General features: G+C 43.4%; 2 protein-coding genes, 1 long non-coding RNA gene and 3 gene segments (V, D, J or C); 3 read left to right on the top strand and 3 right to left on the bottom strand.

The window, feature by feature from the left end:
* Positions 1–19,237: 19,237 nt before the first annotated feature.
* LOC120745240 lies at positions 19,238–22,024 on the bottom strand. The gene is made up of 6 exons (XR_005698595.1): positions 21,581–22,024; positions 20,510–20,749; positions 20,301–20,412; positions 19,903–19,991; positions 19,618–19,790; positions 19,238–19,454 (listed from the first exon to the last, which is right to left on the bottom strand). It is a non-coding gene; the product is annotated as an uncharacterized LOC120745240 (long non-coding RNA).
* A 9,703-nt stretch (positions 22,025–31,727) lies between these two features.
* LOC120745239 (zinc finger protein 239-like) lies at positions 31,728–40,408 on the bottom strand. Of its 2 annotated transcripts, XM_040049957.1 has the most exons (3): positions 40,130–40,404; positions 39,219–39,497; positions 31,728–32,913 (listed from the first exon to the last, which is right to left on the bottom strand). In XM_040049957.1, exons 1-3 carry the CDS (start codon positions 40,299–40,301, stop codon positions 31,835–31,837), a joined length of 1,530 nt encoding a protein of 509 aa, XP_039905891.1. In that variant the 5' UTR covers positions 40,302–40,404; the 3' UTR covers positions 31,728–31,834. The 2 variants fall into 2 exon arrangements, with proteins under 2 accessions (XP_039905891.1, XP_039905892.1); XM_040049958.1 differs by lacking the exon at positions 39,219–39,497 and having other exon boundaries at positions 40,130–40,408.
* Positions 40,409–41,036: 628 nt separating this feature from the next.
* LOC120745242 lies at positions 41,037–46,880 on the top strand. Its single transcript, XM_040049960.1, has 2 exons — positions 41,037–41,227; positions 41,461–46,880. Exon 2 carries the CDS (start codon positions 41,697–41,699, stop codon positions 46,878–46,880), a length of 5,184 nt encoding a protein of 1,727 aa, XP_039905894.1. The 5' UTR covers positions 41,037–41,227; positions 41,461–41,696.
* Positions 46,881–49,644: 2,764 nt separating this feature from the next.
* LOC120745227 lies at positions 49,645–54,706 on the bottom strand. The segment is given in 4 exon segments: positions 49,645–50,069; positions 50,770–50,804; positions 54,235–54,547; positions 54,655–54,706. Coding segments are annotated over 4 exon segments (726 nt in total).
* A 7,172-nt stretch (positions 54,707–61,878) lies between these two features.
* On the top strand, positions 61,879–62,398 carry LOC120745229. The segment is given in 2 exon segments: positions 61,879–61,930; positions 62,038–62,398. Coding segments are annotated over 2 exon segments (384 nt in total).
* A 1,878-nt stretch (positions 62,399–64,276) lies between these two features.
* On the top strand, positions 64,277–64,756 carry LOC120745232 (the record flags this gene model as incomplete). The annotated part of the segment is given in 2 exon segments: positions 64,277–64,328; positions 64,437–64,756. Coding segments are annotated over 2 exon segments (372 nt in total), but the record flags the coding sequence as incomplete, so codon positions are not given.
* Positions 64,757–71,810: the final 7,054 nt, after the last annotated feature.

The raw sequence follows: 71,810 nt of genomic DNA, 5'->3' as shown, positions 1-71,810 counted from the left end.
ACAGCAGTGGAGAGTAGAGTTCATCACAGTAGATGTCTTTCTGAAAGTGCTGTAACTCCCTGTAACTCTGAAAGTGCCTCCCTCTTCTCGCTCCACCACAATCACCCACACATGCAGGGCCTTGGGGTGAAGGTGTGTCACCAGGGTGCAGGGGAGGCATCCCCCCCGTCCCCTTCTGGCTGCCTGTGCCTCAATTTTATCCCACAACTTAGATATTCACATTACTCACACTCTCATAACACAAACATATAGGACCTTGGGGGTGGGCACGCTACACGGCATCCAGAAGACCATCAGGGTGTACAACCTCACCTCTGGTGCCTAGGGATGGGTATTGATAAGATTTTCACGATTCCGATTCCATTTTCGATTCTGTTTAATGATTCGATTCTTTATCGATTCTTTTTAAAAAGGAGAACACTAAGGTCGATTAGCTTAGAACTTTGTTTTATATCTTCTCTTTGAACAAGACAGACATTTAGGAGTAACATGGCCTTACAAACCCAACAGTGAGATCTTAAGAGATCCAGCCTACGGCTCTTCAATGGGGTGTCACAGGGTCCCCAGGAAAACAAAATGTAAATGTAAAATAATAAAATAAATATTCTTCTGTAGCAATAACAAAGTATAACATAAATTATTCTGTAGCAATTACACAAGAATATCCAGTAATGTCCCTGCCTACAATTAAACACATTCACTTACTGAAAATCACCTGCTGTGGCAAACGGGTGCAAACCTTTGACCACAAACTGAGTCACTGCTCGGTGACATTCGTCTATCCTGGCCTGAAAGGAGACGCTACCGGTAGACTGCAGCGAGAACTGCCAGTATCTGAGCCAGACTCTGTCTCTCTCATCATGGTCACTAAATGCACAGTAATGGCAGGTTTGTAATAAGGCAGATCGCGCTAACATAATATGCACTGTTAGTTGATTATTTACCTGCCGCATTAACGGGAGAGGACGTGCAAACGTTACCGCTGCTGCTGGGTTGAGATTCACGAGTCCGGAGCGAATTAAAAACACAACATTCATTTAAGGTCATCGCGTGTTTTGTGAGCAAATGCTTTTGCATGTTCGTAGTGTTTCCTCCCTTAAAGGAAATATCTACTATTCAAGTATTGCAAGTTGCCCTGTTGTCATCTGTTCTCGTAAAGTATGACCAAACTTTTGAGCGTTTGAGCCATTTAGGCGCCGTGTTTCCTGCCAGGTAAATGACGCTCCACAACGTGGTGACGTCATTCGGGGCGACTGGAATCGATAAGGGAATCGTTTGCACAAATGGCAAACAATTCCAAGGAACTGAAACAGTGGGAACCGGTTCTCAACAAGAACCGGGTTTCGATACCCATCCCTAGTTAAAACCTTAAAGTGGATTCTGAATTTAATAGGCAGCCAGTGCAGCTGAATCAGCAGGGGTGTAACATGGGAGTACTAGGAGGACTTGGTCAGAAGCTTTGCAGCAGTGTTCTGAACAACTTGCAGACGCTCCAAAGAGGCTTTACATAAACAAGTAAACAAAGAATTACAATAATCCAGACGAGATGAAACAAATGCATGAATGGCAATTTCTAATTCGGAGTGTGATACAATGGGACTCAGTTTAGCAATGTTTCTCAAGTGATAAAAACAGGAGCGGACCAGAGATTTAACATGAGCGTCCAAAGTCAAAGCTGAGTCAATAGTAACACCAAGGTTCCTGATAGAAGGTTTGGCAAATGTAGCAAGTGGACCCAAGTTTTCCATAACACTAGGTACAAATTTTTTAGGAGCACAAACAAGGACTTAAGTCTTCTCCTCATTTAGTTGAAGAAAGTTTCCAGCCATCCAACCCCAATGCAGAATCTGTGGCTTGGAAACATCTCAGGGTTTAAAGGAGATATATAACTGAATATCATCTGTATAGCAGTGATATGAAATGTCCTTAAAAGTGCTCAAGAAGTGCTGAAGAGGAAATAAATACAGCAAGAACAATAAAGGCCCCAAAACTGAACCTTGTGGCACACCATAGGCAAGAAAAGTAGAAGAGGAACTGTACTTAGAGGTAGCCACAGAAAAGGATCGTTCATGCAAATAGGATTCAAACCAGTCCAAAGCAGCCCCTGATATACCCACCCAGTGTCTCAGCCTATCTAGCAGAGTATGATTCTCCTTCATCACATCTCATCAAAATGTCGTTGGAGACTCTAAGAAGTGCAGTTTCAGTAGAGTGAGCTCTACAAAAGCCAGATTGGAATTTATCCAGAATGCTGTATTCATCTAGAACAGCTATAAGCTGCTTAGCAACAACCTTTTCTAAAATCTTAGCAATGAACGGTCATTTTTTATTTTTTTTTACTTTCTTTTTATTGTTTTTCTTTAAACATTATACAAGGGGGTAGGGGGTAACAACAACAACAACAACAAAAAGATAAATACAACAGGTAGGATAACAAAAAAAAAACGAGAAAAAAAAACATGTTGGATCTCCTTGTTTCTACAGTTTGATCATTTCTCATTATCAATGTGTGTGTCTTTATCCTGTTGGGTTTATGTACTCAGTCCATTTCTCCCACTTTTTACGTTATTGATCTTCTTGAGTCCTTATGATTGCTGCCCTTTTACAGGCAGCAAGCATAATTTTCAATATGTATCTGTCTTCTTTCATCACATTTCCCGTAGTGACACCAAAGTATAATAATGTACAAGTCTTAGATACAGCATAACCCAGAATTTTACCTATAACTAAATGAACATCTTCCCAAAATTTTGTAATCTTGGGACAGAACCAGAACACATGGGAATGATTCACATTTACCTCTCCACAGCCCCTCCAACACGGTTGTGGTAATGAAGTGTGTTTGTTCCTAATTCTGGGTGTTATAAAAAATCGAATTACATTTTTCCAGCAGTGCAGTCTCCAGGCACATGATGATGTTGTTGACTGCTGTATTTTCCAGGTTTGTGACCATTCCTCATCAGATATGTTCCCTCCCTCTCTGCCACTTCAGTTTTACATATGTTGTTGTACACCCTCTTGCCTCCATTACATGCTGGTAAATTATAGAGATTATTCTATTTTTTTTTTGCTTTGTAAACTTCAGTTATGGTTTTAATTATCAAATTTTTCTACACTATGTTTTACTTCTTTATTAAAAAAGTCCCTAATCTGCAAATATCTATAGTGATCTTGATTACTAAGGTCATATTTTTGTTTAATCTCCTGGAAACTCATAAAATTCCCATCTTTAATTAGTGTACACATCGCTGTTAATCCAGTAGGAATCCACTGTTTAAATCTTTGGTCCATAGAACCGGTGTGTAAAACCCTTATCATAAGCTATCCATCGGATTAATCCAAGCTCTTTTTCTAGTTTGTATTTTCGTATCAGGTTAAACAATATTTTAAGCGTAAACTGAGTGACTAAATTCAACTGTTTAATTACACTCATTGCGCCTTCTCTGTCTCCTATAAGGCTTTGAATTTCTCTTCCTTGTACTGATTTTTCTAAATTCTTCCATTTGGCTTCATAATCATTGTCAAATCAAATCAAATCAAATCACTTTTATTGTCACATCACATGTGCAGGTACATTGGTACAGCACATGTGAGTGAAATTCTTGTGTGCGAGCTTCACAAGCAACAGAGTTGTGCAAAATACAATAATGTAAACAAGCAAAATACAAGAATGGCTACATCTGAAACTAATAAATATATGTACAATATATAATAGTATATGCATTTCTGGATGTGTATACTAAATATTTTTCTACGTGTGTGTGTGTGTGTGTGTGTGTGTGTGTGTGTGTGTGTACACATATTTTACAATTTAAATAGAGTAAACAATAAATAAAATATATAAAATATACAGAGTTGAGACATGTGCAAAACAGTGGCATTACTGTACAGTATGGAGTGCATAATGTTAAAGTTCCAGTAGTGAAGCTGAGGTGTCTATGACGTGTTCAGCAGTCTGATGGCCTGGTGGAAGAAGCTGTCTCTCAGTCTGCTGGTACGGGACCGGATGCTGCAGAACCTCCTTCCTGATGGAAGCAGTCTGAACAGTTTATGGCTGGGGTGACTGGAGTCCTTGATGATCCTCCCCGCTTTCCTCAGGCACCGCTTCCTGTAGATGTCTTGGAGGGAGGGAAGCTCACCTCCAATTATCCGTTCAGAGCACCGCACTACTCGCTGGAGAGCTTTGCAGTTGTAGGCGGTGCTGTTGCCATACCAGGTGGTGATGCATCCAGTGAGGATGCTCTCAATGGCACAGTGATAGAAGGTCCTGAGGATGCGGGGGCTCATGCGGAATCTTTTCAGTCTCCTGAGAAAGAAGAGGCGCTGTTGCTGGCGCTGGCACTTCAGGTTTCCCTTATTAAAGTCTCCGGCTGTGATAAACGCCGCCTCTGGGTGTGCGGTTTCCTCGCTGCTGATCGCGCTGTACAGTTCCCTGAGTGCACGGTCAGTGTCGGCTTGTGGGGGAATGTAAACAGCCGTAATAATCACTGCTGTAAATTCCCTCGGTAGCCAGAATGGCCGGCACTTAATCATCAGGTACTCCAGGTCCGGTGAGCAGAAGGATTTGACCGGGTGCACGTTCGCATAATCACACCAGCTGTTGTTGATCATGAAACACACCACCGCCTCTGCTTTTCCCAGTAAGATCCTGTGACCTGTCCGCACGATGCACGGAGAACCCCGGCAGTTGTATTGCGGAGTCCGGTACCTTGTCCGATAGCCAGGTTTCTGTGAGGCAGATCACGCAGCAGTCCCGCATCTCTCGCTGGAATGAGATCCGTGCCCGAAGCTCGCACAGCTTGTTCTCCAGAGACTGCACATTAGCCAGTAATAAACTGGGTAACGGTGGTCTGTTAGCGCGCCGTCTCAGTCGAACCAGAACGCCAGATCTTCTCCCTCTGCGTCGGCGTTTGCGGCCTCCAGGGCCAGAGAACAAAGGCGTCTCAGGTGAGATGAATGGGGGGTCTGCAAACGGAGCGTCCGTGTTGCAAAACTTGAACTCCGGAAAGTTATAAGAAAGACCGTCTTTTATGTCCAGTAAGGTTTGTCGGTCGTACACAAGGAGACAAGTGCTGCTCGTGAAAAAATAAAGGAAAAGTAAAATTAAACACAGAAAAAAGCTGTTGCTTGGGGGAGCTCGCGACGAGGCTGCCATACTCGGCGCCATCTTGTATTCATCTTGTTGTCACACCAACAAATGATGTACCTGATTTGTGCAGCATGAAAGTATGCCTCAAGATTTGGGAGTGCCAACCCCCGTTATCCTTTCTTATCTGTAGTGTTTCAAATTTAATTATCGGTCTATGACCATTCCATATAAACTTGGATATAATTTTGTCCCATAATCTAAATTGTTTTTCAGGTATGTCAATGGGTAGTGACTGAAAGAGGTAGAGAAGTCGGGGTAAGACACATACTTTTATCATCTCTATTCGAGCGCCAATATCTGATGGAAGAGTCGCCCACCTATCCAAATCACTCTTAATTTCCTTATCTAAGTCAACATAATTAAGTTTATATAAATCCTCAGCGTTTTGTGATAAGGGAACCCCAAGATATTTCATTTTTGTTGCTCTCCAATTCAAATTATATTTTTGTTTTATGGTTTAGGATGGGAGATAGTAGAATGTTAAAATCTGAGTTTTATTCAAGTTAAGTTTGTATCCTGAATAAAAACCAAATATCTCAAGTTGCTTAATTAATATGGGAATACATGTGTCGGGATCCTCTAAAAAACAGATCACATCATCTGCAAAAAGTCCTATAATATGTTCCTCATCCCCCACCTCTATTCCTTTAAGATTTCTATTTTGCCTAATTACTTGTGCAAGGGACTCTATGAAGATTGCAAACAAAGTAGGAGAGAGGCAGCAGCCCTGTTTAGAAGGGTTAAAGAAATCTGAGCTGGCCGCAATCACTTCAGAGTGTTGGGTTAGAACAGATGTTCGGATGTGAGAGGAACAAACAGGCAGAGTCCAGGAATAAAGTTGTCATTCTTTGTATTTCCAATTGAGAATGTGCCCGCAGCTGGGCGAGAGAGAGAGAGAGAGAGAGAGAGAGAGAGAGAGAGAGAGAGAGAGAGTGAGTGTGTGTGTGTGTGTGTGTGTGTGTGTGTGTGTGTGTGTGTGTGTGTGTGTGTGTGTGTGTGGTTTCTGCAGACAAAGCATAATGATACAAATCAATTAGGAATCAAATTACAAAAAGATACAACTGAGGTGTACTCAAGTACAGTAAATAAGCTGACATTATACTTCAGACTGGTTACATAAACTTAAAGTCAGACATTATGCATTAACACACCGCATACAACTATGCACTGAAGGCAACTTTACACTGGTTTATCATCTGTTACACAGAGCAGAGAATCAACAACATGATAACAACGAATCACTCTGCTAGAAGCTAATTAGCAAACAAATCTGTTATGCTAGCGAACTGCCATTTGTACATAACGTCACTTAAACAAAAGCAGAAACTGCTGGTAAGTCATCAAATACACCCATGGCTGAACACCAACATAACTGAGTGAAGTAAAACATTAACTTACGGTCTTATGAACGCACACACTGTCCGTTGTTCGGCTGCCGTTTGTCTCTGAACTAAAGCTGCGGACATGCACACCCAACTTGATATCTTAATTTCAGCCATAACAAAGGATCCCAAAGATCTGGGTTAGTTTTTCATGTAAAAAATAATGCTGACAATAAGATTCCAGTTAATTTTTCATGCTAAAAACCTTTATTTATTTACATGGATAACACTAGTTGGATGTCACGATCAGTCATTGGTTTGATTTATTCAACTATAAGCACCTTCCAATGCGCTGTTGTTATGGTTTCACTATGATCCTTTGACAATTCTTTTGCTTTCCCCATGACTTAGAATCCAAAAACATCACTGTACCACTGGATGAAAGGTGCAAGGGTCTGCCAGGAGTCCAGAGAGTCATTCACATTTTATACATACCCAGTAATTACAAGCAAACAGATCACAGGTGAAGATGGTTACTTTGAATAGCCATTCTATTAAAGTCAACCCCACTTACCTTTCCCAGCAGGCAAGGGGGGTTGACTGCCCGATCCTATCTGTGACACCTACATACGGTCACAATTGTAATTGGTTTTAAATATTTAGTGATGTAAAAGGCATTGTGGTATTGTACTTTTCAGTTAAAGTTATGAGGATGAAATGCCATGGAATCGCCACAAGGGGGAAGAAGCTGTGAGTGCGATAGGCTGTTGCAAAGCTCCTGTACCTCAGACGAGGACGAGCCTGCAAACCAAGCGCAACTCACTTCTCCTGTCTCTACTTTTCTAGTTGGAATTAGCTAACTGCGATGCACATATAATCCAAGAAACCTTTTTCTGTCTTAGTTAAAGACCACAAATGTTGTGAGAAAGTGTGTTTTCATTTCATTTTGTTGATATATGTAAATAGTCTGATGTATACGGTTTTGTGGGCAATTGGAGGATATGGTTGTTTATTGTTTGCAAATGTAATATATCGTTAAATCTGTTAAGATATAAAGAATTTACAATGGTAATAATAAGCAGGTTAATCGCAGTGTTAACATTACTGCACAGAAATATTGTTGAAGCTGGACAACAGCAAGATGTAACTACAGATTCACTGTAAATAAGGAGACTTATATTCAAAGTTATTTTGTAGATTTATGCTTGAGGAAAAACAAGGTATCAAATGGGTATAACATGTAAACTGGATTGAATGTGATGTGGGTATTTTGTTATGGGAGAAATGTGTGTTGAATTGAACAGAAAAGGATGGTTTGAAATTCTGTGTAAAAAACAGACGAGGAAGAGCCTGCAGACCAAACACAACTCATGTCTCCTGTCTCTACTTTTCTGTATAAAACAGACCCCATAGAAGGCCTGTTACATACACATCAGCTGGAAGCTGACAGAGCATGAGAGGAGGTAGAGCATGGTGGAGGAGTGCCTGGCTATCCGGTGGGCAATCGACTCCCTTCATTATTACTTCCTGGGACACTCATTCACCTTCTGCACACCGCATGAAGGATGCCAACGCCCAGATCACCTGGTGGTATCTGGCTTTGCAGCCCTTTAAGTTCAAGGTAGTCTATAGATCAGGGGCACAGATATAGCTGATTTCATTTCCCCCTTGCGCAGGGCTTAGTAGGTTCAGCCAGATGGCCTCTGGGCCTCAGTTGGACGGTGGGGGTGTGTGGCGGTGTCATACCTGGCTCAGCTGCAGGGGAGGGGTGGTGCAGTGAGCTCAAGGGGCAGTGCCAGGGAGCTTGGAGGGACAGGTGGACATGATCAAGCTAATGAAGTTTCTCCCTTTTTATATTGAGGTTGGAGACCAGAGATGGGAGAGTGGCAGACAGCTGGAAAGCTGGTGGACGTATGTGCCGAACAGTAACACGGGAACAGTGTATCGGGTCACGGTCCTTTCTACAATTACCTTTAATAGCCATTCTAACCCTTTTGTGTCAAGTTCTGTGCATGTTATCAGGCCCACTCACCAGGGTATGTAAACTTTTGATCGGGATCATTTGGGTAATTTGTGTAGTGATTGTGATTTAGAAAGAGTAAACACAATAAATGTCTTCAGCCAACCACTAACCATGAGTGAGAGAAAAGCTTGTCTGAAAAATGGTTAAGAAATCATGAATTCTGCCAGGATATGCACAACTGTACAGTGTGTAAGAGCCAAAGTCAATGCTTGTGTTTTGTTTATTTGTTATGGTGGCACAGGTGTATAGTTTTACCTGCATCTCAGGTGATGGCATGTGGGTGTGGTCACAGTCTATTTGCATGATCTCGGTGTTCGCAGCACGTGTGTTGGGTGAGTGGTTTGTGGGCAAACTTTTCTGTTGACCGTAATTTTTTTTGGCACATCAGTTAATGCATGCGCTATTTGTAATTTGATTCAAAGCGCAAAAGTTTGCGCATTTATTTTAAGAACAAAACAAAACAAAGTACAAGTCATTATGGATTATTGGAGGCTCGTCACAGGATCACAACCAACTCAGCCAGCCGCGGCTTTATTTATGAATGAAAGTCGCAACATTTAGTCAACAGAAAAACTGTCTTTTATCGCATGCATCAGAAAACAATGAAGAGTATTTTTGGATATACGTTTTGGAGTCATGGAGCTTTCAGATGGGCGGACGCAGTTCTCAAATGAGTTATTGGAAACAGCAACGTCACACTGGCACGGTGGAACGCAGCGCAACAGACACTTCAGAAGCGGTAGGACACGCGGATTCACTCTGTGTATTATTGGATGTTTTGAACACAGTTTGTAAGTGTCACCGCTTGTCCATTGGGGACATTGGTTTGAACCGCGTTGTGTGCGTGCGTGTGCTTGATTTGGCAAGCTGGAGGATGCTGCTCTGGTTTTGACAGCCTGTGACGCTGCTGCACATTGGTTTGCACGGACGAAAAGTATTGGCTGTGATCTATCTTTGAAGCTGTGGAATATAATGTTGTTTTGATGCATGTGAAAAAGTGACGATGAGTGAAATAAAAGAACATGAACTGAAAGAAAAGAGATCTGCAAAACTGACAGCTAAAGCACTTGCTTTTAAAATGGAAACTTTGCAGAAAGAGCGAAAGGCTCATGTTAACAAGATTAAAGGGTTAACACGTGATATTAAAGAATTGATGAAAAATTATGACAATGCAAAAGCTGTGCTGCTTAACTTGGAAAAACTGGATGATTTGTATAAAAATGCTAAAGCAGTTCATGATGCATTCATTTTATTGATCCCTAAAGATGAACAAGATGCTCACATTGATTGGTTTGGATGCATAACAAAATGTAATGATGATTTTGTTGAAGATGTGAAACAGTGGCTTCTTGAAGCTGGAAAAAGGCAATGAAGCTGAGAATGTACCTACTGCTGTTACTTTAGATGTGCCTGTTTCTGCTGAGACTGTTTTATCAAAGGAGACTGTTTCTTCCACAAACGATAAACATAACATCTTAATATCTCCAAACCAGCCAGGTGACAGTGTTTCAAACGTAGGAAGCAAAAAGAGTAAAATCAGTTCTTCAAGCTCAAACTCCAGAGCCTCAAGTACAACATCAGCACGAATAATGGCTGAAGCTAAAGCAGCTGCACTGATTGTAAGGCAAAAACTACTTAAGGATAAACACGCGTTGGAGGAACATGAAGCACAGTTAAGGAGACAGCGGGAGCAACTGGAGCTGGAAACAAATATAGCTGCCACAGTTGCAAAAATGAAAGTACTGGGAGGCTCAAAAGGATCCAGTATTAAAAATAAACCATCAAAAATATCAGATGGTATGGAGTCATATTTTGAAAAGGGACAAAAAGTAACTCAAGTGCTGAATACTAGTCCTGATAATCCTGTACATGAAAGGCAACCTGTGCATATCTTTAAGGAGCATAATGTTGCAGACTCACAATCTCTGTTAACCACAGGCAGAGTTCCAATACAACCTCAGACTCTTTCTGAAGATCCCTTGACATATCAGTCACATTAGAAATTCACGTGAAAATAAATATGTGACTTCTCAAATTTCTAGTCATGAAGAAGACTATAACATCTTATCTGTCATGAGTAAGCAAAATGAACTCACTGCTTTATTAATCCAACAACATAGTCTTTCTTCATTACCTAAAAAGGAGATCCCAGTTTTTGATGGAGATCCACTTCAGTACCAGACTTTTATTAAATCGTTTGAACACAACATTGAAAGCAGAAATAAAAACCCTGGAGATTGTCTTTATTATTTGGAACAATACACAAAGGGTCAACCAAGAGAACTTGTAAGGAGTTGCCTACACATGACTTCAGAAGCAGGATTCAGAAAGGCGAAGTGTTTATTACGGCAGCATGTTGGTAGTGAACATAAACTTGCCACGGCTTACATGAGCAAAGCTCTTGCTTGGTCTTCAATAAAAGCAGAGGACACGAAAGCTCTTCAAGCTTACACAATATTCCTTAGAGGCTGTTGCAATGCTATGGAAGATCTCAGTTATATGCAGGAGCTTGACATGCCTGCCAACATGTTAGCTATAACAAACTTCCCTACAGACAGAGAGATACAGTGGGGCAAAAAAGTATTTAGTCAGCCACCGATTGTGCAAGTTCCCCCACCTAAAATGATGACAGAGGTCAGTAATTTGCACCAGAGGTACACTTCAACTGTGAGAGACAGAATGTGAAAAAAAAAATCCATGAATTCACATGGTAGGATTTGTAAAGAATTTATTCGTAAATTAGGGTGGAAAATAAGTATTTGGTCACCTCAAACAAGGAAAATCTCTGGCTCTCACAGACCTGTAACGTCTTCTGTAAGAAGCTTTTCTGTCCCCCACTCGTTACCTGTATGAATGGCACCTGTTTGAACTCATCATCTGTATAAAAGACACCTGTCCACAGCCTCAAACAGTCAGACTCCAAACTCCGCCATGGCCAAGACCAAAGAGCTTTCGAAGGACACCAGGAAAAGTATTGTAGACCTGCACCAGACTGGGAAGAGTGAATCTACAATAGGCAAGCAGCTTGGTGTGAAAAAATCAACTGTGGGAGCAATCATCAGAAAATGGAAGACATACAAGACCACTGATAATCTCCCTCGATCTGGGGCTCCACGCAAGATCTCATCCCGTGGGGTCAAAATGATCATGAGAACGGTGAGCAAAGATCCCAGAACCACACGGGGGGACCTGGTGAATGACCTGCAGAGAGCTGGGACCAAAGTAACAAAGGTCACCATCAGTAACACACTACAACGGCAGGGAATCAAATCCCGCAGTGCCAGACGTGTTCCGCTGCTGAAGCCAGTGCATGTCCAGGCCCGTCTGAAGTTTGCCAGAGAGCACATGGATGATACAGCAGAGGATTGGGAGAATGTCATGTGGTCAGATGAAACCAAAGTAGAACTTTTTGGTATAAACTCAACTCGTCGTGTTTGGAGGAAGAAGAATACTGAGTTGCATCCCAAGAACACCATACCTACTGTGAAGCATGGGGGTGGAAACATCATGCTATGGGGCTGTTTTTCTGCCAAGGGGACAGGACGACTGATCCGTGTTAAGGACAGAATGAATGGGGCCATGTATCGTGAGATTTTGAGCCAAAACCTCCTTCCATCAGTGAGAACTTTGAAGATGAAACGAGGCTGGGTCTTCCAACATGACAATGATCCAAAACACACCGCCCGGGCAACAAAGGAGTGGCTCCGTAAGAAGCATTTGAAAGTCCTGGAGTGGCCTAGCCAGTCTCCAGACCTCAACCCCATAGAAAATCTGTGGCGGGAGTTGAAAGTCCGTGTTGCTCGGCGACAGCCCCAAAACATCACTGCTCTCGAGAAGATCTGCATGGAGGAATGGGCCAAAATACCAGCTACTGTGTGTGCAAACCTGGTAAAGACCTATAGTAAACGTTTGACCTCTGTTATTGCCAACAAAGGTTATGTTACAAAGTATTGAGTTGTATTTTTGTTATTGACCAAATACTTATTTTCCACCCTGATTTACGAATAAATTCTTTACAAATCCTACCATGTGGATTCATGGATTTTTTTTTTTCACATTCTGTCTCTCACAGTTGAAGTGTACCTCTGGTGCAAATTACTGACCTCTGTCATCATTTTAGGTGGGGGAACTTGCACAATTGGTGGCTGACTAAATACTTTTTTGCCCCACTGTAAGTGGAGAACATTCAGTCAGTGATTTCCATGAGAAGTGTAATCGACAAGCTACATTTAAGGATCTTGTGGATTTTTTGGAAAAACAAGTGAAGATCGCATCTGACCCAGTGTTTGGGGACATCAAGGATATCTGCACGACAAACAGAGACACAAGAAAACTTAAGTCTCAAACTCACACAAGATTCAAAGAAAGTTCTTTTGCTACCTCTGTGATGGCATCTGAAAAAGAAAATAACAAAGTTAAGGAAAAGGAAAGAGCCACACAAATGAAGAGTTGCTTGTTTTGCAAAGGTGAACATACCTTAGAAAATTGTCAAGAGCTGGAAAGAAAAACGCAAAAAGACAAAATCACTTTTCTAAAAGAGAATGGAGTCTGTTTCGGATGTCTTTGTAAAGGACACATTAGTAGAGACTACAAAAAGTGCCTCAGTTGCAAGGCGTGTGGTTTAAAGCATCCTGTTACACATCTATCAAAAGACAATGAGTAAAGAACAAGAATCAAAGGAACAAACACAAGATCGTGCCATAGTCTCTATTCAGACCAGTGTTCTTACTGGGGCGGGTAAAGATGAATTCAAACTTTCAATAGTGCCTGTGAAAGTTAAGGCCAAGAAAGGAAATGTAACATTGTACTCCTGTGCATTTCTTGACCCAGGCAGCACTGCATCATTTTGCACAGTGAAGCTGATGAATAAACTGAAAATTCATGGAAGAAGATCCAACATTCTGCTGAGAACTATGGGACAAAATAAAGTTGTTGAAACGGATATTATTGCAGATTTAGAAGTCGCTGGACTAGACGTGAATGAGTTTTGTGATCTTCCCATTCTTTATACTCAGTTCACTATGCCTGTCCATAAAGGAAACATTCCTCACCAGAACTATATAATCCGGTGGCCATATTTGAAGTCTGTACATCTGCCAGAAATTGACTCTGAAATTGATTTGCTAATTGGCTCGAATGTGCCAACCACTGGATGTCATTAGAAGTGTTGGAGATGGACCGTATGCTGTTAAAACTGTCCTTGGCTGGATAGTAAACGGACCTTTGGGTGAGACTCAAACTGAAGTTCACAATCAGCCACAGATAAGTGTCAATAGAGTTTCAGTGGTGAAACTTGATGAGCTGTGGAATCAGCAGTTTAAAACTGATTTTCCAGAGTGTGCCAGAGATGAGAAGGAACCTTCTAAGGAAGACCAACAGTTTTTGGATAAAGTTTCCAATACTGCTAAGCTACATAATGGTCATTTATTATATTGGACTCCCATTGAAAGATTTAAAGGTCTGCATGCCAGATAATAAAAGTGTTGCTGAACAACGCCTTCAGAATCTGAAGAAAAGACTTATGAAGAACTCTACTTTTCTGCAGGACTATAACAGCTTTATGTCAGATATGATCTCTGAAGGTTATGCAGAAAAGGTACCAGAAGACAACTTAGAACGGACGGATGGCAGGAAATGGTATTTGCCGCACCATGGTGTTCTGCATCCACAAAAGAAAAACCTTAGAGTGGTGTTTGACTGTGGAGCCAAGTATCAAGGAGTGTCGCTAAATAGCAAGCTCTTACAAGGTCCAGACTTGACCAGCATGTTAATTGGAGTTCTGACAAGATTTCGTAAAGAACCTGTTGTCATTGCTGCAGACATTAAGACCATGTTTCACCAGGTTAAAATACCAGAGGAGGATCGAGATATGTTGAGATTCCTTTGGTGGCCCAACGGAGATTACTCTCAAGCCATGGTTGAATATAGGATGACAGTACATGTGTTTGGAGCAACATCATCTCCCCGTTGTGCAAATTTTGCACTAAGGAAATGTGCTGAAGATCATAAACAACAGTTTAGCCTTCAAGCCGTGGATACTAGGGGTGCAACGATACACAAAATTCACGGTTCGGTTCGGTTCGATACTTTGGTGTCACGGTTCGATATTTTTTCGATACAAAAAAAATGTTCATGCATTTTTAATTTGTCATTTATTAAAATTATAAATATATATTTTAACTCAAAGGTACAGTTTTTAAATTTAACCCTAACCCTTGTGCATGTTTTTTATTTTGACAGCGAATGCGCACCTGCGGACCACTTATGTGCAGCCCTGGTTATTTAGCTCGTCATATTGCAGCCACAGAAATTATTTTGTCCATGAAACCATAAAGCTGCACTTTCTTTTTGCCTTATAGTCTGATTTGTCATAACTTCTCCGTTTTGTGGTAAGCTTTTCTTTGGCTGTCACTTCTTCACCCTGACCTGTCTTATTTGGCTCAGCAGAACTAAAATATATATCGTGCTGCTTTTACACACGCACTCACATAAGCTCAGCGATTCTCTGCGCGATCAACCTCTCACATGTTTAAGCTTGCTGCGGGAGATTTCACTTGTCATGTTTGCATAGTAAGCTAACGATTAATAAGACGATGTCAGAGGAATTGGTGCACAAATTATCATCACTCACAGATCAGTGCTGTCGCTCTCTATACACAGTTCGCACGATTGCAAAGTGAAAGCAAAAAAACAAGCGCAAATTCAAACGCGACTTCAATATGTCACATATTGACAGTGGCTCACCGATGCCAATGACATAATTACCCAGCTACATTTCTGAAAGAATGCAAAAGCATTGACATATATTTTTCCTTCCTACAATAGCCCGACGGGCAGGGAAGAGATAGATTTTGGTAGCCCGACTGAAAAAAATCGCTAGCTCCAGGACGTCGGGCTAGCGATATTGCAAGCCCTGTATCTGATTGAGGAATCACTCATCTTTGGAAAAGAGAGTTTATTACAGAGAAATGTCTCTTTCCAAAATAAAAGCTATACTATCCGCTTCTTCTGGGCTATATTCTCAGCAGCATAAGGAGAATCATGTGCTAACAGCTGTCTAAATGACTCGGCTAAAGTTAGTAGCATGCTTGTTGTTTTTGTCTTTGCACTAGGATGATGTCGGCGTAAATGTGCAGTCATATTCGTTGTGTTCCCACTAGTGCTTTCAGGTTGATCTCGTTGAAATGACCTTAACGCCACAACACAGCAAATCTCCGTTAACGAGCTACCGCCGATCGCCCCGTGCATGGGGCTAGACGGCCAACACGTTAACGAGCTAACTGCGCTAACACACTAGTTCCCACCCATGTAATTGAGCATTGCATGGCACATCCAACATACTGTTTTACTTTAGTCCATGACTCGCTTACCTTCAGGGTCATACGTCACATGAAAACCAAAATAATTCCAAACGCCAGATCCGAATGTTGCAAGGAGAGCTTAACTTCTGTCTTGCTAGCTTGCCCTGCGCTCTTCCTTCTGACTATGCTGTCTGTGTTGAGCGCTCAGTGGATCTGCGCTCGACAGTGCAGCCTAGGCGGAGTAGTCGAACGCAGATTCACTGAGTGCTCAACACAGACAGCATCGTCAGAAGGAAAGTTGATAAAATAAATTACAAATGTTGTATTGTTCGATACATATGCGTACCGAACCGAAAGCACTGTATCGAACGGTTCAATATCGATACGAATATCGTTGCACCCCTAGTGGATACAATCTTGAACAACTTTTACGTCGACGATTGTCTCGTCTCAGCAGCCACGGAATGGGATGCGATAGATCTCTATCATGAACTCTGTGCCATATGCTTGAAAGGAGGCTTTCCACTGAACAAGTGGATAAGTAACAGTCGTAATGTGTTGGCTGTAATACCTGAAAGCAACAGAGCAAACAAAATAAAGGATCTAAACTTGATCAGTGATGAGCTTCCAGTGGAAAGAGTTTTGGGCATTCAATGGAGTGTTGAGTCTGACGTTTTCAAGTTCAGAATTACTCTGAGACATCGACCTTTGACAAGACGTGGGATCCTTTCTGTAGTCAGCTCTGTTTATGACCCCCTAGGAATGTTGGCACCAGTAATCTTAAATGCTAAGAAGATACTGCAAAATCTGTGTTGAAAAAAGATTGGTTGGGATGATTCATTACCTGATGCAGTTATACAGGAATGGACTATTTGGATGCAAGAGCTCTACAAGCTGGAGGAGTTTAAGGTTGATCGTTGTTTTAAAACCAACAGTTTTGGAACTGTAAAAACTGCTCAGTTACATCATTTCACAGATGCATCTGAGGAAAGCTATGGAACAGTAACTTATTTGTTACTAAAGAACGAACGAGACCAGGCACACTGTGCATTCATTATGGGAAAAGCACGTGTTGCTCTTTTAAAACCAGTTACAATCCCTCGAACAGAGTTAACTGCTGCCACCTTAGCAAGCAGAATGGATGTAATGTGGAAGAAGGAAGATGGAACTGAAGGACTCAGCATTTTGGACTGACAGCACCTCTGTACTAAAATATATCAACAATAAAACAACAAGGTTCCGCACTTTCGTCGCCAACAGAGTTTCTGAGATCAAAGTTTCAAATGCTCAACAATGGATATATGTGGACACAGATAACAATCCAGCAGATTTGGCTTCTCGAGGTTTAATGGTACAATGCTTTTTGAAAAATAAACAAACTTGGCATTCTGGACCTCAAATTCTTCTACTACCACAAGAGGAGTGGCCTCAGAATCCTAAGTGAAACAAATCTCATCAAACGGTGCAGAAATTAAGACAACAGTGAATGCTGTACAGACGTGACAAGAAATGGATCCGGTTTCTAACTTCAATCAATATTTTTCATCCTGGACTCGGCTGAAGCATGCAGTAGCATGGATTCTGAGAGTTAAAAAAACTGCTTCTGCATTACAGTAGAAGAAAACCACAGATTAATCAGATCAATCTGTATCAGATTGTCTTCCTTCTCTCACCCCAACCGGTCGCAGCAGATGGACGCCCCTCCCTGAGCCTGGTTCTGCCGGAGGTTTCTTCCTGTTAAAAGGAGTTTTTCCTTCCCACTGTTGCCAAAGTGCTTGCTCATAGGGGGTCATATGATTGTTGGGTTTTTTTCTCTGTATCTATGAAGCGCCTTGAGGCAACTTATGTTGTGATTTGGCGCTATATAAATAAAATTGAATTGAATTGAATTAAACACGATCCTGAACAAAATCTTGAAGTTCAAACGAAGAGACATTGTCTGGACACCAGCAGTCTCAAAGTTGAGGAGCTGATTAGCACTGAAATGGCTATAATCTCCTTTTGTCAAAGGAAGCGGTTTGCTGATGAAATCTCCCGTTTAACAAAAGGATCGAATGTTAAGAGAACCAGTAACATTTATAAACTTACTCCCATCCTGGAAGAAGGTGTGTTGAGAGTTGGTGGACGACTCAGTAGAACTGCAATGCCAGAAGAGAGAAAACATCCTGTTATTCTGGCCAAAGACTTCCACATTTCTAACCTAATCCTTCAACATGTCCATGAAGCAGTGGGTCATGGAATTCGTAACCACATGTTATCTAAACTGCGTCAAAAATACTGGATTCCAGGTGTCACAGTACCTATAAGAAAAATTGTGGCTAAATGCGTTGTGTGTCGGTGCGTAAATGCCCCACCAGGACAACAGCAAATGGCAGACCTGCCCCTACACAGAGTAACTCCTGATGAACCACCATTCACACGTTGGAGTGGACTATTTTGGACCATTTCTAGTAAAACGTGGAAGGACTACTGTAAAATACTATGGTGTGATGGTCACATGTTTAGCGTCAAGATCCATTCATATTGAAATGACATCATCACTGGACACAGACTCTTTTATCAATGCCATTCGTCGCTTTATTGCCAGACGTGGTCAAGTAAAAGAACTGCGATCTGACAACGGCACCATCTTTGTGGGAGCCCATCGTGAGCTGAAGGAAATGATTGGAATCAACGTCGTATACACAATACCCTTCTTCAAAAGGGCATTAAATGGACTTTCCACCCCCCAACTGGCACACATTATGGAGGTGTATGGGAAAGACTTATAAGATCTGTGAGAAAGATTCTTCATTCCACCTTAAATGCACAAAGTCTTGATGAAGAGAGTCTCAGAACTGTTTTATGTGAAGCTGAAGCTATTTTGAATGCTCGTCCTATTACAACAGCTTCTACAGATCCAAACCCAGATAGCAAGGAAACATTGAAACAATGTTGAGTCAATATCAGGCTGTGTCATTGAATCAACGTTGAAGTGTGACGTTGACCTAACGTCACTCTTGCACCCTTTTTTAACATTGAAACAACGTCAGGTTTTGATGTTGAATCAATGTTGAAACCTGACGTTGATTCAACGTTATATTTTCTAATACTGCTGACATTGAAACAATGTCAGATTCTGATATTGAAACACTGTTGAGCTATGGTGTTGATTTTCCACCTCTTTCGCACAGTTGCTTTTTATTAAAACAACAGTTAAATCATGACTGGAAATCTACCTTTCTTTATAGGTATTTTAACCAATACTAAACTACTGCATGTTTCCATCAATACTTCAACCACCTAAACACATAATTGTACTTATTCCTTAAATTGGACACCCTTTATAAAAAAAACAAATGTCTCACAATGTATCATGTCAATATTAATATCCTAAAATAAGAAAGCATTGCATGTGATGTAACAGAGAAAAAAAATAAACAAAAAAAGGTCAATAGGCATGTTTCGTTTGCTAAATACTTTATTAAAAGACAGTTTCCTATTTACGTTTATATGATTCACAGAAGTTTGTAATTTTTTGCATGATGTGCGTCCTGCACCACCCAAACGATCTGGGGCGTATCGGAGCCATTTCTGCACTGCTTGTGCAAAGACAAACTCGGACATAGAGTTTGCCCCTAACTGCTGCGTCAGGCTCCAATCAAGGCAAAGCGTCTCACCTATAGACACATTTTAAGAGATGGAATTAGCGTGTCTCATGTCTTAAATGTGTAGGCAAGTGCTTGTGTGTTTAATCAACAGGCCGTTGTTATGTATTTAAATCACATCTGACAGCTATTACACTTTATAGTTACAAAGTGTACATAACCTTTATATACTTACCATTGCCTTATTTGCCTCTTGTGATTGAAGAGCTGGCTCTGCATTGTTTAGCTCCTCAATGTTGTGCAAGGGCAAATCCAGAGGCAGTACCCCAGCATCTACCGATTCATTGCAGCCGGTATTGCGGATGGCTCTGACCTCCTCACGGAGTTCGTTAACAGCTCTCGTCAGGTCTGACAGAAAAAGATAATTTTTTTTAAGTATTTAAGAATACAAACAACTTGTCAAAAGTTTCCTTGTGTCACACACAGATATGTACAAAGACACTAGACAGTATTTTATTACCTGGTATTTTCACTCGAGGGGCCTGGGGAAACCATTTTTTTGTGGGCTGCTCATCCTCTGAGTCACTATATGTGTACAGGGGATTTGGTCTAAAGAAAAAAAGTTGAAAACGGTCATAAGTAATTACAAATGTGCTTTTGGAATATTTTTTCCTAAAGTTACAGTTTGATTTATAACAACACACACAGGAAACGGAGATGTGCAAGAAGGTACAGTATACAAGGAATTTTTGAAGTGCACAAGTGTACACGGCTTTGCACATAAAAGTTTACAAGCTTCCACTTTTTGGACTATATTATGTGGTGATATTGCAGTATGCAAGCACCACAGATATGTATAAAAGACAAGATCATAAATTCTTAGCAATCAAAGATATGTTTGTGAAATAAAAGTTTTACTTGTGCTTTCTTTTATGACTGGTCTGAGTTTCAGCTTCGGACTGAAGGTCAGACGTATCACAGTGTTCACTTAGATATTTCTGAAGACTGCGTTCTGCTTCGTGAAATGTGTCTGGAAGTACAAACACAATGTATGGCCAGACATAAATTAGGACACGAAAAACTTGTTATTGTTACATTTATACAACACCAATCCAGATGATACCCACCATGGCTTATTAGAAGTCGGACTGGTGCATAGGTGAGCCATGTTGCACCAGGATGAACTCTCCTCTTTACTGCGTCGTGGATCCTGAATGTGTCTCACGGAGGATATGGAGGCCATGGCAATTCCTCCCCATTTATCCATGATCTAGGGACTATTTTTGTACCACCAGTGCTAAACTGCACAATGCACCAGTCTTTCATTTTTATCTTTTTTTTAAATTTGGAGTCCTTTTTTGCCCTGTCTAGGATAAACAGGAAACAGATAATTACAATATATTTCATAGTCACTACAAAACTTGATCTATTGATTGAACTAAATAATAAATAATAGCTTAAAATGTATATAGGCAACAATTACAAGCAAACCCGTATATGTAAGCATTTAAACACTGAAGATAATAACATTAACAGTATTTTGTCTAAGTCTGCCATTGTAGGAATTCATGGCACCGAGACAAAAACTTGGCGCACAGTGTGGCGTCAAAATAGGCGCACACCTTTGACGCTGCGTTTTCTCTGTCTTCCTCGTCCACACGTAAATGCTAAACGCAGTTTACGTGTGGACAAAAGGTGCAAACGCAAGTTAGGTGAGCGTGCAGCGTAAGTGAGCGTGCAACGTAAAGTTTGAATTGAGTGCGAATCGAAGCGGGTGCTCACCAATCATTAAAAGTAACAAAGTCATTGAACACATTTATACAGTTACCTTTACATTTATCAATCATATATCACAGATTTACAATTTTTTGTAGTACTATGCTAAAAAGCAACTACAGAGCGAAAGTCTGGGTCAAGCGCCGAGGTGACGGCAAGAACAAAGGAACCCTCGAAGCGTTAAAGCTAGCTTTGTAAGGGAATATAACGGAAAAGTATGAAACGAAAATGTTTTCTTTGTTGATAGACTTTGTTTGCAGTGCAATTTATTTGTTGCCGGATTGTAAGATGAAAGTAGACATAATTTCGGGCTCCCACATTTTATCCGAAACTTTACATTAACAAGTTTGTTTTTGTTTTTTTACTGTTATTCAAATGCAACCGTGGAAATAACGAATAGAACAAAAGTCATTCATTCTTACCTTATACTAATCGTGGTCCAGGCCAGGCCAGTGCAGTGCATGAACTGATGCCTTCTCTGGTCAATTCCGCTGAGAGTAAATCTAATGTCCCGCTCTACTGTACAAGACAATGGTTACCTGGAGGGATGTACCAATGTGATAGGGGTGCTGCGGAATAGTCCAAGTGGTAGCAGCTTTAATTTCCCGCTCAACCATAAATCGATGGTTTTTCAACGTGATTGTTGTCACCTTGTCAACTATAAATAGATCAACAATCAACGATGACAGAACAACAGTGAATCAATGTTATTTCAATATCAGTGTAAGGTTTCATCAGTATTTCAATGTTGTTTCAACATTGGTTTTGTGTTGACATTTCAATCCTGACGATTCTGATGGTTCAGATGGAAAATCAACATCTGTTCAATGTCTCCTTGCTATCTGGGAATGCACTTGGATCTGTAGAAGCCACCTGTTGCTTCTTAAGACTGCACCATCTCTACCACCAGGATGTTTTCAGAAAGATGACATATATGCTCGGCGCAGATGGAAACAAGTCCAATATATGTCAGATTTATTCCAGAAAAGGTGGATTAAAGAATATCTTCCACAACTGCAACAAAGACAGAAATGGTGTGATAGGTTTGTAGCATAAACCTATTCGCTGGAACGTTAAGGACAATTCAACTACACAGCAAAAAGCATTAAACACCAAGTAGGCAAAGTTCTTCGTGTTACTCATGCATGAGGGAGAGAACCACGACAAGCGTCGTTCCTTCGCTTGACCCCAGTTGCTCTCGTACGCTCCCCCGTAACACTGCTCTTTTATTGAGGTTACATGAATATGCATAGGTTCATTAACATATGACGTCTACATACAAACAAAGAGTACCTTGCCTGTGCGTTGTGTATGTATGTGTGTGTGTGTGTGTGTGTGTGTGTGTGTGTGTGTGTGTGTGTGTGTGTGTATGTGCGTGTGTGTGTGTGTGTGTGGGGTCAGAGTGTGACCCCATAAATGACTTCCCTAAACCTGCTGGTCTGGAAGTCCAGCAGTTCATCTAAACAAAAGGCACTTAAACGTATCTATATCTGTTTTAGTCTATCCTACCATAAAACAATGAGAGAAGGTACGACCTCTCCCATGCTCCCAGAGTGCTCTGGACTGCACACAAAGTTTGCAAACTATTAAGGATCAAACCTCTACCAATCTAAAACTAATTATAAAACTCTAAGCATATATAAGTAGATATTTCTAAGCATAAATGACAATCAACAATACAAAACCTAACAAATAGCCCAATAATTTGAGAACATTTTAAACTTTGAATGGTTGTTCTAAGTGAAAGTATGAGGAAGTAGTTAAGTTTCAAAAACAAGCAAGTTTTAGCAGGATTGTGGAAGTTTTCCATTCATTTCAATGGGACAAAAAAAAAAAAGCATAAAAAGCTTAATATTTTAAAAAGTATAATAGCAAAAAATACCAAAAGTCATAGCCGGAATTATCAGAAATAGCAGAATAGTTTAAAATTTGAACAGTAAAAATCGGACAAAAATTGTGGAAGTAGTTAAACAGCAAAAACGTACGGAAGCAACTTGAAGAATAAAGTATAAAGAACTAGAAAATTTGCATTTCCTGCGAAAATGCTGTGTGGATGCCTTAATGCTGAAGCTGTCTGCTGAAAAAAGCTGAAAAAGTTGCAAAAAGTTGTATGGCGGTGAAGAAACTGAAAATTCTGCTCAAAACAGGTGAAGAAGCAGAAATTTTTTGCTGAAAAGTGGTGAAAAGCAATAAATTCCACTGAAAGGGGGTAGAGAAGCTGAAATTTGTACTGAAAAGAGGTGAAAAGAAATTTTGCCATGAGCAGGATTTGAACCCGGCCCTCCTGGTCTCAAGGCGGCTAGTCATCTCACTGAGCCAAACTCATTCCCTCAAGAAAAGAGATGGAGAGACTGACAATTCTTCTGAAATGAGCAGAAGCCGCTGAGAATTATGCTGATAAGAGGTGAAATGGTTGAAAACTTGGCAGAAAAGAGGTAAATCAGCAGAATTTCTGCTGAAAATAGGAAAAGAAGCAGAAAATTCTGCTGAAAAGAGGTGAATCAGCAAAATTTCTGCTGAAAAGTGGTAAAGAAGCAGAACGTTGCACTGAAAAGAGGTGAATCAGCAGAATTTCTACTGAAAAGAGGTTTTTGCTGAAAACAGCTGAAAGAACTGGAATTTGTGCTGAAAATGGGTAAAGAAGCTAAAATCTGTGCCGGAAAGAGTTTTAAAAAAAAGTTCAACTGTGAACTGAAAATATTGTTGCCATAAGCGGGATTGAACCCGGGCTTCCCGCTCTGAGAACGGTTGCTCATCTCACTGAGCTAAAACACAGCTCAACTGGGCAAGGAAAACTAGTGACCCCACTGATATCCACCATGCTTCATCTGTGTGGTCTCCCTGCTGTCATCCGTCGTCATTCTCCACTGCTCATCCTCCTTCATGTTCATGTCCTGGTTTGTGTTCACTAGTTTAGTTGTTCTCAGTTTAGATAGCCTTCTGTTCCTTTTGCCGTTTGCCCATTTTTATTTAGTGTTTAATAAACCACCCCCACACCTTTAGAGTGCCTGCATTTGGATCCTCCTTTTCTTTCTTCCACACGGCTCACTCAACTCGCCGTGACAGTACGGACCAGCCTGATATGGATCCAGCGGCATTCACCCCTCCCAAGGAGCTCCAAGAGGTAAATGGCCTGCATTTGTATAGCGCTTTACTCAGTCCCTAAGGACCCCAAAGCGCTTTACACTACATTCAGTCATTCACCCATTCACACACACATTCACACACTGGTGATGGCAGCTACATTGTAGCCACAGCTGCCCTGGGGCGCACTGACAGAGGCGAGGCTGCCGGACACTGGCGCCACCGGGCCCTCTGACCACCACCAGTCCACCGGTCCTGCCTCGGTCATAATGGACGCAGCCTCTAGCTTAGTGAACCTATGGCTGGAGCATGAGGGAGAGGGATTTCTCAGCTCTGTGGAAGCCAAGCTTCAGCAGCTGATTTCCAGTTATTTCTGGCTATTGGACTCACTGCACCCGCTCGTACAAAACTTCATTCTTCACGAACTACACCTTCACCCCCCCCGCCGCTACACTCGCCTGCTTGCTTCCACGGAGGACGTGCCGTCCGAACCGCCGGACGAGGAATTACCCGGCCCGTCGGAGCAGTGTCCAAAAAGAAAGCGATGTTCGCGCCGCTGGCGCAGCACCCCACAGCCGGATGTCGGGACATGTAAGCCACCGGCAGTGATGAGTGAGAGGGACACTGTTTCTGCTTTTTTAGAAACAAGGACAATTTATTCTGTGGCCATTTTCTGTGTTTCCACAGAAGATAATAGTGGTTTTTCTATGGCCACTGCTTCAAAGACTGTTTTTCCTGAGCCCACGCTCTGTCTTAATGACTGTTTCCACTCTGTTGTTTCCATTATGAATTGAGGGATTGAATATGTTAGGGGAGCTTTTTCGTCTGCATTGGTTCCTTCAGGCAAAGCAATAAAGTTCACTGAAACAGTTTTTCCTGACCATAACCCCCCATCCACACCTTCACCACAATTCCATGTGGGGTCTGTAACACAGTTAGCAGTTCAGTCAGCAGCCACGCTGCCCTCAGTTCAGTCAGCAGCCACGCTGCCCTCAGTTCAGTCAGCAGCCACGCTGCCCTCAGTTCAGTCAGCAGCCACGCTGCCCTCAGTTCTGTCAGCAGCCACTCCACCACCTATTACGCCTCCAATACAACTGTCTCTGCTACCTATAGCTCAGTTGCCACGAGCTCAGCAGCCTACCGACTCATTCATTCACTCACAATCCTCACCGTCTCATTACAAGCAGGGAACACACTTCATCATTACATCTGCTGGTTCACTTAAGCTGGCCATCTCAGAGACAGTTGCTCCCTCTAGGGCCTCCCCAGAGGCTGGGTGTCAGTCACCAGCCAACTCTGGACCCCTAGAGGTCAAGACGCCAGCACCAGCAGCTTCACTGGAGAACTTTACTGAGCAGTCTCAGCCGTCATCCCCTGCTGAGAGCTCCAGTGAGTTCGCCCTTCTGCCTCCATCCTCTGCTGGAGGGTAAGAAGGACCCGTTCACCCGCCTATCTCAGCTGGAGGGCCCGAGGAGCCCGTCCAGCCTCAGGCCAAGTTAGCTGGAGGGCCCGAGTCGCCCGTCCAGCCTCAAGTCGCGTCTGCTGGAGGGCCCGAGTCGCCCGTCCAGCTTCAGGCCAAGTCAGCTGGTGGGTCCGAGGAGCCCACCCAGCACCACGCCTCATTTGCTGGGGGTCCTGGAGAACCCAGCCAGCACATCCTCAGTCTGAAGTCTGTTCAGCCGTCACCTGCTGAATCATCCCCTGCGACTTCTACACCGTCACCTGCAGCATTCACATCCATGCCTGCAGCCTCAGCCTCTGCATCCTCGTCCACCCCTGCAGCCTCAGCCTCTGCGTCCTCGTCCACCCCTTCAGCCTCAGCCTCGTCAGACTCGTCCTCGTCCACCCCTGCAGCCTCAGCCTCGTCAGACTCGTCCACACCCACTCCTGCCTCGTCAGACTCGTCCAAGCCCGCTCCTGCCTCGTCAGACTCGTCCAAGCCCGCTCCTGCCTCGCCAGACTCGTCCAAGCCCGCTCCTGCCTCGCCCGGTCCTGCCTCGCCCGGTCCTGCCTCGCCCGGTCCTGCCTCGTCTGGTCCTGCGGTTGCCACACCGTCATTGGACCCAGCTCGTCCTGTTCCACCTCGCCTCTGCCGGCCGCTTTCCAGGCCTCTAGTTGGGCGTTATGGCTGTCAAGGCCGGCCTCCGGAAAGAGTTCGTCGCCGCCGCTGGCATCGCGGCCGACCTCCGGACCTGCTCAGTGGCTGCCACTGCCTTCCAAGTGGCCGGCCTCCTGATTGGTTTTGTCTGCACCGCAGCCGTTGCCATGTGAATGGTCGGCCCCCAGAACTGTTTGCCCGTCACCGCAGTTGTTGTCTGCACGGCCGGCCTCCAGAACTGTCTTGGTCCTTGTGTTGTCGACCCCCGGATCGACCCCCAGACCTTACTGTGGACTCATAAGTGCTCTTTTGTGTTGGACTGTTTTCTTGTGTTTGTACACTGATCTAGACTCTTGTGCTCCTTGTTTTGTTTTTGTTTCTGAAAAATTTTAACTTACATAAAACATTTTAACCCTCAGCTGTTCGAATGACATCATTACACAATCACAAAAAAGGTCTTCGATCTTATTTAGCCCAGACCTAGTCCAAGTTCGAAAGTCCTGCATCGATCATACCAGGTTTAAAACGAGATACGGGTTTCCTTACTCCCAAAACATCATGTACTTTGTGCCATACATTGATCATGCTCAAAATAATAGGATTGCTAAGCTTCTTTTAAGAACGATTCCATGTAAACCCATACCAGAGGTGGATCAGATGAGAAATAGTACATCATCATGCACAATTATGCAGCCCAATAGTACCACTGAAAGTTAGGAGCATTAAGCCCACCCCTGTCAAATGGCAGATATAGTAGAGTTAACCGAAGCCGATGGCGAGGATTTTTCCAAATAAAATTGGTAATATTCTTTAATTTAAGAAGGAGACCTACAGGTACTGGTAGAGGGATATTCTGAAATGAGTAGAGGAGCTTAGGGAGCACGCTCATCTTCACAATATCAATCCGCCCAATAGTCAATATGGATTTGCCCACCTATCAATTGATTCAGTAATAGACTGAACAGTAGGGTTAACCTTGGCAATCTTGTTAACATCTTGTACTATACGAATTCCCAAGTAAGTCAGACATTCTGATGGTTTGAATGTCTGAGGCGAGCTGAGACGATTAACTCGCTCCGTTTCATTCAGCAACATTAAAGAGGATTTAGAATTATTTATTTTTTATCCAGAGAAGCGCCAAAGGAGCTAGTTATGTTTAATAAAGTTGGAATTGATCCATCTAGTGGTTTCAAAAAGAGCACAACATTGTCCGCATAAAGTGCTATCAGGTTGTCTTGGTTGCCCAATTTAATACCAGTAATCTCTACGTGCCTCCTAACAGCCATGGCCAATGGTTCTATGGCCATCGTGAAGAGAAGTGGTGATAGAGGGCACCCTTGACGGGTTCCACGAGAGATATTAAAGGCCAGAGAGACAATATTATTAGTGAGAATTTCAGCAGTGGGCTGGGAGTAAAGAAGTTTTACTTATTTACAAAACTTATTACCACATTCAAATCGAGCCAGTACATCAAATAAGTAAGGCCATTCAACTCTGTCAAAGGCCTTTTCAGCATCTAGCGACAGAACTGCAGTATCACACGCATCTTGGTTTTTGTAGAGGACATTTATTAATCTCCTCACATTGTGAGACCCTTGTTTTCCTTTAACAAAAGCATTCTGGTCTGTATTAATCACTAATGGGAGACATTTCTCCAATTGCAGGGCCAATATCTTGCTAAGAAATTTCATGTTCATGTCATTTTCAAAGGATTCAGAATACATATCTAGCAATGGTTTTAAGATTTTGAATATTGAAATTTTTTAATAAAAACCAAAGGCAGCCCATCAGGCCCAGCAGCTTTCCCCGATTTCAAAATGTCAACTGCCTCCTGAATTTCTTTAATTGTTAAGTTAGTGTCAAGAGTAAGCCGAAGATCATCTGGAATAGAAAGAAACTTAAGATCATGTAGAAAGGTAGCCTATAAAGTATCTACAGTCGGGCATTCAGAGCTGTATTAATTTCCTGTGGTTATACTAATAATTCACCTTAAATACTCCAAATTGAAATAATTGCCCTTTCTGTTTGCAGTTGTTTAAGACGCCAAGCTAGTAGCTTCCCAGGTTTCTCACCTTGATTGTGAAAGGCCTGTTTAACTTTCTTCAAGCTTTCTGATGCTTTCTCTGCAGTATTTTTTTTTGTACTGACAGAGGTCTGAGATTAAAATACTTTCATAAAAACAATCTTTAACTTTATGGAAAAGAGATGCTGAAATGAGAAAAGTCAATTCTAGAAAAGCACTTATGTGTAGCTGAATAGCAGGAGTACAGTCTTATTTGCATTTAGCTTTCTCCAGACTCCGAGAAGATTTAGCCCAGCCATGAAGTGATTAATGCTCTTCCTCGCATGAGGATGTGTAGGGCCAGTAGAATCGGAGGACCTGTCCTTAACAGGGTCCAACGCTACATTAAAATCCCCTCCAATAACATTTTCTCCCTCCAATAATAGAATCAGCTGTGTGAAGGACCAAAAAGCTCTCCAGAGAGTGATCCATACAGCAGAACGCTGCTGCAGGATTGCTCTCCCCCCGCTTCAGGACACCTACACCAGGAGATGCCGGACTAGAGCAGCGCAGATACTGAAGGACCCGTCCCATCCTGGCAACAAACTGTTTCAACTTCTGCAATCTGGTAGAAGGTTCCGCATCTTCCGGGCAAGGACAGAGAGACTCAAGAGGAGCTTCTATCCCCAAGCCATCCGTGCCCTAAACACACACACCCGCCCTCTCACATCATCTATAATTGACTGAGTCAGGACTCTTCCAGACACTAAACCAAGGCACAATGTACATTTCAATTCCTTTAATTTTAAATATGTTTATATTGTCTATCCTGTAAAATAGTCAGATGTCTATTCATATTAATGTACAGAATTCACCTGCTTGTTGCTACTACTGCACATTCACCCAGTGTATATACTATATATATATATATATATATATATATATATATATAATGTTCTTCCTCTACACCCCCCCCCCCCCAATTTTTGCACATGTCGAGGAGTGTGTCAGGCTACATTTCACTGTGTGTTATACTTGTATAACTATGCATGTGACAAATAAAGAACCTTGAACCTTGAACAGGTCCTCAAAGAATTTGGGGTTGTCCTCATTAGGACCGTACACGCAGACTAAATTGAAGTTAGACTTTAAGAAAGTGCCTTGTACTATTAAATATCTGCCTGCTACATATTTGATAACATAAGTCATCTCAAAAGGGATGTCGAAAGGAGATGCGTCTCCTGAAGAAAAATTATATTTGCCTGCATCCTCAGTCTAGTCAATACCTGTTTCACCTTACTCACGTTATTTAAACCCCTACCGTTCCAGGATGTTATCTTAATATTCATAGATTGGGACATAATTATAGATAGTAAGTCGACTGCAGTAGATTAAAGCTAAAAATATGAAAATAGCCATTCTTGGGAGGGTGAATTATTAATAATAGTAATTTTTTTAAAAAAGGAGAGAAGAAAAAAGAGCAAACGCGCTCTAGTGTGAACCCTCAAAGCGGCCCGCATGCACACAACACACAACGCGCTCTGTTTAGACCCAGACCAAACAGTATCTTTGGCCGTTAATATAAAGACTTGTTTCGGACTTTACGTTTCCCAATTTTGCTTTAAGTTAAAGTTATTTTGTTATTTACATATGGCCTAATAATGATCCTTATTGCTGTTTTAGAGAGGAGCGGTGCTTCAAAGGATATCTGCAGATTTCTGTCAGAATCTGCAGATCATACAGTACAAATAAAATGTTCACGTTTCTCCAACGTTGCCTTCCAAACAGTTTCACTAACATCTACATGGGATGGCCAGGAAGCGTTCGCGATGTCTCCTCGGGTGCTTCTCCTGCGCTGATAATTGGCGTCTGTCTTGTGTCAGTGACGTAAAAGACGGATTTAATGCGACATGACCGTTCAAACGGCAGTCGCTTTCTAAAACATCAGATATGTATCGGATTCAGGACTACATACGAAAGTGACCCAGGTCGGATTTGAAAATATCGGATTTGTACTGTTCACACTGTCATAGCATGATTGGATATGGGTTGCATAGGGTCAGAAAAGTCAGACTTGATGCGCTTTTGCCTGCAGTGTGAACGTAGCCTTAGTCTCTGAAGTTTAAAAACTTTATAATGACGGGCTGAGGCACCTCAGGATTATTTGAGGGAAGACTGTGACATCTTTCAACATCCAGTGGGCTCCTTAGAGCGTTTTGGAGAGCCAGCTCTCCATGAAAGCGCATGCATCTCTTCGTTCTGCTCCTTCAGGTAGGTTGATCAATCTCAAGTTGGATCTGCGACTTGTTCTCTAGGTCATTGAGCTTTGAACGGAGCGTCTCTGCTTCCTTTTCCAGCTTTTTAACTGCGATTCTCCACTTGTGTCACTCTCTCAACGCATCCCTGTATGTCTTCTCGCACAGCGGAAAGCACACGGTCCAGTCTGCCGGAAAACTCTGACTTAAGTGTGTCGATAGCTTTCAGAATTTTCAACTTTTTTTTTCAACTGGCGGTGTGCTGATGTAACAGCCTTGTTAGTTTCTTCCTCGTCCTCAACGCCATCATGTAGCACACTAGCTGCAAACTTTGTCATGTCCATTTCCTTGTGAGACATTTACCTTGTTTCTTTGGCATTTTAGCTTGTCTCTTCCTTCGGGTATAACAAGATAAGAGTTTATAAAAGTGTGAAGTAGGAAATTTCAGAATTTGAAAAAAAAAAATGCAGCAGAGCTCCAAAACATGTGGCTTACAGCTACACAGTCTAAGCCAGAAGTCTAATTTAATTGTTACACCTGGTAGAGAAGCCACACTGATCATTTTATTAAAGATGAAAGAATTTTGACATTTTGTAACTCTCAGTGATGCGCAGTGTTCGTTTGACTTTGGGACCTGAAGCGGAGTTTAGGACCCAGATTACTCCGCGAGGCTCCTGACTACGGTAGCCGTAATGATCCGAATATCCATCAAGCGGTGCGGCTTCGTACTAAAACATTTTTTGACAGATTTTTGAGCACCGTATACCACATAAAATCAGTTTGAGGTCAGTAAGCACAAACAGAATTCATACATAAGGTGCACCGGATTATAAAGCGCACTGTCGATTTTTAAGAAAATTAAAAGATTTTAAGTGTGCCTTATACTCCAAAATATATGGTACATAAGGTTACAGATTTTTAGGATCACCTCTAAAGGCTGAAAAGAAACCCCAAAACACGTGGATAAAAATCAAAAAATAAATGAATGCATGAGAAAAAAAAAAAAAAAAAAAAAAAAAAAAAAAACTGCTCTAAACAGACCATTACAGACTGAAGCAGGCAGAAAGGGCCAGAGGGATTCTCAGCTTCAACTTCAAAGTCTCACATAAAACAGTGACCACAAACAGGAATACAGCATAAAAGACATTTATTTCTGGAAAACAACAACCTGTGAGAGTTCTCATGCAGTCTATCAAATTCGTACTCCCACTGAAACGTTTTACGAGCCTCTGGCTTTTCACCTGTGAGTTTTCTTGTGATGCATCAATATACTTTTTCGACTGAAACTTTTCCCACATGTTTCACACGTCAACAGCTTTTCACCCGTGTGGGTTCTCCTGTGAATATACAAATGGCTGCTTCGAGTAAAACTTTTCCCACATATATCACAGGGATATGGCCTCTCACCTGTGTGGGTTCTCCTGTGAATATACAAACGACTGCTTCGAGTAAAACTTTTCCCACATGTATCACAGGGATATGGCCTCTCACCTGTGTGGGTTCTCCTGTGATCATACAAATTACTGCTTCGACTGAAACTTTTCCCACACGTATCACAGGGATATGGCTTCTCACCTGTGTGGGTTCTCATGTGATCATACAAATTACTGCTTCGACTGAAACTTTTCCCACACGTATCACAGGGATATGGCTTCTCACCTGTGTGGGTTCTCATGTGAATATACAGAGTACCGCTTCGACTGAAACTTTTCCCACACGTATCACAGGGATATGGCCTCTCACCAGTGTGAATTACAAGGTGACGTTTCCATGTACTTCTAACTCTGAAACTTTTCCCACATGTATCACAAGGATACGGTTTCACATCAATGTGGGGTTTCTTTCTTTGGGCCTGATTCTTGATGGATTTTTGGCAAACATCAGACTCTCTATCTGTGGCAGCATTGCAGGGACCCTCTGACACAGTCCGGCTCTCCACATCATTGTGACTTCTGTCTCGCTTCTGTCTCTTCTTTGACACTGAGGTCACAGTTTCACTTAGCCCTGACTCTTCACACTTGCTGGATTCTTCATCTGTGCTTTCACTTTGAGGAGAGTCATCACAGAGGAGCTGCTCCCCATCTCCTCCTGGTTCACTGTGCTCTCCTTCCTCAGCAGCAGTCACCATAAAGGTATCAGGCTCCTCCTTCAGTCCCAGCTGCTCTCCCTCCTGACTGCTGCACAGTTCCTCCTGTTCCTCTTTAATTTGTGGAGGTTCTGGGTCCTTCTGCTCCACACTGGAGCTCCTCTCCTGGTCACAGAGCTGCTGCTCAGGGAGAACCTCCTGTTCCTCATAGATATGCTGCTGTGGGACGTCTACAGGGACAGAAGAAAAAAGTTACTGATGCAACCACAGAAACATTAACAGGACTTTACAGCATGACTGCATCACTCATGTATGTGGACTGACACCTGAGTTCACCTGTTTTGTGGTTTGAAAGCCACAGAGTTTAGAGAAAATGGGTCTCAATTGTTCCCATACTACTGACACATACGGGATCACTGAGGGTTTTCTCTTTTGCTCTTCTCCAGCTTTGACAAAAGTCCAGCTGGGATAACCACATTTACTCAGGGCCTTCTTGATTAGGGATGGGTATCATTTAGGTTTTATCTGTTACCGGTGCCATATCGGTACTTTTGAAACGGTGCTGGTGCTTAAATGGTGCTCGGACCGGTGCTTAAAGAATGGAGAACACAAACTTTGTCCAAAAACCTCTCATGTTCAGCTGTTTTTTTGTAAAAAGATAACAATGTTAGCCTTTTCTGCAGCTATAGGGCATATATAGTATCACTCTTGGCTGGAAGCAGTGCTTAATCAAGAGGGAAAAAAACAAAAAAAAAAACAAACCTTGTCCAAAAACCTCTCATGTTTAACCGTTTTCCACGTTTTCTTTGGTCATTTTAGCCTTTTTGGCCAGGGTGAAGGGAGTATCTGCCATCAAACATCCTCATCATTTCTGCTACACTGGCAGGGCTAGGGGCCAGGACTCTCCTCTTTGGGTTCTTGAGGGATGTTGCTAACTCTGGGTCCGACAACAGGCACCACACCCGCAGTAGATGTGCTCTGCGTGAGGTTTCGCAGTAAGCTATCAAATACGGCGCATTTCTTGGCATTTTAAAAAAACGCTATGCGTCGCCAGGTGTTTCATCAGATTTGAGGGTTACCTCCTTTGACAGTATCACAGTATCAGCTTAAAGCACTTGTTGCAGGCTGCTGAGTTTGCATCTTTTGCTGTGAAGTACAGCCAGACTTTTGACCGCTTCGCCTTGAGCATTTTTAATCTGTAGCTCTGCTCTAAAAGAACGTACGTACCTGGACCCGCCTACTATCCTCGGAAACGTAAAATGATTGGCTAGAATCCAAAGTGTATGACAATTCAGGAAAAAAAAAAAAGAAAAAAAAAAGCTTATGGCCACAATGGCACCGGATACCGGTACCCATCCCTATTCCTGATGTGCTGTTCTTCTGCTTCCCTGGCTGCTGTGTCAGTGGGGATGGTGTTCGCTCTGTGGTGTAGCATCCTAATGACACCCAGTTTGTGTTCCAGTGGATGATGAGAGTCAAACCTTAGATACTGATCTGTATGCGTAGGTTTCTGGTACACATCAGCTTTTAGATGTCCCCCATTACTGATGGAAATCTCACACTCAAAGAAGGCTAACCTGCCACTTTTCATATCCTCGCTGGTGAATTTGATGTGTCGGTCCACCGAGTTAATGTGATTCGTGAATTGTGGTATGTCCTGAGATTAGATTTTCACCCAGGCGTCACCTTCGACTGGCACAAACAATTATTCTGATAGTCGATTAGTCAATGATTAATTTTGCGATTAGTCGACTAATCAGATCATCATCCATTGGACGTAAAACGTACAACTTATTGCACCAGCAGCGTCTGCTCTTATATAACTATCATTAGCTTACAGCTTTAAGTGTGTAAGGTATGTGCTAACTAAAAATGAAGACAAGATGATAGTTTATTAAACTTTTAATGACCTTTGCAGTTTGTCCCGGTGGAGTTTAATAAACTCAGGCATCTGCTCCTTGCTATCTAAAATATAACACGACACTGGAGTAAATTCTCGACCAGCTCACACTTCTGTTTAATCAGTTTTCAGCTTGACGTTTATTCAGCTGTGTGAAAAGTAGAGATGGCACGATACCACTTTTATGTCCGATACTGATATCATAAATTTGGATATCTGTCGATACCGATATGAATCCGATATAGTGTATTTTTTAATCAAAAAACAGTTTTTTTTAAATATCTTGCTGCATTTTGTATAAGTTTATACTCAAGTTAAAAACAAAACAAACAAAAAAACAAAGCCAAAATTAAAGCTATTCTGTTATACCTGTATGAAAAAATACACTGCACCCAAAATATTTCATAGTTCAGCAACACTGATCAATCTAATGAACTTAAACCTGCTCCATCCTCCCTATTCTGGTATTTTAAAGAGCACTTAGCAGAAATATTAAGCAACCTAACTAATAGGGTTGTCAACTACCAACAGAAAAATAAACAAATAAAAATAGGGAACCACCCCCCTCTGCATCGTGATGCTTAATCAACACAATCAATTTTAATTTAATGCACGTGTAAAAAAAAAAAAAAAAAACCAAACAAACAAACAACAAATTATTTTTCCACACTAATTAAATAGATTCAACATCTTTCTTCAACAAAATTGCAGACTGCACAGATTTGTACCGTCACAAAGGAAAAAGTACTACAGCTTACTAGGGTATATTAGACTTAATAGTTACTATATACAGTAACGGACTTCTATATATTTTACATCAGATTAAAACTTTGGGTGTAAGATTCAGATAATTATTTATTAAAAGCTAGACATTTTAAATGAGAATAAGAAAGAAAAGTATGTCTTTGTGCCCCCTTTTCCCTGTTCATGCCCTATCGGCCCCCCTGGCTAAACTTTGCTAGATCCACCCCTGCACAGTTACCAGCCGTCAGCTGCGTAGAAAAAGATCCTCGAGTAGAAAGTAATATTAAATAAATTCTAACAACAGCTGATCAAGCTTAAACGTGCTGCTGTTGTTCAGCCGCTGGTTTCCTCTTTCTGCTGCAAAGTGGGACAAAAACAAACAAGAGAGAAAAGCCGATCAGCTGATCATTGATCAGTTTCATGATTGAACTAGCAGCAGGAGGGAGAGAGAGAGAGGCAGTCGCTCCATATATCGGTCGTTAAGCTTAACGTGGGAATGCTTTACTAACATTCAGAGATGAACTTACACACTTGCTTTACTTCTCTCTGTGAAAACTTTGTTGGAGATGAAATGCCGGTTTGGTAGCGAGGCTCCAAGTGCTCAACCAGACTGCACAGCACAATTTAGAGGATCATCATTTAGCCTGGAGAAATAGTTTGCTGCTTTATAAGAAAGCCCTCCGCAAAGCCAGAACATCTTACTATTCATCACTGATTGAAGAAAATAAGAACAACCCCAGGTTTCTCTTCAGCTCTGTAGCCAGGCTGACAAACAGTCAGAGCTCTGTTGAGCCAACCATCCCTTTAACGTTAACTAGTAATGACTTCATGAACTTCTTCACAAATAACATTTTAATCATTAGAGAAAAAATTACCAATAATCATCCCACAGATGTAATATTATCTACAGCTACTCTTAGTACCATTGATGTTAAGTTAGACTCTTTTTCTCTAATTGATCTTTCTGAGTTAACTTCTATAATTACTTCCTCCAAACCATCAATGTGTCTTTTAGACCCCATTCCTACAAAACTGCTCAAAGAAGTCCTGCCATTAATTAATGCTTCGATCTTAAATATGATCAACCTATCTCTAATAATCGGCTATGTACCACAGGCCTTCAAGCTGGCTGTAGTTAAACCTTCACTCAAAAAGCATCTCTAGACCCAGCAGTCTTAGCTAATTATAGGCCAATCTCCAACCTTCCTTTATATCAAACATCCTTGAAAGAGTAGTTGTCAAACAGCTAACAGATCATCTGCAGAGGGATGGTTTATTTGAAGAGTTTCAGTCAGGTTTCAGAGCTCATCACAGCACAGAAACAGCTTTAGTGAAGGTTACAAATGATCTTCTTATGGCCTCTGACAGTGGACTCATCTCTGTGCTTGTCCTGCTAGACCTCAGTGCAGTGTTCCATACTGTCGACCATAATATCCTATTAGAGCGATTAGAACATGCTGTAGGTATTACAGGTACTGTGCTGCAGTGATTTGCATCATATCTATCTAATAGACTCCAGTTTGTGCATGTAAATGGAGAGTCCTCTTCACACACTGAGGTTAATTATGGAGTTCCACAGGGTTCAGTGCTAGGACCAATTCTGTTTACATTATACATGCTTCCCTTAGGCAGCATCATTAGAAGACATAGCATACATTTACACTGCTATGCAGATGACACCCAGCTCTATCTGTCCATGAAGCCAGATAACACACAGCAATGAGTTAAACTGCAGGAATGTCTTAAAGACATAAAGACCTGGATGGCCGCTAACTTTCTGCTTCTTAATTCAGATCAAATTGAGGTTATTGTACTCGGCCCTGAAAATCTTAGAAATATGGTATCTAAGCAGATTCTTACTCTGGATGGCATTACCTCGGCCTCCAGTAACGCTGTGAGGAACCTTGGAGTCATTTTTGACCAGGACATGTCCTTCAATGCACATATTAAACAAATATGTAAGACTGCTTTCTTCCATTTGTGCAACATCTCTAAAGTTAGAAATATCCTGTCTCACAGAAGCGTCTGGACTTCTTTAAGTTCCTTGAAGACATTTCACCTCTCACCCGAGAAGCTTCTTCAGTTCTAAGGTCAAATGGTGGGGAGTCCCAGATATAAACCTAATGGGAGTATCCCCCCACAGAGGGACAAAAGGACCCCCTGATGATCCTCTAATCACCTGAGCCAAGGTGTGAAACTGGGTGTGGGTCCCAATCAGCCAGAGTTTTGGGTGAGTTCATTGTGAAACCTGGCCCCACCTTATCATGTGATTTCCTGAGGTCAGATGGCCCAGGATGTGAGTGGGCGTTAAGGCGTCTGGGGAGGGAACTCAAAACTGGATTATAGATGGCAGAGAGTTGGTGTCGTAAACCCCCGCCTCTGTTCAAAGATGGTCGCTCACAGTGGACAGATGCTTCTTTCACTCCTCTTTCAAACCATCTGTCCTCTCTGTCCAAAATGTGAACATTGGCATCCTCGAAAGAGTGTCCTTTGACCTTAAAGGATGTCAATGTTCACATTTTGGACAGAGAGGACAGATGGTTTGAAAGAGGAGTGAAAGAAGCCATCTATGTCCACTGTGAGCGACCATCTTTGAACAGAGGCGGGGGTTTACGACACCAACTCTCTGCCATCTATAATAGGTTTAAATCTGGGACTCTCCACCATTTGACCTTAGAACTGAAGAAGCTTCTTGGATGAGAGGTGAAACGTCTTCAAGCAACTTAAAGAAGTCCAGACGCTTTTCTTTACAAGCTCCTTTGACTACGATGACCTGGATGACTGAGAACCTTCACAGACATCCTGTCTCAGAGTGACGCTGAAAAACGAGTTCATGCATTTATTACTTCCAGGCTGGACGACTGTGATTCATTATTATCAAGATGTCCTCAAAAAACTCCCTGAAAAGCCTTCAGCTAATCCAAAATGCCGCAGCAAGAGTCCTGACAGGGACTAGAAAGAGAGCAGATTTCTCCTGTTTTGGCTTCCTGTTAAATCCAGAATTCAAAATCCTGCTCCTCACATACAAGGTCTTAAATAATCAGGCCCCATCTTATCTTAATGACCTTGTAGTACCATATCACCCTATTAGAGCACTTCGCTCTCGCTCTGCAGGCCTACTTGTTGTTCCTAGAGTATTTAAAAGTAGAATGGGAGGCAGAGCCTTCAGTTTTCAGGCCCCTCTTCTGTGGAACCAGCTTCCAGTTTGGATTCAGGAGACAGACACTATCTCTACTTTTAAGATTAGGCTTCAAACTTTCCTTTTTGCTAAAGCATATAGTTAGGGCTGGACCAGGTGACCCTGAATCCTCCCTTAGTCATGCTGCAATAGACGTAGGCTGCCGGGGGATTCCCATGATGCATTGAGTTTTTCCTTTCCAGTCACCTTTCTCACTCACTATGTATTAACAGACCTCTCTGCATTGAATCATATCTGTTATTAACCTCTGTCTCTCTTCCACAGCATGTCTTTATCCTGTCTTCCTTCTCTCACCCCAACCAGTCACAGCAGATGGCCCCGCCCCTCCCTGAGCCTGGTTCTGCCGGAGGTTTCTTCCTGTTAAAAGGGAGTTTTTCCTTCCCACTGTCGCCAAAGTGCTGCTCATAGGGGGTCATATGATTGATGGGTTTTTCTCTGCATCTACTGTACAATATAAAGCGCCTTGAGGCGTCTGTTGTTGTGATTTGGTGCTATATAAATAAAATTGAGTTGAAAGTGTGAGAGGAAAACCCCAACCCTGCCTCAGTGCAGTGTCCTCGGGTGAGTTTAGAGCTGAATGTTTGTTTAAACAGAGACACATTCACCTTCTGTCCTCCAGAAACATCCCCGCAGCCTCAAAGTAAACGTACCACAGAGCTGTGATCAGGATCCTCCCTCAGAGTGACACTCACCTGTCCTGTGCAGCTTTATTTCTGGTTTCCAGGTGATATCTAGCAGTCTGCGCTGATGGTCGATTTCTTCCTCGTACTGCACAGGATCATTACGAACTTCAGGCTCCTCCTTCAGTCCCAGCTGCTCTCCCTCCTGACTGCTGCACAGTTCCTCCTGTTCCTCTTTAATCTGTGGAGGTTCTGGTTCCTCCTGGTCCACATTGAAGCTTCTCTCCTGGTTCCAGAGCTGCTGCTCGGGGAGAACCTCCTCCTCCTCACAGACCTGCTGCTGTGGGACGTCTGGAGAGACAGAAGAAAGAAGTCACAACCACAGAAACATTAACAGGACTTTACAGCATGACTGCGTCGCCCATGTGTGTGAGAGTAAAGCCGTCCAATCAGCTGTAAGTCACTGATCTCAGATCTGCATTTATTCAGATAAAGACAAGACGTGTGGAAATGTGACCACAGGAACCGTGCACGTGCTGTGTATGACTTTAGCTTTTATGAACTGTGACAATCACCACAACGGGCCTGGGCGACCACTTTGACGTCACTGACGGAGAAATAAAAAAAGCCTTATTGTTATGACATTAACACTGAACTCTTTACAGCTCTGCAGAAGAAGAAAGGAAATCAAGGAAAAACCTTTTCAGGCTAGATTACTGAGTTTATGAGGTGCACCTGAACGCACCATCAAACACACGTTTCACCACCAAACAAAAAGATTTTCAAACAATTCACAGGATTGAGTGATGGATCCAGGTCAGAGAAAAGACTCAAATCCAGGCTGATTTCAGCGCGTGCTGTTTGAATGCAGCGCAGTCCTGTCCTCTGTTTGCTCTTTGTTCGCTCACATCTCCAAAAAGTCCTCACAATCAGAAACGTCCCGCAGAGCTGTGATCAGGATCCTCCCTCAGAGGGACACTCACCTGTCCTGTGCAGCTTGATTTCGGGTTTCCAGGTGATATCCAGCAGTCTGCGCTGACGGTCGATCTCTTCCTCGTACTGGACGATCGATTTTTCAAACTCCAAGAATATTTGTTCAGCAGCAGCAGTTAGTCGCTCGTTGATAAACTCTCTCAGATACTGAACTGGAGGCATCGTTACTGCCTCGGCTCACACACAGCACAAAGCGAGCCTTCAAAAGTTCACGCTGGAACAACCAAACTGCCGGCTTTTAAAAATGTTTACTTCCGCTTCGTGTCCCGCTCTGAAGTTCCGGCAGGAGGAGGATGTGCAAATACTTTGTTCCGCTTGGAATAAACGTCCTTCTTTCTTTCTAAAACCCATTTAAATGTACCAAACAGAGCCATAAATACATAAACAACGTGTTATAAATAATAAAGGAGAGAAAATGAAAAGAAAAGGCCTCATTCAGGTTTTTATCCATAATGAATCATATCCATTTAGTACTGATCATTCATATACTCAGCACCAAAAAGTCTGACGTGAATGAATACTAACACACGGCTTTATAATATTTTATTGCTTGATGTAGGTCTAGAATAAATGAGGAATTACACATGCTGTTCATTAAATGTGTTTGTGGCGTGCTCAGAGTCCTCATTGGTGGAAATCATTTGTAAAAAGTTCAAAACATAATGTCTAGATTTGAAAATGCAAATGCACAGCTCTTTGTGCCAAAGATAATGAGATGTGATGATGATTAAAGCATGTCCTGTTATGGAAATGTGAAAGAAATCCACGTAGACACAAACAGGTTTCAGTTAGCTTCACTCAGGGCACAAAGAGCAGCACAGAGCGTGGCAACAAGCTGACAATCGTGTGTAGAGATGGGTTTTGTGGAGGGTGTTTCTATTCCTGTGCAAAATGTGTGTTATGTTACTGCCTAGTTAGTTTCATGTTTTAAATGTCAGTAAATGCGCCGCCCTGTGGTCCCTTTAAGTCGATATTTTGTGACAGTAGAAGAAGAGTTAGACAGGAAGTTCATGTTTTCTTGCTATGTTGCTTCGAGATGGCTGCTCCACATTCATGTCCTTCTTTGGGTGTTTGTTAAAGCATTGTCTGTAAGTACTCAATGGAAAAGCAATGAGACACTCCAAGTGTTGTCTTTATGTGTGATGGACCACAGTTAACAAGTTTTCTATGTGCTATTCATATGTAAATGAGATCGCCAGTTCATTAGCGGTGCTAATCGTCATGCTAGCTTCTCAAATGCATTGTTATTGTCATTGGCACAAGTTGTTGTTTACAGTACAGATGAGTAATGTACATTTCCACATATGTTTTATTGTTACAGTTTCACAAAATGAAAGAACCAGTAAACTTCTCAAGATCTCATCTATTGTCTGGAGTTCCTGGGTTCATGTTTAGCTGTGTGGATAGCTAGTCAGACTTCTAGCGAGGCCATTTACAGTGAAAAGACAGCACCACAGCAAACATCATAGCTACAGAAGCCACCGCGTGGAGCTACGACCATCCTATAAGCTAAGTAAAGTATACGGGCGGACACAATCAAAATACAACAAATCCAAAATGTCTGAAAGTAAATCCTCCAAAGCCGAGACAGAGTCAGTCCGTTCCCACAAACCACCATCAAGAGCAGGTTCGTCAGCTAGCATTGAACTGCTCAGAGCAAGAGCAAAGGCTGAAGCTGCTCAAACAAGAGCCTCATATACAAAGAAAGAAATAGAAATTAAAGTCGAGCAAGCACGCTTACAAGCTACTCTTGACGCGCTGAGAGCGGAACAAGAGAAGGAAGCTGCCATAGCAGAAGCTAATTCTTTAGAAGCTGGTCTACTTGAATTAGGCTTCGAAACACGCAGTGTAGCTTATGGGCCACCCCTATCTGAGAGCAAAGAAAAACGCACTGCGCAGTATGTTTTGGAACAAACAGCTATCAATGCAGCAGAATCAACAGCCCCAGTAAAAACTGAATACAAAGACCCTACACCCGCCTTTCAAGAAATTGCTATAAAAGAAGGAAACAAAACAAACTGTGCTGCTACTCATAACGAACTGTATAAGCCCCTATCCACCAACTACAAAGAGTTTACACCTCTTGTTCAGACACCATATAAATCCAGTTATACTCAGGGCAATGAACATGCCCCGAGCCAACCCACTTACAACCTCGCCAAATATCTAGCCCGCAGCCAGCTCGTTACTACAGGCCTTACCAGCTTTGATGACCAACCCATGAGTTACTGGGCATGGAAATCATCTTTCAAAACCGCAATAGCAGGGTTAGACCTTTCACCAGGAGAAGAGCTGGATTTGCTGGTGCGCTACCTTGGTAAAGATTCAGCTAAACAAGCCAAACAAATGAGAGCTGTCAATATCAGATGCCCTGAAGTTGGTTTAGCTATGGCTTGGGACAGACTTGAAGAAATATATGGCTCCCCAGAAGCTGTAGAGCAAGCTCTCTTTCAAAAGGTCGACAGCTTCCCTAAAATCACACTTAAAGAGCCTTATAAACTCCGTGATCTTGCCGACCTAATGTTAGAGCTAGAGACAGCTAAGATGGATGGTTACTTACCTGGCTTGTCCTACTTAGACACATCAAGAGGGATCCAAGCGATAGTCGAAAAATTGCCGTACAATCTACAAGAAAGGTGGATGAATATTGGTTCAAGGTACAAGCACGATTATGGCGTCAGCTTTCCCCCCTTTACTGTGTTTGTCAACTTCATTCGCACTGAAGCCAGGACACGAACTGACCCTAGCTTCAGCGTTCACAGCCCTAACCAACCCATAACACCAGAACGAAAACACATGAACGAAAGGTTCCCCAAAGGGCCCATATCTGTTCACAAAACTGAAGTACAGGACAAGGCAGATGCAGAAAAATCCAAATATGCTGTGAATCCAAATAAACAGTGCCCAATTCACAGCAAGCCTCATCCTCTGAAAAGGTGCAGAGGGTTCAGAGAGAAACCCTTGGAAGAGCGCAAACAGATCCTCAAAAAATTAAACGTCTGCTTTCGCTGCTGCTCATCTACTGACCATTTAGCCAAGAACTGTGAATCAGAAATCACGTGCACTGAGTGTGACAGCAAAAAGCACATTTCTGCCCTCCACCCAGGTCCAGCACCATGGGAGTCTAAATCGCCCCTTCCCCCACAGCAAGGCGGGGAGAGTGACAAAGCAGACACCCAAGAAGTCACGTCTCGGTGTACTGAGGTGTGTGGGGAAGGAGTGAGCGCCAGAGAATGTTCAAAGATCACACTAGTGAATGTATACCCTGCTGGACACAGAGAGCAAACAAAGAAAATGTATGCAATCTTGGACGATCAGAGCAATCGATCGCTGGCACGTTCCCAGTTCTTTGATGTTTTTCAGATCCAAGGAGAGAGTCGCCCGTACATGTTAAAGACGTGTGCCGGACTCACAGGAGTATCAGGAAGAAGTGCTTCTGGCTTTATAGTAGAGTCAGTGAATGGAAAGGCAAGTCTTCCTCTGCCAACACTCCTCGAATGTAACGAAATTCCAGATAACCGCTCTGAGATGCCAACTCCAGAAGCTGCCCAACACCACGCCCATCTACGACAGATTGCCAACTTGATCCCGCCATTAGACCCAAATGCTGACATACTACTACTGCTGGGACGAGACATGCTTCGAGTCCACAAAGTCCGGGAGCAGATAAACGGCCCAGACGACGCCCCATTTGCTCAGAGACTCGACATGGGTTGGGTCGTGGTAGGTGACATCTGTCTCGATGGAGTGCACAGACCCCCACACGTGAACAGCTATAAGACTTTCATACTGGAGAATGGCCGTGCAAGCCATTTTCAGCCATGCAACGGTCAAATAACTGTTAAAGAGACATTTACCAAAGCTCCTGAGCGCAGTCACAGCCTCCCAAGCCTTCCTGTGTCAGGATGTAATGTGGACAGCATTGGTCAGCAGGTCTTCACACGAACAGCGGATGATCACAAACTTGCACCATCAGTTGAGGATATGCAGTTTCTCCAAATAATGGACTCAGAGTTCTATCAGGGCAGCGACAATAGCTGGGTTGGTCCTCTGCCTTTTCGATCGCCTCGACAACGGCCCCCGAACAACAGACAACTGGCCTACGATCGCCTTATGTCACTCCGGCGCACTCTTGAAAAACGACCTGAAATGAAAACACACTTTCTGGAGTTTATGGAGAACATGCTTACCAGAGGACATGCTGAAGTGGCACCAGCTCTCAGTCAGAACCAGGAATGCTGGTACCTCCCTTTGTTTGGGGTTTACCATCCAAAGAAACCCGCCAAAATTAGGGTCGTGTTCGACTCAAGCGCCCCACATGAAGGAGTCTCTCTCAACGACGTGTTGCTAACAGGCCCCGACCTCAACAACAGTCTTGTTGGAGTGCTCATAAGATTCAGAAAGGAGCAGGTGGCCATAACGGCGGACATTGAACATATGTTCCACTGTTTTGTTGTCAAAGAGAGCCACAGAGACTTTCTCTGCTTCTTGTGGTACAAAGATAACGACATGTCATCTGAAGTTATAGAGTATCGCATGCGAGTGCACATTTTTGGGAACAGTCCCTCCCCCTCTGTCGCCATATATGGGTTGAAGAAAGCAGCAGCGACTGGTGAGCTAGATTTTGGGATTGAGGTGCGGACATTCATTGAGCGAGATTTCTATGTCGACGACGCTCTCAAGTCATTTCCTACTGAAGAAAAGGCCATACAAGTTCTCCAACAAGCTCAACGGGCTCTTGCTTCCTCAAACCTCAGACTACACAAAGTAATCTCCAACCGACCTACGGTCCTAGAGGCTTTCCCACCAGAGGACAGGGCAAAAAATATTGGAAACTTGGACCTGTGTGCTCAAGACTCGCCAGTGCAACGCAGTTTAGGGCTGCTGTGGAATGTTGACACAGACACTTTCACATTCAAAGTTGACAACGAGCAAAAGGCCTTCACGCGTAGAGGTGTCCTCTCTACTGTCAACAGTCTCTACGACCCCCTAGGGTTTCTCGCTCCAATCACAATTCAAGGCAGACTGATTCTTAGAGAACTTACCAGCTTGACGGACGACTGGGATGCAGCACTCCCAGACAACATGAAGGCAGAGTGGAGCAATTGGAAGGACTCACTTCAAGATTTAGAAGATCTCCAAATACCACGCCCCTACACTTCTCTCTCTACATCTGGCGCCCAAACCAAAACACTTTGTGTATTCGCTGATGCATCCGTGAAAGCCATTGCAGCTGTCGCTTACATCAAACTGTCTACTTCGAACAAAACAGAAATCGGCTTTGTGTTTGGAAAAACAAAGCTAGCTCCTCAAGCCGGCCTCACAATTCCAAGACTAGAGTTATGTGCTGCAGTGCTTGCAGTTGAAGTTGCGGAGCTGATAGTAGCAGAAATAGACATCGTGTTTGACGACATTGAGTACTACACTGACAGTAAAGTCGTGCTAGGCTACATCCACAATCAGTCACGAAGATTTTATGTGTACGTGCATAACAGGGTCCAACGCATCCTCCAATCAACATGCTCCAACCAGTGGAGGCACGTTCCATCTGAACTCAACCCAGCAGATCATGGGTCCCGCTCCGTTGCAGCAGCGCAACTGAGCAGCACAACATGGTTTAAAGGGCCAGCCTTTCTCCTCAAACCATCCGCACAGTCGCAATCTCCAGTCACGTTTGACCTTGTGGATCCCACTCTTGATACAGAAATACGTCCGCTGGTGACAACAAATCTGACACAAATCGCAAGGTCAACAGTAAGTTCATCCCATCTTGAGAGGTTTTCCAACTACAGTCCTCTCCTCAGAGCAGTTGCCCGCTTGACCCACATTGCTCGTTCCTTTGGTCAATCCAACCAAGCATCCAGCTGTCGTGGTTGGCATCTCTGTCAACCCACAGTGGAAGAATTGGAAAATGCGAAGGTCTGTATCATAAAGAGCGTTCAGAGTGAGTGCTACGAAAAGGAAATAAAGTGTATTCAGGAAGGGATCCCTATTCCCCCCTCAAGCAGTCTTTGGAAACTGTATCCTATTCTAGATAGCAATGGACTCTTAAGAGTTGGAGGCCGAATCATACAATCTGAACTGGGTATCGACACCACTCACCCTCTCATCATCCCTGCCCGACACCACTTGGGAACGCTCTTAATACGGCACTATCACGAGACTGTGAAACACCAAGGAAGACATTTCACGGAAGGTGCCATTAGAGCTGCAGGATTCTGGATGGTAGGAGCCAAAAGGGCTATCAGCACAGTGCTTTTTAAGTGTGTCACATGCAAGAAATTGAGAGGAAAAGCGGGATACAGGGATTCCGCCGATCCTGAGTCACCCCTCATCCTCACGCCGTCGATGCTGCTCACGATGAAACCAGACTCAGCAGCGCCACCCCTTGGTGACTTTGGAAAGGGGATATTTCTGAAAGAACAATGGAAAAGAGTACAAGGTCTCGCTGACATGTTCTGGTCCAAATGGAGACGGGAATACCTTCATACTCTTCAGTTGCGACACAAATGGCAGGACAAGAAACAAAGTCTCAAGGAAGGAGACATCGTTCTGCTCAAAGACTTTCAGGTGAAGAGGAGCGATTGGCCCATGTGTATCATAACCAAGACTTTCCCAGGGAACGATGGACTTGTCCGGAAAGTCCAAGTAACTACTTCACATTCAGGCAATAAGAAGACTTTCTCTCGTCCTGTAACGGAAGTGGTTTTGCTGCTGTCCCCTGAAAAGCTTAGTGACTGACAGTTTAATGTGGGATTGTCATAATCCCAGGCGGGGAGTGTTATGTTACTGCCTAGTTAGTTTCATGTTTTAAATGTCAGTAAGAGCGCCGCCCTGCGGTCCCTTTAAGTCGATATTTTGTGACAGTAGAAGAAGAGTTAGACAGGAAGTTCATGTTTGCTTACAATGCTGCTTCACGATGGCTGCTCCACATTCGTGTCCTTCTTTGGGTGTTTGTTAAAGCATTGTCTGTAAGTACTCAATGGTAAAAGCAACGAGGCATTCAAAGTGCTGTCTTTATGTGTGATGGACCACAGTTAACAAGTTTTCTATGTGCTATTCATATGTAAATGAGATCGCCAGTTCATATGCTAATTAACGGTGCTAATCGTCATGCTAGCTCCTCAAATGCATTGTTAGGTCATTGGCACATGTTGTTGTTAACAGTACAGATGAGTAATGTACATTTCCACATATGTTTTATTGTTACAGTTTCACAAAATGAAAGAACCAGTAAACTTCTCAAGATCTCATCTATTGTCTGGAGTTCCTGGGTTCATGTTTAGCTGTGTGGATAGCTAGTCAGACTTCTAGCGAGGCCATTTACACCTACAGTGCGCCGTTCAGCTGCAAACTCATTCTGTATATTGAGGACACCGGACTGCAGCCTCCGGTAAGGCTATCGGGGGAGGTGTGTGTGCATTCATTAATAACTCGCGGTGCGGAGACGTGCAGACTTACGGACTGTACTCCCAAAATACCACCAACATGTGGCCATTCCTACCCGTGAAAAGAACACCTTGGATCATGTCTACAGTAAGATACACGCGGCATAGAGGGCTACACCATGTCCCCACTTTGAGCAGTCTGACCACATCTCTCTGTTCTGGCTTACAGGCAGAACCTGAAACAATCAAACCCTGTCATCAAACCTGTGAAACTCTGGACCCCAGAGTCTGAGCGCATCCTACAGGACTGCTTTGCTCAAACAGATTGGGATGTGTTTCAAACTGCAGCCACCGTGGAGGACTGCTCTGTCAATATACAGGACTATGCTGAATATGTGATTGGGTACATCAGCACCTGTATTGACAATATTGTTCCCACCACACAAGTCAGAAAGTTCCCCCAACCAGAAGCAGATATACACCCTACAATGACACCAGCCAGTCAGAAGTGCCAGCTTGATGCTGGATCCAGGCCAGACCTGTTTTCTATATGCCTGGGCCACATAACCCAAACCACAATTGGGCCAGATGTGGCATTGGAGAGAACAAACAGCCACTTCACAAACGCTATATAAATACAATTGAATTGAATTGAACTGTGGAGAAGATCATCAGGACCCCACTGCCCTCTCTGCAGAGCGTTTACCATCGCAGAGTCCAGAGGAGAGCTGCCTCCATCCTCAAAGACTCCACACCCCCCCAACACAGACTGTTCACTCTTCTGCCCACAGCTCACAGCTCTTTTGCACACACATCTATTTCACACTTAAATTTTGTCTTTATTTATTTATTTATACTCTTGGATTTTATATTTCTGTTTGTATATAATAACCGGACATCTGTGTGTGGGCAGCAAAGAAAGTTTCATTGCACAGGGAAATGCTTTTTCTTTGTACATAAGAAACACTTTGAATCTTTGAAACATGAAAATGAGTAAAAAAGCTGTTATTGAACTAAAGGTGTTTTTTTTTGGTCTGTGAGTTCTCCTCAGAACAATCAGCTCATAAGAGACACTAAAGACTCTTCTTTTTTAAATTTTAAGTTATATAAATTTTATAACTCCTTTTTCAGCTTTTGCCAAAATGCAGATTTTCTTACAATGCAATATAACTTTATTTGTATAGCACATTTAAAACCAGCGGTACACCAAAGTGCTTTACAGTAATACAATAATTTAGAGAAAGGAAACATTAACAGGGAATAAATACACCAACCGTTGGAGAGTACTAATTAGCTGCAGCGCAGTGAAAATATGTAAAAGAAAATACAAACACAACTCGACTAGGAGGTTATTCAGTAATAAAATAAAATAAAATAATTAAAACTACATAAAAGAACATTTGCAGGATACAAAAACTAACTAGGGAAGGCTAAATTGAATAAAAAGTTTTTCAACTGTGATTGAAAAGATTGAACTGATTCAGACTCACGAATAACAGTATGAAGATTGTTCCAGAGTTTGGCTGCAGCTGTGGCAAAGCACGATCCCCTCTGGTCCTCAACCGTGCCCTAGGCTGCAGTAAGAGCAACTGACCCATTGATCTCAGTGCTCTAGTAGGAGTGTACAAGCTGAGAAGTTCAACACGATAGCTGCGAGCAATGTTATTTACAATTTTAAAGGCAAGCAAATAGTAATTTAAAATAAATACAGTATTTAATGGGAAGCCAATGCAGGTCAGCGAGGACAGAGGTGATAGAATCAAACCTGCCAGTTCCAGTTAAGAGGCATATCGCCGCATTTTGAACAAGCTGCAGTCTGCAGAGAAGGGTAGATTGGAGGCCAAAATAGAGGGAGTTACAGTAGTCTGATCTAGAGGCAACAAAGGCATAGATAGGTGTCTTAATGTTTTTTTACCCTGTGTTTTATTTTACCAGTGTAAAATAAAGACATCATGTTGGAGTGCAGAGTTGGTCTAAATTCTTCTAAATGAAAAATATATTCATCAAGTGCAGGTTTGTAGATTTGAATAAAATTAAATGTCTGATTCAACCAAAATTCACGTTGCAAAACATCTTTATTACCTAAAACATGAATGTTGTCATTATGAGAAAGAAAATAACAGTTTTAGTCTTTATTTGTTCTTAAAAAAGAAAGATGGAGAGACAGTTACAGAGTTGAGAATGAGAGCATTAAACCAGTATCAGATTGAGTCAGGTCAGGACTGGGGACACTGGTCTCTCATCAGTGGCTCTGAGACCAGAGCCTGGCAGCCCTGGGTGGCCTCACAGGTCACAGAGCCCACCTTCATCCAGCGGTCTGCAGGGAGCCTCAGGGTGCTGCTCCAGCTGTAGAGGCCGTCGTTCTGCAGCACCACGGGGCTCCTGCTCTCCTCCCAGCTGATGCTGCCACTGCCATCCACCTTCCAGGACAGACTCCAGTCTGAGGGGAAGCCCTTGTTGGCCAGACATGTGATTGTTGCAGTCCCCTGCTGTAGCTCCTCACTGGAGGGGGGCAACACTGTCAGGACGGGACGGGCATCACCTAGGAGACACCAATCAGCTTAGAGCACAGGGAGCACACAGCTGTCAATCAAACCACAGACAGTGGGACACCTTTACTGTAAGAGCTGATTTTCTCCGTTAAGAAGTTTCTGTCAGGTGTTTTTTCTGCTCCACCAGTCATTCACTCACACATTGTTTCACTTCCCTTTAAGAAACCTCTCATGCATATCAGCACAGAGAGAATCATCACACAGTTTGAGCTGAAATATGTTCAAACTACACTGGAAATAAAAGAAGCAGATGTGGAAACATTTACAAAACAAGTTTAAAATCATCAATATTGTACATGACTTACATTAATATTAACTGGAAACAAAGAAATAGAATAAATTAATTAATTCAGCGAAACTAAATCCACTTCATGTATATCTAAAACAATTTTTAAAATTCACACAAACTCAAAGTAATTTCAAACAATACTCGACAGACTAAAGACATCAGAGATCATATTTATATTTCTTTTGATTTTTTCCAATTGTAATTTGACTGAAATGTAGACATATCACTTTCACAGAGCAGATCTGAATCACCCTCCATGAAATAAGAGGATGATAAAAAATTCCAGCATCAATCTTGTTGTAAATGTTTGAGCTTTTCTCTCATTCAAAAATCAGAAAAGAAATTGTTTAATGATATTTAATATAAAGACAGTATTTGATAGTAAACCAGAATAAACTTATGTCCAACATCCAGTCTGGTTCCTCCACCAAACGTCCACCACAGTGATACAAACTCACTGAGTCGCCGTACAAAAACCTCTGACTGTAGAGAGACACGGCTCTCTGACTCTGAAACAAACAAACTCAACAAATCATTCACTCCCTGTGTAATTCTGACAGCTGATGAATCATTCTTTAGTAAAATTACACAGCCTTTATTTTAATTTTTCCATATTGTTTACTCATTTTAATCCTACGTATAAAAAATGTAATATTGTAAAAACAAAAAACCTGATCCATCGATCAACCATATGACAAAAGTAAGTAAGTCCGATTTTATTTATGTGGCACCTTTCAAGACAAGGATCACAAAGTGCTTCACAACAAAATAACAGAGCATTAAAGAACAAAGTTTACTAAATTCAAGTCTAATAACATGACATTTGGTTGCGTCTGCGTCCACAGATCTCAGACTCAGAGGGAGAGAGTTCCAGAGTCTGGGGTCACTGTGGTAAAAGCTCTGTCTCCTTTAGTTTTCAGCCTCGTACGATGTACAGTAAGCAGACCCTGATCACAAGAGCTCAGGGACCTGCTGTGGCTGTATGGCTGAAACAGTTTAATGATGTAAGCTGCTGCTTGCCCAGGAAGAACTCATGAAGACAGAGTCCACTTCAAGAGTCTGATTCTGAGTTCAACAGGGAGCCAGTGCAGCTGGATGAACAACACTGTGGACATTGGAGCGACTTTATTCTTACAGAAGTGAACAATTAATTACAGTGATGAAATAAATGAATAACAATTTCCAGTTCAGAGGATGACATAACGGTCCTTAACTTAGCAATTTAAGGGAAGAAACAAGACAGAACGAGAGATTTGAGATTTTAAACTAAATCAATGCAGAGTCAAGAGTTACCCCAAGAGTCCAGACTAATGATGGTAAGTTTGATTCTTTTTACTGAATCGAGCTTGAATGAGTCACTCACCAAAATGAATCGGGTTTTTTGAGTCACTGACTCAGTTGCCCAGAGAGTGCAAAAAATGTACATTTTCACTCAAACTTAATTTGTTTCTCTTTTCATGTAAATCCTACTGCTAAGATGAGTGACTGAAAAAGAAAAACAACTATTTTTATAGAGCAAAAAAGAGCAAAAAAAATGAAGATTTCTAAAGGGAACATTTATTTTATTTATTTTTATTTTATTTTATTAGTATTTTCCTCAAATGTGTCAAAGAGCTATGGAGAGCATCCTCACACAGAACATCACATCGTGGTTTGGGAACAGCTGTGTGAAGGACCAAAAAGCTCTTCAGAGAGTGATCCGTACAGCAGAACGCTGCTGCAGGATTGCTCTCCCCCCGCTTCAGGACACCTACACCAGGAGATGCCGGACTAGAGCAGCACAGATACTGAAGGACCCGTCCCATCCTGGCAACAAACTGTTCCAACTTCTGCAATCTGGAAGAAGGTTCTGCATCATCCGGGCAAGGACAGAGAGACTCAAGAGGAGCTTCTATCCCTAAGCCATCCGGGCCCTAAACCATAACTGGCTGTTGTTTTTTTCCAACAATTTTAATTATAAGCTAGATATATTTCTACTAATGAAATTAGTTTGCAAACTGCAACAGGGATGAGTCAGTGAGTCAGTTGGGGTTGTGAATCATGCAGTAAGTGATTCTCGAGTATTGAACAATTCGTTCATGATTCGCACATCACTAGTCCAGACAGACGATTTAAATGTGATTAAATGGTGCAAAGGACTTTCATTTCACTGGGAACAAATCTGTCCAGGTTAAGTTAAGTTCAACCCCAAACCATTCTTCAAAAAATACTTATATTCAATAACATGTGAGCTGATAGATCCAAGTCCCTGTGTGAATCAGTCAGATGATTTCCATAGAGAGGCACTTTGCATCAGCAGCACCATGCTCCAGTGCTCTGGGAGAGTTTATAGTCCTGAGAGTTGAACACTGGATGACTGACAGCTGTCCTTCATCACAACAGAAGCCACAGAAATCCTCCTCATCAAAAACATGACTTTGATCTGCGTCCTCATCTGGACTCTCCTCTGCTGCTGCTTCACAGGTAAAGTCCAGAGAATCAAACTCCTCTCCTCTATCAACATCTGTCCCTCTGAAATGAAGCCCACAAAACCATGAAGCTGCTTTATGTTTTTGTCTCTGTGTCCTCAGAGTCCAGAGGACAGATCACAGTGACTCAGCCTGGAGCAGTGAGCTCTGCTGTGGGAGGATCTGTGACCATCAAGTGTACGACCAGTCCTAATGTTTATATACATGGGGGACTGCACCGTTTAGCCTGGCACCAACAGAAAGGTATAGGGGTTCCTAACCTGCTCTTTACAAGTGCTTCTCATAAAGTATCAGGGATTCCAGCTCGTTTTACAGGCAGTGGATCAAACTCTGACTTCACTCTGACCATCAGTGGAGTCCAGGCTGAAGATGCAGCAGTTTATTACTGTCAGAGTGAACACTACATTAACAGTCAGTGGGTGTTCACACAGTGAAAAACAGTCGTACAAAAACCTCCCTCAGTCACACTGAACAGAAACTGAAGTGACTGCTGCAGCTGGAAGATACTGCAGAGACTGATACAGTTCACTGAGGACACACACACACACACACACACACACACACACACACACACACACACACACACACACACACACGCAGTGTTTTAACCTTTTGTGACCATAGGGGGGTTTTACAACGAGTGGTGTTTGTGTTCTCAGAATAAAAAGCTGCAAGGAAGGCTGTTTACTTGATGCTGGCTAGCAGACAGGTGAGGAGTGTTTAGCTCCAAGAGCCTGGTTCCAACCAGCCTCCCTTGCTAGCAAGTAAAATTGCTGTTCATCTTGCTTCCTTGTCGTTAACGGGAATAAGTTTCTAAACCAGCGGGGCCTGTGGAAGCGCAGAGCAGCGATCACGGCGAAGCTGCTCCTCCGGCACCGATGCCAGAGGCGGCGGGATTCCTCCAGATCGCTCGCTAACACTGTGGAGCATCAGCAGTGAGTCACGGATGTTAAAAAGCGTCTGTCGCTCATACACCAACAGGGAGTGGGTTTTCAAAGCTAGCAGGGACACCACTAAGAACACAATATGCAAACATTGCAGAACCGAGAGAAAGACGGCGTGCCATAACACCCGGTGCCATCTCTGCATTCTTATGGCCAAAGAGTGCCAAAGCACTTTAAGCACAAGAACAAGATTGTTAGTTAATCATTTACAAATCAATATTGTCTGTATGGACAGCAATTTCCCCCCAAAAAAGGGCACATGTACAACCGCGGTGTGTGTGTGTGTGTGTGTGTGTGTGTGTGTGTGTGTGTGTGTGTGTGTGTGTGTGTGTGTGTGTGTGTGTCCTCAGTGAACTGTATCAGTCTCTGCAGTATCTTCCAGCTGCAGCAGTCACTTCAGTTTCTGTTCAGTCTGACTGAGGGAGGTTTTTGTACGACTGTTTTTCACTGTGTGAACACCCACTGACTGTTAATGTAGTGTTCACTCTGACAGTAATAAACTGCTGCATCTTCAGCCTGGACTCCACTGATGGTCAGAGTGAAGTCAGACTTTGATCCACTGCCTGTAAAACGAGCTGGAATCCCTGAATATCGACTGCTAGCATGGTAAATGAGCAGTTTAGGAACTCCTCCATCTTTCTGTTGGTACCAGGCTAAACGGTCGTTGTTATAAACATTCTGACTGGTCGTACACTTGATGTTCACAGTTCCTCCCACAGCAGAGCTCACTGCTCCAGGCTGAGTCACTGTGATCTGTCCTCTGGACTCTGAGGACACAGAGACAAAAACATAAAGCAGCTTCATGGTTTTGTGGGCTTCATTTCAGAGGGACAGATGTTGATAGAGGAGAGGAGTTTGATTCTCTGGACTTTACCTGTGAAGCAGCAGCAGAGGAGAGTCCAGATGAGGACGCAGATCAAAGTCATGTTTTTGATGAGGAGGATTTCTGTGGCTTCTGTTGTGATGAAGGACAGCTGTCAGTCATCCAGTGTTCAACTCTCAGGACTATAAACTCTCCCAGAGCACTGGAGCATGGTGCTGCTGATGCAAAGTGCCTCTCTATGGAAATCACCTGACTGACTCCAGCACGACTCATTTAAAAAGAGTTTTTCACAGCATATTTGGAATGTTACTGAACTGAACACTGTAGATTCATAGACAGGTAACAAATAAAGAAAAACTCGACCCCTACAATGAAGTGATGTGAAAGCTGTGTAAATTTGAGCAGATGTGTTAGAGCTCACGTTTATCCTCCAGTATCATCACCATCATTGACACCGGATGTGGGGACATAATCAAAATCGTAATTATAATACTTTTAAATAAAAAAACTGGAGAATCCGTACCAAAGAGCACTGAAGCTTTTATATTCGGTGTTAACTCAACAACGTAAACAAACACTTTTTCAGTTTTCGCTCTTTTGTTGTGACATATCTCACTTTGTCACTGCAGAATAATGTCATAGAAATATAATCAACAAAGTCTGCAGACACGATGAGCCAACACCTTTTTAATTCCCAAGCAGTTGAGGGAGGGAGGACATTCAGTGGGGCACTGATACGTGTCTCTAAAGATGAATAGCAGCCCTCTTTAACCCTTTAAAGCCGGTCGGAGCGGACACGCTCCAATTTGCGTAACTATTTTTAAATCCCGGTAGCACTGCAACCACGTGAGCTAGCGCAATAATTGTTTTTGCATATGAAACCGGAGGAGTTGTACTTACATCTTATGCCATCAGCTTGTCCTCGGTCACAGTTTCCTTCCACATACAGCTTTGCAAAAACTGCATAAAAAGCACTTGCAGCAACAAAAACCTAATATTCTAGAAACACGCTTTGCCGATCCGATCAGCTGTTTGTAACACTTCCTACGTCCATCAGCGTGAACTATCACATGTCCTCCATGTCCTGCCCGGAACCGGAAGTGACATCATTTTGCGGAAATGAAATGTAGTTTTTTTTACCATCGTGGCCTTATGAGCCTATACTTGTGTTTTTAAAAGTTATGTTTGACTTTATGACTTTCTGTGTCGTTTCTGGGATGCTGAGGACTCATATTGCACTGCTGGAAATAGTTTATTTTGATGCAGGGAGCTGGAAGCATGTAAATATAATAATAACCACAGCAGCCAAACAGAGAGCCTGACGAGCCCAGTTGTAAGTAAGCTATTAAGACTCGACTGGACACTGTGTTCGTGTTTTCCTCCGAAACAATAAGTTCTGCTGGAGCAGCCTTTCAACGCCTCTCTCTGTCTCTTACAAACTTGACCCAGACAACAAAGTAAAGCTAGTTTTCAGCTACGAGCCCGACACGAACCCGACGGATTAGCCAGAGGTCCCTTTACTACAGTTTGGAGCTGCGGACCTGTTTTATATATGCGTTTGCAGATCACTGCAAAAAGTGCAGCCTTACCTAACGTCCACCTACTGTTACTCATTTATATTAAGATGTAAAAATCGAGTTGTTATTGGTACGGCGAGTAGCCTTCAGTAACAGTAATAAATCACACAGCAATAGTACATTCATGTAGTTGTAAAAAGCATGATCATATATTAAGTAATCCAAAGTATTCAGAATACGTTACAAAATACATTTTGGGGCATGTAATCTGTAATCTGTAGTGGAATACATTTTAAAAGTAACCTTCCCAACACTGCAGACACTACATCACCAAACAGAAAGTGACCTGTTCAGGGCATGAAACCGAAGTCTTTCCAGCCTCACAGGTTGTCCTGTTATAAAAATATCAAATTAAAACAGAGATGAATGATTCTGCGCTGTGGTCATGTTTAACTTTTGCATCCTGTGGTCAGCATCATGCATCAATGTGAATCACTGCAAGTTTTTTTGTACTGAGTTTTACAAAACTCTAAAATAGGTTTTGCAAATTGTACCTTTCCTCTGATTTTTTAATGTCTTTCATTTTTGACGCCGTGTTCAAATGTGCAGGTTCTTTTTTGGGGGAAAACTTTTCTATTCTGTCCTGTTGCTTACATGGAAGCGGTTCTTTGATTTGCTGACAGGTAAGTTTCTAAAACTTTCTAAGTTTCTAAGACTGGATTAGACTTTGCCAGTAAAACATTTAAAAGGTCAAAAACAGTTAAAAGATGAAGTTTTTTCAGCATGACTGGAAGAGAAAATTACAAAGGAGAAAAAACTGATCTGACGCAAATCACAACATCTGTCAAAGATGGTGGAGACAAAGTTATGGCACTGATGGTTTTGGCTGTAAGTGTAGCTGGGCCACTGGTATTTACTGATAATGTTACTGCTGATAGAGGTAGCATGTCACAATCTGGGAGGCAGATCGTCTGGAGGAGGATTTGGACCCAAACGCAAGCACGGACGACAGCGTAGCTGTGAGCAAGTTTATTAACAATGAAAGGCAAAGGGAGGTTTGGAGTCTTCTCTCACCCCCATTCTCTGCAACCTGCTGGAGCGGGGGGGCTAGGAGGAGGAGTTGGCCGTCCGACTGCGGTCTGGAGTGTGGGGCCTCCATGCTGCTGCGGAGTCGGGGCGGTCTGCCTCTCCCCACCGCAGGGAAAAGGGTAACACCACCTGGGTCTGGGTGCAGTTCCCCCCTCCAGGGGCAAGGATACCTAGACCCGGTTCGTAGAGTACGCTTGGGGAGTGTGATTCTGTGTACAGCGTCTCTTTATGTCTGTCTCCACGTTGGTTGAGTGTGGAGTAAGTGCATATGAGAGCATGAGGGTGGGAATGGATGTTTGTGTCTGTGTGTGCCTGTATGTCTGTGTCTATATGTCAGGTTGGGTGTCAGGCGTCACCTCTCTGGGGACATCTCAGGCCCTCCAAGGTTTGGAGGCCTATCTCCACCCACCACCACTTCCCCTGCCGGTGGCGGACTCCTTCAGACATCGGTGCGTTGGTGGTTCTTTGTGTCCGGGGATGGGCGCCACGGCGGTCTACATCCCACCCCAAGCGGACACAGGTATGGCTTTGTCCGAATTACATGATGTGCTGAGCTCGCTTCAAAACAAGGACCCGGGCGCAGCCCTCATTGTAGCAGGAGACTTTAACAAAGCGAACCTCAGACAAGTCATGCCAAACTTCTACCAGCATGTCTCGTGTCCAACGAGAGGGGATCGGATTTTGGATCACTGCTACACGCCATACAAGCAGGGCTACAAAGCTGTCTCACACCCGGCTTTTGGGAAGTCTGACCACAACGCCATCTTCCTCATTCCCCAGTATAAACAAAGCATACGGAGGGAAGACGTGACCACGAGGGAGGTAAAACGGTGGACTGCCCAATCAGAAGCTACGCTACAGGACGCACTCAACGACGTAGACTGGGACATGTTCAGAGCATGCGCAGTCGACATCAACGAGTTTACGGAAGTAGCAGTATGCTTCGTCAATATGCTAACGGAGGAGATTATCCCCACTGCGAGAGTCACCACATTCCCAAACCAGAAACCGTGGATGGACAGATCGATCCGCACTGCAGTAAACGCCAGGACCGCCTCCTACAACGCGGGTCTCGCCACTGGCGATATGAGCGCCTACAAAGCGGCCTCATACGGCGTGCGGCGCGCGGTGAGAGATGCCAAACGCAGGTACCGGGAACGTGTGGAGTCCCGCTTCCACCAGGGCGACACACGGAGTATGTGGCACGGACTACGCACCATTACGGACTACAAAGCCAGGGACACTGCGCTGATCAACGCCGACTCTGCATTCACCAACGAGCTGAATCAGTTCTACGCCCGTTTCGAGGTTAGCCAGGCGGCTAATGCTATCTACCGCCTGACTGCCGAGGATGGTGACATCATCAGCGAGAGCCCGGTGACCAGCATCGCGGAGCATGACGTCCGAGCGGCACTGAGGAGAGTGAACACAAGGAAAGCGGCGGGGCCAGACGGCATCACCGGCCGTCTGCTGCGCTGCTGTGCTGACCAGCTAGCAGGTGTGTTCACTTACATCTTCAACGAGTCCCTGGCGAAGTCTGTGGTCTCCACATGCTTCAAAAGATCCACCATCATCCCTGTGCCCAAGAACAGCAAACCCTCATCCCTGAACGATTACCGGCCAGTTGCACTGACCTCGGTAGTAATGAAGGTGTTTGAGAGGCTGCTGAAGAACATCATCTCCTCCTCCATCCCAGACACCACAGATCCGCTGCAGTTCGCCTACAGATCCAACAGATCCACAGAGGATGCCATCGCCCACGTCCTACACACCATTCTCAGCCACGTGGACAAGAAACAGGGTAACTATGTGAGAATGCTGTTTGTTGATTACAGTTCAGCGTTTAACACAATAGTGCCCTGCAGACTGTTCACAAAGCTGAGGGATCTGGGACTTAACAGCCGTCTGTGTGAGTGGGTGTTGGACTTCCTCACTGGCAGAACTCAGGTGGTGAGGGTGGGCAGGTGCTTCTCCAACAGCATCACCATCAACACAGGAGCACCTCAGGGATGTGTCCTCTCGCCACTGCTCTACTCCCTCTACACTTCAGACTGTGTGGCCACCCATGGCTCCAACACCATTGTGAAGTTTGCTGACGACACAGTGGTGTTGGGTGCCATCTCCAACAACGATGAGGCGGCCTACATGGATGAAGTGAAGAATCTGGCATCGTGGTGCCAGGACAACCACCTCCAGCTGAACGTCAGCAAGACCAAGGAGCTGGTGGTGGACTTCAGAAGGGGTCAGCACAGAGACTACAAGCCCATCATCATCAATGGAGCTCCAGTGGAGAGGGTGCAGTCCTTCAAGTATCTTGGTGTCCACATCTCCTCAGACCTGACATGGGCTGCCCACATTCAGGTCCAGACCAAAAAGGCTAGGCAGCGCCTGTATCACCTACGACAACTGAGGAAGTTCAGGGTCTCTCCAAAGATCCTCAGGATTTTCTATACAGGCGCTGTGGAGAGCATCCTCACACAGAACATGACATCGTGGTTTGGGAACAGCTGTGTGAAGGACCAAAAAGCTCTCCAGAGAGTGATCCGTACAGCAGAACGCTGCTGCAGGATTGCTCTCCCCCCGCTTCAGGACACCTACACCAGGAGATGCCGGACTAGAGCAGCGCAGATACTGAAGGACCCGTCCCATCCTGGCAACAAACTGTTCCAACTTCTGCAATCTGGTAGAAGGTTCCGCATCTTCCGGGCAAGGACAGAGAGACTCAAGAGGAGCTTCTATCCCCAAGCCATCCGTGCCCTAAACACACACACCCGCCCTCTCACATCATCTATAATTGACTGAGACAGGACTCTTCCAGACACTCTAAACCAAGGCACAATGTACATTTCAATTCCTTTAATTTTAAATATGTTTATATTGTCTATCCTGTAAAATAGTCAGATGTCTATTCATATTAATATACAGAATTCACCTGCTTGCTGCTACTACTGCACATTCACCCAGTGTATATACTATATGTCTGTATGTATATATATATATATATATATATATAATGTTCTTCCTCTACACCCCCCCCCCCCCCAATTTTTGCACATGTCGAGGAGCGTGTCAGGCTACATTTCACTGTGTGTTATACTTGTATAACTATGCATGTGACAAATAAAGAAACTTGAACCTTGAACCTTGAAGGTACACACCGGCTCCCTCCTTGGCGGCCGCTTATCGGGGCCTGGAGCCTGGGGCTCGCTCGGGCCACTTCGGAGGTGGGGTGCCCCCGGCCTCTCGGCCTGGGGCTCGGTCACTCAGGCACAGCTGGCTGCCGGCGGAGCTCACAGGCGCGTCACTGCAACCCCCCCTGGCTTCTGCTCCGCGGCTGCTGAGTGAGCCCTCATCTGGGACTCTCTTCAGCTCCTACTGGGACAGTGGCGCGGCTGCCCCTCTGTTGGTCTTCCTTGGTCTCTTGTGTTCTGGGGGCCTCTGGATGTCTGGAGTTTTGATCTCCTCCATACCTGCTTCATGCCCTGGAGGACGGGGCTGCGGCCCCCCCACACCCTCTAGCAGATCATTACATGAAGGAACCTTTTAAAAACAAGCGCGTCCATGCTCACAGGTGTACACACGGGTGATCACACCCACAAACTACACCCTTTTTGGCTCCTACCTCAAAGCACACTGTGTTCTGTTGATCTTATGTGCTGCACAATAATGTTTAATATTTAGTATTTACTGTCATATTCCCATATATCATTGTGATGTTGTTTATTCTATTACTCTTGTTCTCTTCTGCTTGTTTTCTTTTTTCTTTCTCAGCAGGTGATCCAGGTGATTGATAGATGCATTTTTTTTCTGCTCATTCTGTTGGTTTTTGTCGTTTGCCCTTCTCCCCCGTCCCTCTTCTCAGCTGTTTCTCTTTCCCTCTTTCTTTCTCCCCTTCTTTCCCCCAGTCAAGTCTGTCCCGTATTCAGCAAGTGAAAATAAAATAAACAATAAAAGGTGAATCAAATGGACCATTACGGCAAGGCTGGGATGGTCAATTTGGTAAAGTAAATCCGTTGGGCATCTTTCTTTGCCTTTAGACAACAATTCTGATGCAAAAGAGCCAAACGGGACAGGCAAAAAAAAAAAAAAAAAATTTCTAAAACTTCTTTCAGGGTGAAGATTCTCTGAAACTCTGTTCATGTGTTTGAGTAGACAAGTACAACATTTCTTTTCTTCTTTTTTTTTTAAGTGAACAAGAGGAAATCAGATTTTGTCTTACAAGGATGAATGTCTGAGCCTTTATCTTCAGACATTGTTTGCATGTTTTGTTGGCATTTGGCAACACTTGGGGTTATATCACAAAGTACTGCTCTGGTTTGATCATGAAACATTTTCTTGCCTTTCTCAGTCAATGAACATGTTTTTGTAAAAGATTGTAGAAAATACCCAAATTTAAAAATCCCACACATCCATCAATGTGTGGATGTGTCCTAAAACACAAGAAAGAAAACATTTTCATAAACTGACTGATTAATTGATAAACAGCATCGACTATTTGATCCAACTACTTGTTGTTTTCAGTCAGATGATTTCCATAGAGGCACTTTGCATCAGCAGCACCATGCTCCAGTGCTCTGGGAGAGTTTATAGTCCTGAGAGTTGAACACTGGATGACTGACAGCTGTCCTTCATCACAACAGAAGCCACAGAAATCCTCCTCATCAAAAACATGACTTTGATCTGCGTCCTCATCTGGACTCTCCTCTGCTGCTGCTTCACAGGTAAAGTCCAGAGAATCAAACTCCTCTCCTCTATCAACATCTGTCCCTCTGAAATGAAGCCCACAAAACCATGAAGCTGCTTTATGTTTTTGTCTCTGTGTCCTCAGAGTCCAGAGGACAGATCACAGTGACTCAGCCTGGAGCAGTGAGCTCTGCTGTGGGAGCAACTGTGAGCATCAAGTGTACGACCAGTCAGGATGTTCATGTTTGGAACAACAACCATCTTTTATCCTGGTACCAACAGAAAGATGGAGGAGTTCATAAACTGCTCATTCACTATGCTAGCACTCGAGAATCAGGGATTCCAGATCGTTTTACAGGCAGTGGATCAAACTCTGACTTCACTCTGACCATCAGTGGAGTCCAGGCTGAAGATGCAGCAGTTTATTACTGTCAGAGTGAACACTACATTAACAGCCAGCATGTGTTCACACAGTGAAAAGCCATCATACAAAAACCTCCCTCAAGTGCAGAGACTGATACAGTTGACTGAGTACACACACTCAAAGAAATACACTGTGTTTCATATCTTAGTGAGGATATCTAATTGACATGATGCTTTTCCTAACTGCTTACTATAACCTTAACCATCAAAAGTGAATGCCTAACTATAACCTAACTGTAACCCTGACACTAAAACCACTTTTTGAGACTCAAATGCCTTTAAACTGGTTTGGGACGAGCGTTTTTCCCCATAAGTGACTGTTGTTCTCCACAGTATAGTGGCATACCTCACGTGTAACGCACATTACAAAAAAAATCAAAAAAACAAAACATGTGGGGAACCTCCTCCAGATGTCACTGTTGGTGTTTCTGGAGTCAACAAACATAGTGTGTATTATTTCATCAAAAGACGTTAATTGGTCTCCATCACCCTCAGATTTACAACCAATCATGGGGTGGATGAAGGTAATGACACGTTCTGTTACCAACAGAAAAATGGTGAAACTCCTAAAAAGCTAACTTACAATGCTGACACTTGAGCTTCATGACCTTTGACCTCACTCACGCTTCACAGAGGTTTTAGGTTTCTTGGAACCTTATCCCAACTTCACATAAATAGGATTGTTAGAAAGGTGTAAAAGTACACAACACACACGATGATTGTGCTCACTATTATTGCGTTTTACTGACAGTTATGAACTCAAGGAACACAGTCTGTTCCAGTCCAGCTCTCCCCGTCCCGGCTCGACTCTGTCTTCACTATATAGATGAACAGAAAGAGACAGCGTCATCAGTCAGTCGCCACCACCTGTGGCTCACCTGCCTCCCGGCACCGCCCCCTTGAGCTCACTGTACCACTCCTCCCCTGCAGATGAGCCAAGGACCACACCTCCGCCACAGAAGGCAAATCAAACATACCAATTTTGTCTCTCTCTGTTATGGACACAGATGTACAGATTTGTATACAGAGTAGCATGAAAGACTCAAATGTAAGCACTCAGTAAGGTGCAGAAAAGTGCTGAACAATCATAAATTCTAAACAATCAGTTGTTTGTTTCTGCTCATTAAATTCTGTAAGAATTAGAAATGTGAAGGTCCCAAGTTCAGTCTGTGGATTTTACCTCCAACAGCACCTTTTATCCAGGTACATGTTCTTGAACTTAAAGTGTCCGTGATGATAACAGAGATTCTATCATGATGGGTTTTATTACTTAGTTTTATTCATTTGAATAAAGCTGGAATTCAGTTGTGTAATTGTTTGTAATTTGTGATTAAAAAAACATCAACAGCAGTGAACAACGATGCTTGATCTGCCCCGCTGTTACATGTCACATGGTTGTGATCATATAGCTACAGAAAGAGGTGTTAAAGGTAGTGCTGTCAGAGATAACAGCCTCGTTTAAAAGATGCTGATTGTGTCTGTTTGTGTTTTACAAGAAGTCCTTTGAAGCAAAGAGCAGTGACTGTACCTCCACATGTCTGAGCTCCTCACTCTCTGAGACTAAGCTCAGCTACTCTACAGCATGAACCTGTGACCTCGTTAATTCATATTTTTAATTAATCCAGATATATTCTTACTAAATATTATGATAAACATGTGAATCCATCAATGAACCATAAAACAAAACATTTAAATAATAGAAAATATTTTGGAATAAGAATATTCTGAAGATCAAACTGATATATCTGCTCAATACTACGATGGATTTATTTATTCCTGATAAACAGCATCGTCAGACTGATCCAAGTCAGTCAGATGATTTCCATAGAGAGGCACTTTGCATCAGCAGCACCATGCTCCAGTGCTCTGGGAGAGTTTATAGTCCTGAGAGTTGAACACTGGATGACTGACAGCTGTCCTTCATCACAACAGAAGCCACAGAAATCCTCCTCATCAAAAACATGACTTTGATCTGCGTCCTCATCTGGACTCTCCTCTGCTGCTGCTTCACAGGTAAAGTCCAGAGAATCAAACTCCTTCTCCTCTATCAACATCTGTCCCTCTGAAATGAAGCCCACAAAACCATGAAGCTGCTTTATGTTTTTGTCTCTGTGTCCTCAGAGTCCAGAGGACAGATCACAGTGACTCAGCCTGGAGCAGTGAGCTCTGCTGTGGGAGCAACTGTGAGCATCAAGTGTAGGACCAGTCAGAATGTTCATGTTTATAGCAACTATCACTATTTAGCCTGGTACCAACAAGGTGATGGAGACGTTCCTAAACTGCTCATTAGGCGTGCTCATGAGAGAATATCAGGGATTCCAGCTCGTTTTACAGGCAGTGGATCAAACTCTGACTTCACTCTGACCATCAGTGGAGTCCAGGCTGAAGATGCAGCAGTTTATTACTGTCAGAGTTGGCACTATCCTAACAGTCAGCATGTGTTCACACAGTGAAAAACAGTCGTACAAAAACCTCCCTCAGTCAGACTGAACAGAAACTGAAGTGACTGCTGCAGCTGGAAGATACTGCAGAGACTGATTACAGTTCACTGAGGACACACACACACACACACACACATAATCTTGGAATTGTGGAGGCGGCTGAGGAGCTAGCTTTGTTTTCCAAACACAAAGCGAATTTCTGTTTTGTTCGAAGTAGACAGTTTGATGTAAGCGACAGCGGCAATGGCTTTCACGGATGCATCAGCGAATACACAAAGTGTTTTGGTTTTGGCGCCAGATGTAGAGAGAGAAGTGTAGGGCGTGGTATTTTGAGATCTTCTAAATCTTGAAGTGAGTTCCTTCCAATTGCTCCACTCTGCCTTCATGTTGTCTGGAGTGCTGCCTCCCATCGTTCCGTCAAGCTGGTAAGTTTTCTAAGAATCACGTCTGCCTTGATGTGATTGGAGCGAGAAACCCCAGAGGGCGTAGAGCATTGTGACAGTAGAGGGGACACCTCTACGGTGAAGGCCTTTTGCTCCTTGTCAACTTTGAATGTGAAGGTGTTCTGTGTCAAATTCCACAGCAGCCCCAAACTGCGTTGCACTGGTGAGTCTTGAGCACACAGTCTAAGTTTTCCATTTTTTTTGCCCTGTCCTCTGGTGGGAAAGCCTCTAGGACCGTAGGTCGGTTGGAGATTACTTTGTGTAGTCTTGAGTTTGAGGACGCAAGAGGCCGTTGAGCTTGTTGGAGAATTGTATGGCCTTTTCTTCAGTAGGAATGACTTGAGAGCGTCATCGACATAGAATCTCGCTCAATGAATGTCCGCACCTCAATCCCAAAAATCTGGCTCACCAGTCGCTGCTGCTCTTTCTTCAACCCATATATGGCGACAGAGGGGGAGGGCCGTTCCCAAACATGTGCACTCGATGCGATAACTCTATAACCTTCAGATGACATGTCGTTATCCTTGTACCACAAGAAGCGGAGAGAAAGTCTCTGTGGTCTCTTTGACAACAAAACAGTGGGAACATATGTTCATGTCCGCCATTATGGCCACTGCTCCTTCTGAATCTTATGAGCACTCCAACAAGACTGTTGTTGAGGTCGGGGCCTGTTAGCAAACCGTCGTTGAGAGGACTCCTTCATATGGGGCGCTTGAGTCGAACACGACCCTATTTTGGCGGGTTTCTTTGGTGGTAACTCCAAAACAAAGGGAGTACCAGCATTCCTGGTTCTGACTGAGAGCTGGTGCCACTTCAGCATGTCCTCTGGAAGCATGTTCTCATAAACTCCAGGAGTGTGTTTTCATTTCGGGTCGTTTTCAAGAGTGTGCCGGGTGACATAAGCGATTGTAGCCAGTGTTCGTTGTTCGGGGAGCCGTTGTCGTGGCGATCGAAAAGGCGGGACCAACCCAGCTATTGTCACTGCCCTGATAGAACTCTGGTCATTATTGGAGAAAACGCATATCCTCAACTGATGGTGCAATGTCTGTGCTCATCCGCTGTTCGTGTGAAAACCTGCTGACCATGCTGTCCACATTACATCCTGACACAGAAGGCTTGAGGGCTGTGGACTGCGCTCAGGCTTGTGAATGTCTCTTTAACAGTTATTTGACTGTTGCATGGCTGAAAATGGCTTGCACGCCATTCTCCAGTATGAAAGTTTATAGCTGTTTCACGTGTGGGGTCTGTGCAACTCCATCGAGACAGACGTCACCCACCACGACCCCAACCCTGTCGGTCTCTGAGCAAATGGGCGTCGTCTGGGCCGTTTTATTTGCTCCGGACTTTTTTGGACTCGAAGCCTGTCTCTTCCCTAGCAGTAGTAGTATGTCGGCATTTGGGTTCTTGGTGGGATCAAGTTAGCGATCTGTCGTAGATGGGCTGGTGTTTGGCAGCTTCTGGAGTTGGTTATCTCAGAGCGGTTATCTGAATTGCGTTACCTTCAAGGAGTGTTGCAGATGAAGACTTACCTTTCCATTCACTGACTCTCTCTTAAGCCAGAAGCACCTCTTCCTGATATCCGTGAGTCCGGCACACGTCTTTAACATGTACGGGCGACTCTCTCCTTGGATCTGAAAAACATCAAAGAACTGGAAAGTGCCAGCGATCGAGCTCTGATCGTCCAAGATTGCATACATTTTCTTTGTTTGCTCTCTGTGTCCAGCAGGGTATACATTCACTAGTGTGATTTTTGAACATTCTCTGGCGCTCACTCCTTCCCCACACACCTCAGTACACCGAGACGTGACTTCTTGGGTGTCTGCTTTGTCACTCTCCCCGCCTTGCTGTGGGGGAAGGGGCGATTTAGATCCCCTGGTGCTGGCCTCGGGTGGAGGGCAGAAATGTGATTTTTGCTGTCACACTCAGTGCACGTGATTTCTGATTCACAGTTCTTGGCTAAATGGTCAGTAGATGAGCAGCAGGTGAAAGCAGACGTTAATTTTTGAGGATCTGTTTGCGCTCTTCCAAGGTTTCTCTCTGAACCTCTGCCACCTTTCAGAGGGATGAGGCTTGCTGTGAATGGGCACTGTTTATTTGGATTCACAGCATAATTGTTTTTCTGCATCTGCCTTGTCCTGTACGTGAGTTTTGGAACGATATGGGCCCTTTGGGGACCTTTCGTGCATGTGTTTTCTTTTCGATTTATGGGTTGGTTAGGGTGTGAAACGCTGAAGCTAGGTTCATTCGTGTCCCGGGCTTCAGTGCGAATGAAGTTGACAAACACAGTAAAGGGGGGAAAGTGACGCCATAATCGTGCTTGTACCTTGAAACAATATTCATCCACCTTTCTGGTAGATTGTTACGGCAATTTTTCGACTATCGCTTGGATCCCTCTTGATGTGTTCAGTAGGACAAGCCAGGTAAGTAAACATCCAACTTAGCGTGTCTCTACGCTCTAACATTAGGTCGCAAGATCACGGAGTCATAAGGCTCTTTAAGTGTGATTTTAGGGAAGCTGTCGACCTTTGAAAAGAGAGCTTGTCTTACAGCTTCTGGGAGCCATATATTTCTTCAAGTCTGTCCCAAGCCCTGCTAAACCAATTCAGGGCATCTGATATTGACATCTCTCATTTGTTTGGCTTGTTTAGCTGATCTTTACCAAGGTAGCGCACCAGCAAAATCCAGCTCTTCTCTGGTGAAAGGTTCACCTGCTATTTGCTGGTTTGAAAGATGATTTCCATGCCCAGTAACTCATGGGTTGGTCGTCAAAGGCTGGTAAGGCCTGTGTAATGAGCTGCGCTGCGGTTAGCTATTTGGCGAGGTCGTAAGTTGTTGGTCGGGGCATGTTCATTGCCCTGGTTTAACTGGATTATTGGTGTCTGAACAAGAGTTGTAAACTCTTGTAGTTGGTGGATTGGGGCTTGTACAGTTCGTATGAGTAGCAGCACAGTTGTTTTGTTTCCTTCTTTTATAGCAATTTCTTGAAAGGCGCGGTTGCGGGTCTTGTATTCAGTTTTACTTGGGCTGTTGATTCTGTTGCATTGTAGTGTTTGTTCCAAAACATACTGGCGCAGTGCGTTTTTCTTTGCTCTCAGATAGGGTGGCCATAAAGCTACACTGCGTGTTTCGAAGCCTAATTCAAGTAGACCCAGCTTCTAAAGAATTAGCTTCTGCTATGGCAGCTTCCTTCTCTGTTCCGCTCCTCAGCGCGTAAGAGTAGCTTGTAAGCGTGCTTGCTCGACTTTAATTTATTTCTTCTTTTGTATATGAGGCTCTTGTTTGAGCAGCTTCCAGCCTTTGCTCTTGCTCTGAGCAGTTCAATGCTAGCTGACGAACCTGCTCTTGATGGTGGTTTGTGGCGGACTGACTTGTCTCGGCTTTGGGGGATTACTTCAGACATTTTGGATTTGTTGTATTGATTGTGACCGCCATTTACTTTAGCTTGCTATAGGTATGGTCGTAGCTCCAGCGGTTGGCTTCTGTAGCTATGCTGTTTGCTGTGGTGCTGTCTTTTCACTGTAAATTGGTCTCGCTCAGAAGTCTGACTAGCTCTCCACACAGCCAAACATGAACCCAGGAACTCCAGGACAATAGATGAGATCTTGAGAAGTTTACTGGTTCTTTCATTTTGTGAAACTGTAACAATAAAACATATGTGGGGAATGTACATTACTCATCTGTACTGTTACACAACAACATGTGCCAATGACCTAACAATGATTTGAGAGATAGCATGACGTTAGCACCGTTAATTAGCATTGAACTGGCGATCTCATTTACATATGAATGCACATAGAAAACTTGTTAACTGTGGTCCATCACACATAAAGACAGCACTTTGAGTGCCTCGTTGTGCTTTACCATGTGAGTACTTACAGACATGCTTTAAACAAACACCCAAGACGGACACGATGTGGAGCAGCCATCTTTGAGCAGTATCGCAAGAAAACATGAACTTCCGTCTAACTTCTCTAGTGTCAGAAAAATATCGACTTAAGGACCACAGGGCGGCGCCTTTACTAACATTTAAACACATGAAATTAACTAAGCAGTAACATCAACAGTAGGACTTTGTCTGAAAGCCAGGTCTGCGGTGAAAATAAGAGCGCAGCATTGTCTTAATTTCCGTGTGTGAGTTTTGTCCCGGCTCGTCAGTTCGTTGAGTTGTTTTTCCAGGGACCTCATTGTTGGCCATAAGAGGCTGGGTAGCACGTGGTCGATTGCCGAAGCTTTTGCCTAGGCATGGAGCCCCCCCTTGCTTTGCTTACGTCATCGTCTTCTGAAGCGCTCTCCTGGATTAAGGTACACTTAGGCTGACATCTGGGGCCAGAGAGCTGAAACTGTTCTGGGCCAGCGCAGCACCACCCAGTTGTCTGCAACTGGCCTTGTGCTTGTATGCGGGCCATGTGTAGGCACTTGTGTGGGCCAGATCCGAGCCATACCCATTTTACTGTGTGGGTTAGTTATGTTACATTCTTTTGCCCCGAATCACATTTATTCACTACTTGTTATGTTTCTACCTCATTGTAAAGTTATTGTCCACACCACAGCTCGGAGTATGTTTTGGGTTCATCCCACGCTTGGGACAGCCCTGACACTTGATTGATTCAGGCTTGTTCCACTGCGGTTATCAAAGGTCATGACTAAGACATTATCTTGGTGTATCTGTTACTGGCCCCACGTTGTTCTTTAGTTAATTATATTTGCAGTTGAAAACAACATGCATGAGATAGCAGTGGGACACATATTTGTGTTGAAGGGCTTTATTTTTTTGTGTGTGCCTCAGTGAACTGTATACGTCTGCAGTATCTTCCCAGCTGCAGCAGTCACTTCAGTTTCTGTTCAGTCTGACTGGGGTTTTTGTACGACTGTTTGTTCACGTGTTGAACACAAGCTGACTGGTTAGGATGTGAAGACTCTGACGTAAATAACTGCTGCATCTCAGCCTGGACCTCCACTGATGGTCAGAGTGAAGTCAGAGTTGATCCACTGCCGTAAAACGAGCTGGAATCCCTGATACTCGAGTGGAGCAGAGTGAATGAGCGTTTAGGAATTCCTCCATCTTTCTGTTGGTACCAGGCCAAAAGATGGTTGTTTTTCCAAAACACGAACCTTCTGACTGGTCCTACACTTGATGCGCACACTCCTCCCACAGAAGAGCGCACTGCTCCAGGCTGAGTCCTGTGTCTGTCCTCTGGACTCTGGGACACAGAGACAAAAAACATAAAGCCAGCTTCATGTTTTGTGGGCTTCATTTCAAGGGACAGAGTTGTGTGAGAGGAGTTGATCTCTGACTTTACCTGTGAAAGCAGCAGCAGGAGAGTCCAGATGAGGACGCGATCCAAGTCATGTTTTTGATGAGGGGATTTCTGTGGCTTCTGTTGTGATGAGGACAGCTGTCAGTCTCCATGTTCAACTCTCAGGACTATAAACTCTCCCCGAGCACTGGAGCATGGTGCTGCTGATGCAAAGTGCCTCTCTATGGAAATGACCTGACTGACTCCAGCAGGACTGCATAATTGTTCTTGCAATGTGAATTCACAGGTTTTCAACATTGTTTTAGATGTTATGGGTTGGTATTATTTCTATTTACACTTTTATCCAGGACCTTTAAAAGCCTTCTCCTTTACACATCTGGTAATTGGATTCAGCCGCATTAACATTCATTCAGCTACTACTACAAAAGTGATCATGGCCACCATTGAGGCAATGAACCTTTTGGGTGCTTTTTTCCCTAGACTGACTCCAACACAGACTTGGACCAGGCTCATAATGCTGTTTAATAAGATCAATCAAATTACATACCACTGATAAGGTCTCAAAAGTCAGTTTTCTAAAATCTGGAATGTATTTGAACAGATGCCACAAGGATACGTCTTTGTTTTTAAAGCCATTTCATGGACAGATAAGAACCTGTTAATTAAACTATATGATTGATTTTAAGTAAAATAAATTGCATGTATTGTAATTAATTACTATCCATATGAGGTCCAAAGGTCATCACCACAGGAATAAACAAAATAAACATAAGAGCAGACAACTTTAGGGACCGTCCGAATCCAACCACCTGGTTCTTCGTAAAAGGAATTAATGCATTGGACAGCACGATACTAAAAGGCCTGAAACAACCACAGAAGAAAAATAAAACTGATAATGGACAGAATGCTTAGTTAAGAAAAAAAACTCATTCCCTTGGAAAACTTGGATGCAGGTTCGCCTTGGTCGCCTCAGCACTCAGTGACGCTGACACTGCTTTGCACCTAACAGCTTAAAGGCCAGGGTCCTCAGTTCCCCCTTGGGACCTGGACCTTGTCCTTGGCACACCTCCATTTGAGCCCCTGGAAAGTGCTGAGTTGAAGTGGCTATCGACTTAAGACTGCCTTCTTTCGGGCCCTAACTTCCACCAGTGATTTAGTGAGCTGGAGGCGCTGTCGGTCCACAGTGACTGTTGTAGGTGGCTGCCAGATGGGAGGGGGTGGTCCTCCGGCCCAACCCTGCCTTCTTGAGAAGCCCTCTCGGACTTCCACCTCTCTCATTCAGTTGAGCTGCGCTCAGCTCCACTGAAGGTTTGGGGCTAAAGAGGCTGCTCGGCTCTGTGGCCCGTCCGAGCT

The sequence above is a fragment of the Simochromis diagramma genome, unplaced genomic scaffold (genome assembly GCF_900408965.1).
Source record: "Simochromis diagramma unplaced genomic scaffold, fSimDia1.1 OVJJ01000021.1, whole genome shotgun sequence".
NCBI classification, from domain to species: Eukaryota; Metazoa; Chordata; class Actinopteri; order Cichliformes; family Cichlidae; genus Simochromis; species Simochromis diagramma.
Note: the sequence above shows the minus strand (reverse complement) of the source record. Positions and strands in the feature narration are given on the sequence as shown.

Bases quoted from the DNA above. Each gene is read 5' to 3' on its own strand.
- LOC120745239 (XM_040049957.1), bottom strand. From the start codon at position 40,301: ATGCCTCCAGTTCAGTATCTGAGAGAGTTTATCAACGAGCGACTAACT. The intron at 39,498-40,129 runs GTGAGTGTCCCT...CTGTCTCTCCAG, and splicing joins AATCAAGCTGCACAGGACAG to ACGTCCCACAGCAGCAGGTC. The intron at 32,914-39,218 runs GTGAGTGTCACT...CTGTCCCTGTAG, and splicing joins AATAAAGCTGCACAGGACAG to ACGTCCCACAGCAGCATATC.
- LOC120745242 (XM_040049960.1), top strand. From the start codon at position 41,697: ATGTCTGAAAGTAAATCCTCCAAAGCCGAGACAGAGTCAGTCCGTTCC.